This window comes from Arachis hypogaea, chromosome 18 (genome assembly GCF_003086295.3).
Source record: "Arachis hypogaea cultivar Tifrunner chromosome 18, arahy.Tifrunner.gnm2.J5K5, whole genome shotgun sequence".
NCBI lineage: Eukaryota > Viridiplantae > Streptophyta > Magnoliopsida > Fabales > Fabaceae > Arachis > Arachis hypogaea.
The window spans coordinates 77094384-77166472 of NC_092053.1; the positions used below are offsets into that span (position 1 = coordinate 77094384).

At 37.7% G+C, this 72089-nt stretch overlaps 1 protein-coding gene, 4 non-coding genes and 1 pseudogene across 9 annotated transcripts; 3 read left to right on the forward strand and 3 right to left on the reverse strand.

Annotated features, from left to right (window-relative positions):
- Positions 1-907: 907 nt before the first annotated feature.
- LOC114925787 (2-hydroxyisoflavanone synthase-like) lies at positions 908-1486 on the reverse strand (annotated as a pseudogene).
- A 2078-nt stretch (positions 1487-3564) lies between these two features.
- On the forward strand, positions 3565-10929 carry LOC112770658 (cyclin-T1-3). Of its 5 annotated transcripts, none has more exons than XM_072224543.1 (7): positions 3565-3925; positions 4918-5213; positions 5531-5612; positions 8269-8403; positions 8853-9028; positions 9111-9312; positions 9497-10929. In XM_072224543.1, the coding sequence occupies exons 2-6, from the start codon at positions 4987-4989 to the stop codon at positions 9295-9297; spliced, it is 807 nt and encodes a 268-aa protein (XP_072080644.1). In that variant the 5' UTR covers positions 3565-3925; positions 4918-4986; the 3' UTR covers positions 9298-9312; positions 9497-10929. The 5 variants fall into 5 exon arrangements, with proteins under 5 accessions (XP_072080644.1, XP_025670771.1, XP_025670772.1 ...); XM_025814986.3 differs by having other exon boundaries at positions 9111-9262; XM_025814987.3 differs by having other exon boundaries at positions 8269-8334; positions 9111-9262.
- Positions 10930-32578: 21649 nt separating this feature from the next.
- Positions 32579-32686, forward strand: LOC112773400 (small nucleolar RNA R71). Its single transcript, XR_003187951.1, has one exon. It is a non-coding gene; the product is annotated as a small nucleolar RNA R71 (small nucleolar RNA).
- Positions 32687-44900: 12214 nt separating this feature from the next.
- LOC112774358 (small nucleolar RNA R71) lies at positions 44901-45008 on the reverse strand. The gene has a single exon (XR_003188851.1). It is a non-coding gene; the product is annotated as a small nucleolar RNA R71 (small nucleolar RNA).
- Positions 45009-49442: 4434 nt separating this feature from the next.
- LOC112774718 (small nucleolar RNA R71) lies at positions 49443-49550 on the forward strand. The gene has a single exon (XR_003189184.1). It is a non-coding gene; the product is annotated as a small nucleolar RNA R71 (small nucleolar RNA).
- A 7573-nt stretch (positions 49551-57123) lies between these two features.
- LOC112773795 (small nucleolar RNA R71) lies at positions 57124-57230 on the reverse strand. The gene has a single exon (XR_003188324.1). It is a non-coding gene; the product is annotated as a small nucleolar RNA R71 (small nucleolar RNA).
- Between the last annotated feature and the right edge of the window lie 14859 nt (positions 57231-72089).

Here is a 72089-nt window from a genome sequence, read left to right on the forward strand (position 1 = left end):
CACCTCCTCATCGTTTACGTAATCCTTAGTGACGCTCTGAATCTCATGCATAGTCCAGACTGGCTTCGCGGTGAGATACTTTCAGAAGTCCTCATTCATAAGTCCATTGGTCAGGCAGAGGCTCGCGACTGAGTCCGTGAGTCTGTCGACCGTCAGGTATTTTCTCGTAGATTCGTCTTGTCTTTGGGTAATTTCGAGCAAGCTAATGGGGTGTTTAGCTTTGGTGATTTTGATAGTGAACTAGGCCATGAACTTTCTGGTGATATCGTGGAAGCTGGCTATGGACCCGTTTGGGAGGGTGTTGAACCATTTGATCGCAGGGCCAGCTAAGGTTATTGAGAAGGCCTTACACCGGATCATGTCGGCGGCTCCTTCCAGGTTCATCCTGGCCTCGCAGGCCGTTAGGTGTTCCCGGGAATCGTTGGTCCCGTCCTATTTCATGTCAGTGGGCTTGTTGAAGTCCTTCAGGAGTTTGGCTCTCAAGGATTTTTCTGTGAACGGGATGGCTTCCATTATCACGTGCATGTTCCCTGCTCGTTTGGCCTCCCGATGGTGCCGTCGGTCATCTTCTCCGCGTCGGTGTTTCGGGTCTAGGGAAACGCTGCGATCATGCTATTTGCAGTGTTGTTGCTCAGAGGGCCTGGTGTTCCTGGTATCGCGATGAGATTAGGTCTTGGAGGTCGCTTGGCTTGTATGCTTCGGGTGGTACCGTTCTTTGGGTGTAACTCGGCCTTTGAGGTTTTGCACCCTGAGGCACAACTCTTGGATTATCTGGACCGCCTTCTCTCCCAGGCCATCGGGTGGCTGGGCTTCAGTGGGAGGACGGTTGTCCTCTCTTGGTTGTTGCTGGGTTGGGGTTGGTTGGCGATGTGCCACGTTTATTATCCTCCCGTGGGTGGGAAGAGTGTTATCTTGGAGTTCGGGAGTTGGGCTTTGTAGGTTTTTGTTTGGGTGTCGGGTGGAGGATTGCTCCTCGAGGTTCTCCGTCATGCCGCCACGATTTGGCTGTCCCCCGTATCTGTGCAAGAACCTTGAGAACTTTCTTGATCTATTGGCTCCTGAGAGGTCTGAGCTTGGCCACGGTGGTAGCATTTAAGGAGGCCGTTCATGATGAGCTTCCTTATGAATTTTCAGTAAGGTCCGAAGGGGATCATGGCGACAGAGTTGTCACAGGTGAGGCGGCGGATGACAGAGGTTTGGAACCTAGTGTTGAAAGAGGTGACCTCGTGGGTTTGGAGGAAGAGCTTGAAGAGTTCAAAAGAAGAAGCAACCTCGGTGGGCATGGAGCCGAAGTAGAGGGAGAAGATGGGGCCATGGCGCTTGGAGAGACGGATGAGGGAGTGGTGAATGAGAGGATCCAAGAGGTGGAGGTGTCCCACTAAAGGGAGGCGAGACTTTGGGCTCAGAGGATTTGGAATTTCACCGTTGGAGTAGGGCGAGGGTGCATAAAGAGTGTTATCACTAAGAAGGTACTTGCAAGTAACATTGTTCCTTTGGGATTTCGCCATTGGAATAGGGCGAAGGTGTGTTATCGCTGCAAAGGTGATGTAAGTTAAGGAAACATTATTCCTTTGGGATTTCGCCGTTGGAGTAGGGCGAAAGGGTGCATAAACATGCAAATGTGATGCAAGTTAAGGAAACATTATTCCTTTGGGATTTCGCCGTTGGAGTAGGGCGAAGGCGTGTTATCCCTGCAAAGGTGATGCAAGTTAAGGAAACAATATTCCTTTGGGATTTCGCCGTTGGAGTAGGGCGAAAGGATGCATAAACATGCAAAGGTGATGCAAGTTAAGGAAACATTATTCCTTTTTGCTCTCAGTTGCAAGAAATCTGAGTTTGATGATTGCTCTTCTAGGTTATCCGCCATGCCGCCACAACGTTGCAAAGTCCCCACAGACGGCGCCAAGTTCTCGATCCATCTCTCAACCCGTACCAGAGACATCTTGTACATTGGCGCCGTCTGTGGGGAGGTACCTGCAAAGACACTTCGACGCTCAAGTCAGAATGGATCTAAGAGGTATAAGGTGTGAGGAATGAATGAATACCTGGAGGGACCTGGGTCCTCTATTTATAGGTGATGGTGAATATCTTATCTTATCTTATTTGGCTAAGATAAGGGAGACGTTTGAATTATCTTATCTTATCTTATCTTATTTGGCTAAGATAAGGGAGACGTTTGAATTCGAAAGTTGGTTATGAGCTCTAGTGGGCTGGTTCCGGGCTTTCTGGAAGGGCGAAGCGGGTCGGACCCTGGTAACCGGATTCGGAGACCATTCTGGGTGTAGGATCCGTGGGCCGGATCCGTAACAAAATACAAAGTATTTTTCATTCTAATTCTGTTTTAATTTATCAATATGATTTTTCAAAAGAACTATAATATTATAACAATTCCAATTTTGTGTTTTTTTAAAAATATTTTATTGAATTTAATTCTGATATATTGTTAGCATAAAATTATTTTACACGTAAATCTAATCATATAATGTTATATTAGTAAAAATAATTATTTTTTATATTTGATCGCATGAATAGTCATTCAAGAGAATAGTTGTATACAATAGTATAAAATAGTATAAAATATTTTACACTACCAGTGCATCAAAATTAAATTCACATTTCATTAAAAACATTTAACTAATCATATTTTCATACTTTATTTTTATTTTTATTAAAAATAGAAATAAAAATGATAAAACTAATCGGTGTTTTTCGTTTGCTTAGTCATATAAATATGTTTGGTTTGTATTTTTATTTTTTATATTTTTTTTAAAAAAGGTAAAAAACAAAAAGTAAAATTTATTATTTTTACTGTTCTATATTTTTCTTCATAAAATATCAAAAATGAAAACGCAGAACAAAATACTCTAAAGATTTGATTATTTGTGGAAAAATTTATTAATTTAAAAATAATATATTTATTGTATCACCAAAAAAAATATTTTTTATTAAATTTAATTTTAATGTACTAATAATATAAAATATTTTACATAATTATTCTTTATCTTTTTGTTTTTTAATGTTTATTATAAAGTGTATATATAATATAATCATTTAATTAGATTTATACATTTAATTTATAAATAGGTTTAATTATTGTGTTGATCTTTATAGTTTTGCGAAATTTTTAATTAGGTCCCTATACTTTTTTCTTTTTAATTGAATCCTTGCACTAATTTTTTTTTTAAATGGGTTTTTACATTTTTTTTTCTTTTATTTGAGTTTCTGTACTAAATTTTTTTTTAGTTGGGTGCTATCAAATTAAGCCAATTACTGCTAAGAGAGACTTAATTGAAAAAAAATTGGTGCAAAGACCCAATTTAAAAAAGAAAAAAGTATAGAAACTTAATTAAAAATTTTACAAAATTATAGGAATTAACAGAATAATTAAATCTTATAAATTAATATAATAATATACAACTAATTATCTGTATTTTTTATACTGCCAATAAATTTTATATGAAAAATAAATTCACAACCTGAAGAATAAATCATAAATAAATCATATAACAAAAAAGACACAAAAAAAAAAAAAATTATATATATTAAAAAAAATAGAGACAAAAAGAGAAAAGAGTGAGGGTTGGTGTGTAAGACACTAGGACGCTGTTCGGTTCTCTGTATAAGGTCACTGATACGGCGTAGTTCCATTCTTCTCTCTTCTTTTTATTTTCAGTATAAACCCTAATCTCTAAAATCGTCAAAAATCTTCTTCTTTTCTCTTCTTTCCGTTTCTTTGCTCTCTCTATTCTCTTACACAGTAACGTAAAGTCGTAAAACCCATTCTCCCTATAGACGCGTTTTGCCAGCGGACTCTTTGATTTCGGTTTCGCGTTCTCACTGCTTGAGGTGAAAGTTTTCTGTCGCCCTCCTCGAATTCTTCTCCGAAACCGGAATTGAACTTTGGTTTTCCTCTTTTTGACTTCAGGTAAACCTTAAATTTTGAGTATTTGATGTTGCCCACGAGCTTAATGGCGTTGGTTCCCGGAATTTTCAGCTTCAATATTTTGTTTTATTTTATTTTCTGGTTTATCTTTTTATTTTCGATTAATAGAGTAGTGTACGCTTTCGGGTATCATTAAGTTTTATTATTATGTTTGTAAACTTCGTTGTTCGAGTGTTTATGTGAATTCGTCTAGTGCTTTTTAGGCTATAAAATCATGGATATTATTGTGGAATGGAACTTAATTTTATGTTTTTTTTCTTGGTTAGATTTTTATGATGGTTAGATTAGTTATTAGAGGTTTATTAAAGTTGAGTTCTTGAGACATTTGGTTTGGGTTATCGAATGTCAAATTGGTGATGTAAAGTTTATTAATTTGTTTCCTACTTTTACCCTTTCATAGGGGGTTCGGGCCAATTTGTATTGGCATTCTTGAGAAGTTAAATGCTTTTCTTATTGAAAGATATTTTTAAAACTATAAATAAATAAGAAAGATAATCTGATAAATTTTTTTCGGGAGGGGGGGGGGGTGTTGAAACGTTAAAGGTCGAAAAGTGATAATTTAGCATTTTCTTCAAGTTGGAGAAAGTAACACACGAGGAAAAGGTGTAAAAGATTAAACAAATGCACCTTGGTGTTAGTGTTAGAAGATTGAATCTAAAGTTGAGACTTTAGCATTAAAGGCGATGATAACGGTCACTGGAGGATATACTTTGGGTGGTCACTCTCATTGATGGGATAGAGTTAAGCAGCTTTGAATTAGGCTGATAAGAAACAGATTGGAGAAATAGTAAGATGTGTATTTCATGTTTGACATAATTGAAGCTGGTTTGAAAAGGAAAAAATGAATTGAGAGATAGTTTAATATATTAGCATGTCATGACATAACATGGGATGGTTTTTCATTTTTGTCATTATTATTTACTCCCTTGTTACATTGCCTCTTTGTTTCTTATATTATTGCATTTAATGGATAGGGGACAATTTTAATTGGTGACGTAATCATTGCATTGTGATTGAGTAAAGTTCTACCAACTCTCAACCTCATGGCTGGATTGTTGCTTGGTGATGCTTCTCATCATGGAACACAGCAAGGTGGTTCTCAAAGATACTCTCAAGAGAAACCAGAGGATGGCTCTCGCTGGTACTTTTCTAGGAAGGAGATTGAGGAAAATTCACCATCCAAAAACGATGGCATAGATTTAAAGAAAGAAACTTACCTACGCAAATCATACTGCACATTTCTGCAAGATTTAGGCATGAGACTTAAAGTGTGAGTTTTTTACTGTTAGCCTCAGTGAACTATCTCCTTAAATGCAGATGGCAATTGTTTATTATTTGCCAGTTTAAGCTATTTAATAATTCTTTGTTCTTTGTTCCACTATCAACTGATATAAATGTGTGCCTGATTTTACAATGTATTAAATTGAAGCATACCATAGTTAAGGTTGTGTTAGCATGTAGCAGTGATAGGTTTCTTCGTAAGAACACATTAGGGGTATCAGCTGTGTTTATATTTAAGTGGTGATAAATTCATTTAACTTCATTTGGCATGTTCTTGCCACTGATTTAATTGTGATACTGATGCAGACCTCAGGTGACTATTGCAACAGCAATAATATTTTGTCATCGGTTCTTTCTTAGGCAGTCCCATGGAAAGAATGACAGAAGGGTTAGTTTATATATTTCTATGTGATAAATTGCTTACTGTTATTGTTGGATAATTGTTCTCTATTTGATCTTGAGGTATGAATAAAATCTATGTTATGGTTATCAATAGGCAGTGGTAGCAAATATATTTTTGGCTTGTTAGTATATAACTGTGGGTATCGTATTTAAATATTTTTGTTTCAAGAACTTGAGTGATTATATTTATAACTTATGAACTCCTAGTAGTTTGCTAAATCGATATTAATTCTGCTTGCTTAGTTGTATGCTCAGTTGTTCATTATTCGATGCTAATAAAAAATTTCTTGCAAAGAAGAAAAAAAATTATATAGAATGCTTTAATTTGATCCATGTAGCTCCCCGATTCCTGTGATAGAAAGGCTTTGTTATTGTTATTTTTGCACGCTTTGTATTTAAAGTAGTACTCATTGCTGAAGATTGATGGTATGGTTATATTGGATGTAAAAGATAATCTATAATCAATTATCACCAAAGTATATTATGATAAAATTGGCTTTTTGTTTGGAATATTCGATTTTCTTTGGATTTTATATTTCCTTCCAAAATAATATGGAATAATGGAAAACATTACTTCTTGGGTATGGAGAAATATTTTCATCTCCAAGGTGGGAAGTAATCTATCTCCTAACCGATCTACCATCCAAATCAGATGCTTTACTAGTCTTTCCCCCACAGCTTCAAACTCTTAATATGAGATTCTACCATTTTTTTTCTCACAATATGCTCCACAGTCTTATGTTCTCATTTTTCATTCTTTCCATTGGGATATGATTACTTTTTGTTCGCGCTTTATTGCCCAACACTCCATTTGATACAACATGGCCAGTCTAATAGTATTGCATAATTACAATAAAATTTACTCTTCATTATGTTGAATAATACATCCACGATACTTAATTCTCTTGATGTGATATGATGTTTTTCCAATCTTCACTTCTATTTTTTAGTTCTCCATTTCTGCTGAACTTACACTTAATATACCCCCATCTTATTGCAATTCATGTGCAAACCGTGTATTTCCATAGCTTGTCACCTCGAAGCTAATGTCATTTGAATCTTCCCTCGATTTGTCTATAAGAACAATATCATCATGATGGTATGGGTTCTTGTATATGCTTAGTAATCTCTAATACTAGGGTGGAAAGCTATAAGCTTAGAGATGAACATTGATGTTATTTACACCAATGTGAAGTTCCTGTTACACCACCTTGGTTCTCATATTAGCTGTAGCCATATTGTACTATGTCTTTTATTACATGAATATATGCCATCGTTACTCCCTTTCTCTACAAGATCTTTCATATGACCTCCTTTGTTACCCTCTCACGTCCTTTCCTAGTCAATGGAGAGCATATGTAAATCCTTCTTGTTACTTGTATAGAAAGTAGCTCTTCCACCTTTTGTTAATGCTTATGTTAGGGATCACAATCTTACCTTCTCATCCTTAATGCACTTGACTTCGTGTAAATCTCACGCCCTTCTTTCTCAACTTTTTGCTATCTTGTAAATTCTTCTTTTTCTTTTCTTTGTACCTAAAGATCGAGAAAGTCCCTCAAAAGCATCTCGTTCTTGCTTTCCTTACTGCCACTTTTGTCTTATTTTTAGCCATCTAACAATTTTCAAGTTTTCCACATTTGGCACAAAGAACACTGTTCAAAACATTCTGTTTTGACTTTCACCTTCTCTTGCATAGATGTCCCGTTACCAAGATTCCCTCCCTCTTGCCCCAATACCTCTTATTTCTCTATTGGTTTCTTTTACTACTTTTCTAATCACTTCTTTCATCTGACTCCAGATCTCTACACTTCCAACCTTATCCCATCTTGCTTTTTCTTAAATTTGTTTTTGGAATTTTTGTTTTTCTCCTTTCATCTACAACACTAGATCCCTGGGTCCCTCTCTTGATGACTTCTCCACCTTTTGTTCGACCTGAAAATCCATAATGAGCACCCTATATTGGGTTGTCAACTCTCTCGAGATAACTTTGCACTTAGTACAAAATTTCTGCTTGGATTTTCTAACATGGGAAAATCTATTTGAGTTTCTGTCACCAACCCCACTCTTATACAAGGTGTTAATCTTGCTTTTGAAAGCAACTGTTTGCTATAAGAATTAAGAAATCTGAAGGTTAAAGAGAAGTCCAAGATGGTTTCACCCTCTGTGTTCACCAATTTAAATTCCAAAACTATGGCTCCTGTGGATCCATATCTGCAACGTCTGATATACATGCAAGATTAATAATGTTAGCAGCTTCTAGGTTCAGGGTCATATATTACTCTGCTGTTAAATTGTTTTTCTTGTTAATATATGATTATTTTCAGTTTGATACAAATTGTATATGTAGTATTGTACAGTTGTACTGTGCTGACATCAACTAGCTGCTGATATGCTCTGGTTTAGTAAATCTTCCTTTGCTGTAGAAGTTTGGGTGTATTTTCATCTCTCTCTCTCACACATTTAAGCTTCTCTCTGCTCAGCATTTGTTTGTGTCCTTGCCTCTATCCTTTTCTGTGTTAGTATGCTATAATTTGGTTTTCTCAACTATGATTACTTACATCTTACTTGAATGGTGTATAGTTTATGTAAGATGAAATATTAAATGGACATTGTGGTAACTAGTGAAGTCTTGTGTTGTGCAGACAATTGCAACAGTGTGTATGTTTCTTGCTGGGAAAGTCGAAGAAACTCCTCGCCCACTAAAAGATGTAATTCTTGTTTCATATGAAATTATTCATAAGAAAGATCCAGCAGCTGTCCAGAGAATAAAACAAAAGGTATATCAAACGATATACCTCCTCACCCTTGCTCTTTTTACCAAGCAATCTCATCTGAATGTCAACTGGCTATTAATGAAGTTTTTGCCACGTTGATTTTGGTTGCTGTGTTCATTCTCAATGGTGTTGTTTGATTCATGTAGCTGATCCCACTTAGTGGGATAAGTCTTTCTTCTTGTTGTTCAGTGTCCATCTTTGTTCCTTTTCACTTTTAAAATTCCATTATATTGGGAAATATCTACATTTGAAAATGAGTTCTTGCTCCAGGTCTGTTATTGCATGCAAATGACTTAACAAGTTAAAGCTGGATTAAATGTTGTGATTGTTTTCTAGTATATCTTTTTGGTGTTTAACCTTGGGATCAATTCAGATCAAATTTCTTTTTTTTCCCCATCACTTCAAATATATCATTTTCTCATCCAAGTATTATTGTTGCATGTATGGCACAGGAAGTGTATGAACAGCAGAAAGAATTAATTTTACTTGGAGAGAGGGTTGTTCTTGCAACTCTTGGTTTTGATCTTAATGTGCACCATCCTTATAAACCTCTTGTTGAGGCAATTAAGAAATTCAAAGTTGCTCAAAATGCCCTTGCTCAAGTGGCATGGAATTTTGTAAACGATGGGTATGAAAGACTACAGCATTTTTGTTATGGCCAGTGGCCTTTGATTTCGTTTCCCCGCCTGAAATTAGGATGTGATGTGCAGACTTCGGACGTCTCTTTGCTTGCAATTTAAGCCCCATCACATTGCAGCTGGAGCAATATTCCTTGCGGCCAAGTTCCTCAAGGTGAAGTTGCCGTCAGATGGTGAGAAGGTCTGGTGGCAGGAGTTTGATGTCACCCCACGCCAATTGGAGGGTTGGTGTCCTTTTTTTCCAGTAATAATGATATAAAGAAAGGAAAACAAAGTACTATCTCATTGTCATTTCTTTTATCTTTCCCTTAGTCCTGTTGCTTATTTCTCTCATTCTGTTAATGTGTTGTCATAGTAAGAATTTTACTGTTAAATTATTGGAATGTGTGTGCATTCAAGCATACAGTGAATATTGCTGATGTTTATGCAAGACCTAACCCTGTGTCTACTTTGTGCAGAAGTGAGTAATCAAATGTTGGAGTTATATGAACAAAATCGAATGCCACCTTCAAATGAAGTTGAAGGAAGTACAGGAGGTGGGGTTGCCAGTCGGCCCACCACAAAAGCTCCAACTAGCAATGATGAACCTGCAACCACAAATAGTAATTCCCAGACATCTAGACCTGAATCATCAAAGCCTGTGTCTTCAAAGCCTGCACTTGATTCTTTCACTTCGAATCACAGTGGACGACCCATCTCAAATCATGGTAGAAATAGTGATTATGGGAATTCAGAAATGAAGCACAGGATGGAAGATGATGCCAAAGGTAATCAACATCCCGAGTGGGAATCTCTACCGTATAAGGAAAATTCACATGAAGGTCCAGACATTGGAAGATCTCGATCAGATAATGGTGAGAAAGATGATCACAGAGAAGGTACATTTGTCCGGCCACCCCAGGATGCTATAAAAAAAATTGATAGAGACAAGGTAAAGGCTGCGTTAGAGAAGCGAAGGAAAGCATCCAGTCATATAACTAAGAAGATGGATTTCATGGATGATGATGATCTCATTGAGAAGGAACTGGAAGAGGGAATTGAGCTGGCTCCTCAGAGTGAGAAGAATAAGCAGGAAAGGAGGCAAAGCTGGTCTAAGCCCTCAGACAGATCAGACTATGACAATATGCATGGAAGGCATCAAGATCATGCCGATGAGCATCCTCATGGGACAAAGGGTCTGTCATCTTCAAACGAACCAGATCCAAGTGCTGTGGAAGAAGGCGAGGTGTCAGCACTTGATGACATGAGTTTAGGGCTGTCTCCCAAGTCGGGGAACCGTAAGAGGAAAGCAGGGAACTCACCACGGCATAATTATGGCTCTGGATCTCACCACAACAATCGTCTCGATTACATGGAAGATCGAAACAAGGTCAGTCGACTAAGCCATACTGAGAGGGATAGCAAAAGGCACATACAGGAAAACCATGTTTGAGCATGTTTTTCCATGGCTGTATGTGTATTTGGTTATTTTTCCGAAATTTGTTCGGTGCACACTTGTGCTGCTTAGCAAACAGCGAAAGATACCTTAACCCAAGTTTGTTGGAAGGGCGTCATTTTGTCAACTTATGGGCATATTGAGGGCAAAATGTACAATAGAAGTTAAGTGTTTATATAGATTAAAATTGGACTTTAGTATGTCCATTTTCCTGCAAGATCATCCGTGTTGCTAGTAAAGATGGTGAATCGAGGAATCAGATAGAGGGAAATCGTTCCTCTCTCCTGTACCTAAGAGGTGGGATAGTCATGGGAAATGAATATTTGGTTTAATAACTTAGATGTAGGAAGTAAAAATGAAATTATTTAGTGCTATCTATAAATTGTTTGCACCACTATGGGACTGATCAGATTGTGCCTGGAACAAAATTTAACAGCGATTTTTTTCCCTCTCTAAGATGGGCTGTGTAAAGTTAAACACAGGTCTAATTAATGATAGAATATTGTTCTAGAGAAGAGAGATTAACACTAAATTATTGGGTGGGGAAAACTTTTTTTTTATTTTATTATTTTTTTTTGCATTCTGGGCCAAACAAAAACATTAATCATGCATTAACTTCGGCTAAAATAAGCCTTTGTTAGGCAATATCCTTCTGGATCATTCGTGGATTTTTTTTTTTGCTATATTTTTCTTAAATATTTTAGTAGTTCTGTTTCTGCTTTTCCATTTTGAGGTTATGATTGTCTTTTAAAATAATTATTTAAAACTTTTAAGTTTATGCTTGTTTTAAGTTGTTTCCAAAACGAGCAAAGAGGAAATTTTTAAGAGAGTGAAACAAGGAAAATTATGAGAACATAAAATAAGATAAAAAAAAAAAGAAAAGAAAAGAAAAGAAAAAGCAGAAGATAAGGAAGAGAAAGAAGAGTTATAAATTGTGTAAAATTTATCAAAAAAATAGCACTCTAATTTTTTAACAATAACATAAATTTCTTAGTTTTGATTCTGAAATTTTGCTACAAAAGTACAGAAATGTTTTTAACAGTTTTTTGCTTCTTGTTATTCTTCTTTCTTTCTTTGTTTTATTGCTTTTTTTTTAGGAGCATTGTTTCTCATATTATATTAGATTTGAATGAACATATTTTTACTATATTACAATTTTATTTAGATTTGAATGTATGTAGGTTCATTTTGGTTCATTTTTTGTCTCACCAAATATATATGTATAAATATCTTCCAGAATAATAATAATAATAATAATAATAATAATAATAATAATAATAATAATAATAATAATAATAATAATAATAATAATAAAATCACCTAATTGCAACTTTAATTGTATTATTAATCTCTTCTGGAAACAGGTTGCTGCAAACTATAATGGTAACTTTTTTGAATCCCTACAAATTTTGAAATGGCAGATATGGCAGGTTTTTCAAGTATCAAGCTAAAACCCAAAGATAAATCTATTAATACATAATGAGAGAGTACTGAATGTTCTATATTTGACAAATAGAACTTTTTTTGCTTAACCCAAAGAACCATTCTTGACAAGTGGTGCATAATAAAAGGTAAAAAACGAGCTCAATTTTTGTACAGAGTTCTAGAATTGTGGCAGTAACTTTCTCATTGTTTTTATTGACAAAAAAATTTAAAATTCTCTACGCGAGAAATTTTTTACAAAAAAGCTTTTGGGTAAGCTTCAATCTTTCTCTAGTCTAAATCTATCATTTGCATCTCTCTTCTTTTTATTCCATCATTTTGTTTTTCTCTCAATTCAAATCTATCATTCTGCCGCTCTAAAGAAGTAGCTTCTGAGTTTTTGGGATTCATTCAATGTTTTATAATCTGACATCATCTTCTACAATTTTCACCTCCTCCCACCGTCCCTCATATCGGTGCTAATGATATCGACACCGTTTACCTCAGTCACCTCCATGACTCCACTGCCATTATTGCCTCAGTTGACTTTCCCTCCGCCGAGTACGAGAATTGCAAAAGGAATGTCAACGATGAGCCCTCTAGGTTTTTTTACGCGATGAAGGCGGTGGACAAGGATCCGATGGCAATGAAGAACAAATTGCAAGATGGCAATGAAGAACAAATTGCAAGAATACAATGGAGAGAAAGATCTTGAAGATGTTGGACCACCCGTTCTTCTGCACTACCAAAAAAAAAAAAAACCAATGAATATCGTAAGATTTACCGGCAGAATAACAAAAATAATCTGCTGGTAAATCGTTTACCGTCGAATTTTATGTCGGATAAAATCTGATATTATAAACCTCGCCGGTAACTAATTTCCAGTAGATTTATTTTTTCGACGGTAATTTGCGACAGAATTAGCATCGGATTATGATATTAAGGTTACAAAAATGAGATGCCAATTACCGTCGGTAAATTTGGCACCGTGCGCAGTGAGTTCGCTCCACTTTATCATTGAAAATTATCCGACGGTAAATCCCACAGTTATCTTTTTTTTTTTTTAATTAAATTGGATGATCATTACCGTCGGGTAATTCCGACAGTAGTTTTAATTTTTTTCTTGTACCTTGGTAAACCACAATTTTATGATTTATCTTGTGTTGAATTGACATTACAAGAAAGAAGGCCCGTCGGCACACTTTTTTCTTGTCACGCTTTTAAAGTGTTGCCAAAAATGGTCAATGGCCACGCTTTTATGAGGGTGGCCACTGATTTGTGATTTAGCGTTGCCATAAAGGAAAACTGGCATGCTTTTATGAGGGTGGCCACTTATTTGTGATTTGGCCACGTTTTTTTTGCCACGCTTCAAAAGGGTGGCCATCTAGAAAAATGGGCAAGCTTTTAAAGCGTGGCTAATTTGTCTTCCAACGGTCACATTTTTAAAGCGTGTCCATATCATGTATTTATTTGGACACCTTACAAAAACGTAGCGATAGGGTTCCCACCCAAAATTTACATTTTTGTTTTGTCTAAGTTTTCACTTTTAACCCTAAAAGTGATAACATTTTTGTTTTGTCTAAGTTTTCACTTTTAACCCTAAAACCAGTTTTAAATAAAAAAAATTCAAACCAAATTATATTTATTTTATAGTTTAGTTTCTAATCAAAATCATTGAAATAGTTTTAAATCTGGAACCAATTCACCCTGTCTCAAGCACAAATCCAGTCCTCTTCTCCTTCAGCTCTTGTAGTCTCCACCGCAGCCAGAACCGGAGCAGGCGATTGGCACCGGCACCAGAGCAGGCAACTGGTACTGGCACCGGCACAGGAAACTCACATCATCACTCTCTCCGATCAACGCTTCTGCTGTCGTAGCTCACCAAGTAATTCGTTTTCTTCTTGCGCTCTCTGTTTTACCTATTCGATTTTCTTTTCTATTTAATTCACTTCTTCAATCGATTCCAACTAGTGTCTCTGTAGTGGTGCCCATTGGAAAAAAAACTAATATGGATTGGATCTTTATACTCACAAATTAGGAGAAGCTGTAATTCTCCAAGATGCTTATTTTAATTAATAGATAGAAAACTGCAGAAGCATGATTCCCATGGATTCAAAGGGTTTTATAGGCAAAAGTAGTGTTCAACAGGTACGGTAGAGGAAAATAGAAGACGGTGAAGATGAGACCATGATTATTATTGGTGTGATATGATAATCACTACTAATTTCAATTGATTATTGCTATCTTTGTATGTTCTTAATTAACAGCTACGGCACACAGGCTCAAGCCAGGCAAGTTTTTGATGATAGATATGATGATGCATCATCCAAGCCTATAAATTGAACTCTTGTTGATTCATTAACTTGAATTTATTAATTTCTCTTTCCCTTAAGTAATGGTTAATTCTCAGAAACATGTAATTTTCTAGTAGGTATAGATAAGCTAGAAGCTAAACTATTTATTAGTAGTGCTCTTTAATTTGTATTTCCTTTTCTTCCATCTTCTTGTTTCTTTTTAATTACATGTCACCAAAAAATGTCAGTTATTAATTATTAGAGTGAAATTTGGGTTCTAATTTAATTCTTTGTTGTGGACTACTGATGATAATTATTCTTGGAAAATATTCTTCTTTAATTTGTAGCTATGCAGGGTTTGTTTTGTTTGATCTTTATATAGAGACTATATTAATTAGAAGCTAATTAAGATGCATGCTAATTAAGCTACTGCTCCCTACAGAAATGGTAGAACATATGTATTCAGTTCATCATTTGTTTTGGTTTTGATCATGACATGGATTGGTATTTCACATTTGTGTTTGTGTTTGTATATGAAATAATGGAGGCAGCAATTAACCGTAGTTTTAGTGTGTTTTAGAACCATTTATAGCGTCTGATACGAAGCACTTTCTCTGCTTCTCTCTGTGTTATTTATAATTTGTGTTAATTTTAATATGTTTGACACCAAATTTTGAGTTATGTACCTTGCTTTATATGCAGAGCAAGATAACTGAAAATACTAATATTGAAGTAGTAGGGATGTTTGCTAGCACTTAACCATCTTTCCCACCGTCAGGTGTTTGTAAAAATCGGTCAGCTGTTTAGGATAATTTTGATGTAGCGAATGCTACCGAGAAGAAGGGCAAATGCAAATATTGTGGTAGTTTAATACAATATGGGAACGGAACCAGCTCAATAGGAGGTCATTTGAGAAGATGCAAGCAAAATCCTAATAATAATTCGAACAAAAGAAGAAAAACAACGACCACACCGACTATAGATGAGCATGGTGTTTTAAATTCACCAAGTGCATCCAAATTTAACCAAGAGGAGGCTCGAAGGGCACTTGTGAAAATTTTTATTGGGAAAGAGCTACCATTTCGCTTTGTTGAGAGCCCGAAATTCCGAAGATTTGTGCATGCCTTACAAGCAAGATTCAAAGTTCCTTCACAGACTACATTAGCACGTGACATTGGAGCTCTTTATGATGAAGAGAAGATGAAGTTGCATGATTTTCTCTTGGCAAATTGTGGTAGAGTATGTCTAACAATTGACACTTGGACTTCAATTCAAAATTTTACTTATATGAGTTTGACAGCACATTTTGTTGATTTGGACTAAAAATTACATAAAAAATACTTAATTTTTGCCAAGTGACAAGTCATTCAGGAGAGGTTATAGGAGCAACAATGAGTCTTGTTTAAATAATTGAAATTTGAATCAATATTTAATGTTATAGTTGGTAATGCATCATCTAATGATGCTGCAATTAAATATCTTAAGCAGCGATTGAGTTCTTAGAATAGCATTATTTTGAATGGTGAATTTATTCATATGAGGTATTGTGCACATATTCTAAACTTGATTGTAAAAGAAGGGTTGAAAGAGATTGATGAATCAGTCTTGAGGATTCGTAGTGCAGTAAAATATGTTAGGTCTTCCCCATCTAGAGCCACTAGGTTTCAAAAGTGTGTTGAACTAGAAAAAATCCAATATAAAGGCTTGCCTTGCATGGATGTTGAGACTAGGTGGACTTATCAAATGTTAGAGGTAGCTTTGAAGCATCACAAAGCATTTGAGTTGCTTGCTTTTGAAAGACAATACCTATATAGGAGAGATGAGTGGAGGAAAAGGGAGAGATGTGCCTTCTGATTCAGACTGGGAGTATGCTAAGTCCATTGTACCATTTTTGCAAGTGTTCAGTGATGCCACTGTATGTATTTCTGGTACCATATATGTTACCAGTGATATGTGTATGAAGGAAGTATTTGCAATTGGACGATTTATTCATCATTCTTGTGATTCTACTAATTTCAGGACTATGTCAATGGCGGAAAGGATGAGAGTTAAGTATGAGAAGTATTGGGGCAATCCTAATTCGGTGAATATGTTGTTATTGATTGCTATTGTACTTAACCAATGCAAAAGATTGAGTATGTCAATTATTTCTTGGATTACTTATTTGGAGAAGAAAAAGGAGGCAAATTGAAGCCAAAGTTGTCCAAGTGCATAAAGTTACTTTATTATCCATACCAAAGTTCTAAGGAAGCAAGTGAAGCTGATATGCAAGATGTTCAAGCCAACAATATTAATACCGATGTTCATGGCATGGGCTTTTTTCTGCAAGCAACCGGTCGTAGAACAAATACAAGATCTGAACTAGATAGATATTTACAAGAAGAATGCGAGCCATACTCCCATAAGTTCGATATACTAAACTGGTGGAAGGTCAACTCAACCTGATTTCCAATTCTTGAAAATATGGCTCGCGAGGTATTGGCTATACCTGTTTCTACAGTAGCCTCAGAATTTGCATTTAGTACTAGAGGAAGATTCCTCGATCCATACTGCAGTTCCTTAACACCTAGAATGGTAGATGCCTTAGTCTGCACAGGAGATTGGCTTAAGGAAGATCTTTTCTCTACTTTAGATGATGATGGTGAAGTTCTTCAACAAGTTGATCAAGGTCTAGAATTTTTTTCATATTTCTTCTCATTTTATTTTATTTTTGTTTTTGTCATCTTGCTATTTTAGAATTTAGGTACTAGTTACCAATTAAAAGTTGTTGAATATAGACTTGATAATTAATTTGATTCTCTTGGCAGATATATTTTTCTTTAATGATGGTGCTTGTTCTATAGCGGCATCAATTGATAATCTTGATGATGACTAGGTATGCTTAGTATTCACATTTGATTTAATACTTTTATTCAAAGATTTGTCACAAAATGATAAAGGTATATTTTGTTATTTAGAGATATATTTTTCTCAAAGGTTGTGGTTGTTTATGATTTTGTTGGCAACTTGGCATCTTTTGATATTTTGTGGTTGTTGTTTTAGAGATATTTTTTGGTGGTATCCTTTTAATGTTTTGAGAATGATTAAACGTTATATAGATTAGCTATTGTCATTAGATTTATAGAGAATCAAATCCTAGTTGTAATGAACCTATACACTTTAAAATGACTTTAGTATTAATTTTTTTTAAAAAAAATTATGGTTTGAAAATTGAATTTCTAAAAATTGGTTTTAAAAGTAGATTTTTTGTTAAAAAATATGGAAAAAACTAGTTTTAAAACTGGATTTTCAAAAACTGGTTTGAAAATTGGATTTTTGGTTAAAAAATATGGTTATAAAACTGGATTTTAAAAAAAAAAAAACTAAATTTTAGATTTGGATATTAAAAAATCGAATTTAAAATCAGTTTGTAGGTAAAACCGAATTTAAATTCTAAAACCGATTTGAAATCGTTATCTGTTTTTCAAACCGGTTTAGAACCAGTTTCTCTCTTCAATCCAGTTCCGGTTTGGTTTTATGAACCACAAAAATGGTTCTGGAGTGAATCCAGTTTAGATTTTTAAAAATCCAAACCATGACCACCCCTACTCAGCGCCACTCATCCCTTCTACCGTCGCAGTCCCTAGCTCACCCTTTCTTTCCCTCACAGTCACAGCGGCTATCATCCGTAGTCCTCTGCGGAACTCGTCCGTCACTCCAAGTCACACTCAGAAGTCGTCGCCCATTGTCCTCCTCGGAACTCGCCCGTCCCCTTTTGTCCTCCGCGGAACTCGCAGCCGCTATCGTCCTCCGCGGTACAACGCAATAAACAGTCGCATTCCTCTACATCCTTCACCCAGCTCTCTGAAACTCTGCATCTATTTTTCTTATTTATAGTTAGTTGTTGAATTTCTACCTTTTTTTACTTATAATTATTTGTTCTAATTATTTTTGGATCTAATTATTTGTTCTTGGTTATTATTTTTTGATTCTGATTTCTTTCTTAGGATTATTTGTTGCCGGTTCTAATTTTTGGTTTTGGATTTTGTTTTTTTCAATGTTGTTTTTGAACCGATTTCTTATTCTAAATTTTGGTTCTAATTTGGTCATGCAGGACAACATCATTAATGTTATAACACCCTCACTATCCGAATGTGATGCTTCCAGCTACGCCACTCTGATAGCTTGGGTATTACGATGACTCTAAACATATTTAATAATAAAATAGGAGTCTGTTTAAAACTTAAAATCGCATAACCTTTCAGAAACACTTTTACGTTGAAAACACACACACACACACACACACACACACACACACACACACACACACACACACACACACACACACACACACACAGATATATATATACCAGGTACAATACTTTATAATTATATATACATAACAATAACTTACAAATGTACATATCACAAAATCCTATCCCTCTTACAAAATTAATAAAGATAAAGGCGAGGAAAAAATAATAACTAGGATAATACAAAAATATCGAATAAACAAAAAATGAAATAAACTATTCTGAAACTTCATCGTCCATATCCTGAAAAGGAAAAACCTGTAGGGGAGTGAGAACGTCGTCCTCGCTAGTTCTCACTATAGGGTTACAGAAATTGCTATAACAAGATACGTAAAATATAACTATTTTTAAAGTACAGTGATCGTTGCTCTTCTTATGAGTCTTTCCAAAAACATGGGTTCACATTTGAAATCCAGAAATCCAGAAATCCTTTTTAAAGACTTAGTAAATTTCTTAAAATAAAAAACCCTTTTCCTTTCTTGTAAAATCTTAAAAGTTTTCCTAGACAGTATGAATAACCAACATGTCCCAAGCATAGGTTCAATTAAGTCTATGCTGTAAGAGTTTGATTTTTCATACTTTTCTAGACCATAACCATGAAATCAGTTATCTATGTGGTATAAATGATCATCCTGTTCCAAGCATAGGTTTATTAAGTCTATGATGAACCAGTCAGATACTTTATACAAAACTAGACCTCAAACATACGAACCACGGCCTCAGGCCCATCCAATGCAACACGGCCGCCGGCCCAAACAACTCAATCATCAACCAATTAATCACAAGCCAACCAATCAAACACAATCACAATTAATGTAGTTCAAGCACAATCAAGAGCAATTACAACAAGTATAACAGTTAGCAGTTAACATAAGTATTCACATAGGCAAACCTATTACAATATACACACCCAAACAATGTCACATAAATACAAATGATGAATGTCTGTCCTATTGGTTGTGATATCACATTGTCGGTTCAATTGCCACCCCGACACATTCCCATGGGAATGTTGCCTTTCGATCACATATATAGATACGGGAACCCCCCACGGATATAGTGTCGGGCATACTCCTGTGATCCAAAAGGATGTGAGCGGGATACTCTGCCTCCGATCTCACATCTACACGTAAGCGAGATTAACCACCGTCCTTACGCAGGCGCCGCAACCTCGACAAGCGGGATTAACCACCGTCCTTGCTAGGCGCAAGCGACTTATCAACAATCTCATCAATATCAAATCTCTCAGCATAAAGCGAGATGAACCCGGCCCTTATGCCTATAACTCAGTGCAAGCGGAACGAACCTGGCCCTTACGCCTATCCAACAATATCTCATCAATACCAATAATATCCACAATCAATCAGGCTCAAAGTCTTATGTCAAAAATCATTCATCCTAAATTAGGATTTGGTCAAAAGATTCCTCAGCAGGGTCTCAAGACTTTAGGGGAGAATAACCTAACTCCCTTTCTTAAATTCATTGAAAACCTCTAAAACCTCAGCTTCTTGATTTAAATAAATAAAATAGAATTTAAACTAAAACCAAATCATGTATCCAAACATTCCGAACCAATTTCAAAACCAAATTACTTAAATCAAAACCAAATCCTTTTAAACTGAAAACCAATTTTCAATTTCATTCTTAAACCTGTTTCCAAAGACTCGGAAATTGTTTCAGTTTTATTAAATCAAAGTTTTAGAGAATATTTTAAACTTTTCCTAAAACATCATCAAGTGAAATTAGTTACTCAAAATTCAAGTTTCTTTTAAATTCAGTAAAACTCCTCCAAATCTGTTCACTTAAATCAAATTCCAAAACATAAGAATTTTCATCTTTAAATCGACTTTAAAACATAATTCTTTTCTTAAATAAATTACATTCAAAAGATAATAATTTTTGTATTAAAATAAGTTCAAACATAAATCATTTATCAATAATTCAATTTAAAGCATAATTCATTATTTTTAAAATAATTTTTCAAACAAAGTCTCAGATTTTATAAAAATTTTGGCAGCATCTCCCCTAAAACATGCACTTTGCCACCTTTTCGGGTCCCAACTGATGCCAGGGCATCTTGGCTAGTTTTACTAGCCATTTTTTGTATGCTTTAGGTTGGTTTCATGCATTTTCTTAGGAAATAAGCAAGTATTTGGTTGAAAATGCATTCATACCATGATTCAAGCAAACATTGTGAATTTTGAATGATTTCATGAGAATTATGCATAAATTGAATGATAAAATGGATGATGCATGATCTCATGATTAGAGCAAGACTTTGATGTACTTTATTTGATTGATTTCAGGTAACAAGAAGCAGAGAAGAGCCACGTTAGTGGCTATGTTAGTACCACTAACGTGGCCATTAAAGTGGAAGAAAGGAAAGCTTGAAAAGTTAGTGAGAATGTTAACGCCACTAACGTTAGCTAAGGGCAAGAAGACCCACGTTAGCGGCCACATTAGCTCCACTAACGTGGGCACTAATGTGGAAGAAGAGGAGAAGCCTCAACGTTAGTGAGAAAGTTAATGGTATTAACGTGGAAGAAAGGAGGCAGCTGTGAAAGTTAGTGGAAAAAGTGAACGCCACTAACGTTTGCGAAGCCAAGAAGACCCACGTTAATAGCCACGTTAGTTACACTAATGTGGGCATTAACGTGGAAGAAAGGAGGCAGCTGCGAAAGTTAGTGGAAAAAGTGAATGCCACTAACGTTTGCGAAGCAAAGAAGGCCTACGTTAGTGGCCACGTTAGTTACACTAACATGGACACTAATGTGGGCAAAATCTCACCCGGCAGCCTGACCATGCCTTCTTCAAACAAGGATAACTTGAGCCACAAAGCTCCAAATGAGGTGATTCCAGTGGCATTGGAAAGTAGGATTCCAGAGCTTTCCAAGCATATATGGCACTACATAGTGGACATTAAATTTGAGGGAGAAAACCTGCCCCGAAAGTGAAAAGATAAACATGGTATCAACCTGTAGTAAGGCTAGCTGACCTCTTCACCTTCCAAGAAGTGTAACTCGAGTTATAGAGTTCCAAATGATGCATTTTCAAAGGCGTTGGAAAGTAGACATCCAAGGCTTTCCAAAAATATATAATAGTACGAGGTGAACATTAAGTTTGAGCTCCAGAACCTGGCAATATTAACCCCCTAGACGCGGACGTTATTGGCACTCACTTTGCCAATAACGCCAGCCACTATGCCAGCAACCATGTCTCCTTCAAAGGAGCATAACTTGAGTTACAGAAGTCCAATTGAGGTGATTTCAGTTGTGTTAGAAAGCTGACATTCAGAGCTTTCCAATGATATATAATACTCTATAATGGGTATGAAATTGGAGCACAAACCAGAGGCATCTTTTAAGCCCCAAAAATACCAACTGGGTAGCAAGTGTGACGTTAGCCACACTAACTTCAGCACTAACGCCACACTTGTAGCGTTAGTGTGGCTAATGTTAGCACTAACATTAGCACCTGGACCTCAACTTGATTCCCTTACAAGGACCACCCAACCTCAAGGAAGCAAGCCCACAAGTGTCAACCAATCAAGGTCACAAGAATCATCTAGAATAGGAATTTTCATTTAATTGTAATTTACTTTTAGTTTCATTTCATTTTGTAATTTAGGAGAGCCTATATAAAGGCCTTAGTTTTTACATTCAAGGAAGAATGGAATTGTAGGATTGAAGAGGGGTCTTCGGACTCCCTCCCCTTACACACTTTTCCTTCTCTTTCTTTTCTTTGTACTTTTCATATATAAATTTTGAAGTTTCAATTTTAGTTTTAATCTTCATTTTTACTTTTCTGCACTTTCTTTCTTTTCTATTTTGGTAGAGCAATGAACAACTAACTCTTTTCATTGGGTTAGAGAGCTCTATTGTGATTCAATGGATCAATTGTAGTTCTTATTCTTCTTCTTCTTTCTTTTCTCTTGATTTTACTAGAGAGCTTTCGATCTTCATCCAATTGGGTAATTGTCTCGGAAGAGAAATTGCTCATACTTGGATTTTCTCTAAACCTTGGAAAAGGAATGAGGAGATCAAGCTAGAAGTGCTCTCTCACATTGGATTAGGTTGGGGTTTGGATGGATATTGTGACATTTAATCCTACCAATACTTTGATCTATGAATGTGTGTGGTATAATCAGTGACCAAACTTCATCTCTTCTCATGAGAAATTAAATCAAGGAATTGGGAAATTGTTCAAGCTTAGAGAGATTGGATTGCCAAGGAATTGGGATCCAATCACTTAAGATTGCCAAGGAGATCAATAAATGCATTGATTGAGGAAGAGATGAGAATGAACTTGATCCGGAGGATTGCAATATCTCTTGATCCCAATGTTCATTTTATTTTTAGTTCTTACATTTACTTTTCTTGCCATTTTATTTTTCTGCACTTTATAGTTTTTCCTTTACATTCATGCAATTTACTTTTCCTATTGCTCATCACTCCTTAATGATTCGTCTAACTAGAATAATCAATTAACCATTGATTACTTAATCCGTTAATCTCTGTGGGATTCGACCTCACTCTATTGTGAGTTATTACTTGACGACAATTCGGTATACTTGCCGAGGGAAATCTATTGAGAGACAAGTTTCCGTGCATCAAGTTTATGGCACCGTTGCCAGGGATTAATTGTGATTAACAAACTACCGGTTGATTGATTTACTAGATTAGACACTTTCTTTTGTCTTTGTTTTCTTTTGTTTCTTATTTCCTTTTGCTAACTAACTGTTTGTGATATTGCCTCACTAAGAATCCCTCATTTATTACAATGGAGATTCTAATTTCTTTTGGTGATTATTGTTTTAGACAGAGCTTTTTGCAGGAAAGAAAGGAGCATCCATCATATTTTAGTCAATCAAATTTCATGAAAAACTCTCCACCACCACAGAATGATTCACTTTACTATGCTCGTGGTGGGTGGAAATATCAAGAACATGAAATGGGGTACTTTCCAGAGCCACAAAATGGTCCATATTTTGGTGAAATTGATCACTACTCAAGTTGTGGCTGGGAAGATCAAAATCAAAGATATTTCACTCATTCATACCCCATTCATCAAGAGCCATCACCTCTCAATTATCCAACCTCACTTCTAAGTTTTACATGCCTAAATTCTTCATCACTTGAGTATACCTCAGCACAAAATTCTGTCCCAAATCCATACAATTCATTTTACCATCCACAAAACTCAATCCACTACCCACAAGAGTCATACCACTTTCAGAACACACAACCACAAAACAACCAATTCCATTCACAAGCCAACCCCGACCAACCATTACAACCTACCCAACCTCCTTTAGATAGACTTGCTAGGATGGAACTCATCATTGAAGAACTCAAAAAAAGTAGAGAAGAAGAATGACTCGCTAGGATAGAACTCCTCCTTGAAGAAATGATAAAGACAAACGAAGAGGAGAAAATAGCAAAAAGAGACCATGGAGAAAAATTGAGACAGAATGCACAACTCTATTCTGAAGAACAATTCATTAAAGAGCTGAGATTACAAAGAGAGACCACTTCACTCTCTCCAGAAATAGAGGAGTTCATTCAAAGGTCAAGAACAAGGGAGGAATCAGAAGAACAAAAAAAAGAGGCAGCCATACCAAGTGAGATTCATATGAAGAAGGAGGAGGTTGTGAGAGTATATAAGCCCAAAGCTCCATACCCACAGAGGCTACTAAGGGTGACAAAAGAACATGCAAACTCACTCCCAAAAGGCTCAATGCAACATCATGTAGAAGAAAGGGAGGAAGTCAATCAAGGGAGTCCACACTACTCCAATAAAATAGAGAGTTGCATCAAGGATGAGTTCATTGAACCACCAATTCAAGAAGCTCTTGATGAAAAGTATGTTCCAACCATCATACAACACCCAAGTACTGAAATCAAGGTGGTGAAGGCAATCAACATGAGCACTAAAAAGAGGATGGTGACCAAGAAAAGAAGGACAATATCCATGAAGAAGAAAAGGTCAACCAAAAGCCATCCCACCCCTACCCCAACAAGCAAGTTTACTCAAGCTAACAATAGAAGAAGGCTTGCTGGGGAGAGGCACTCAAAACAAGGGGCATTAACTGGCTCCTCTTTCCTTTTGAGGTCATTCCTCTTAACAAACTGGAAGAAGAGGAAGAAATTCATGAACAACATGTCAAGCTAATGACATTAAAAAAAGCGCTTGTTGGGAGGCAACCCAATCGTAGGTAACATTTTATTTCCTTGCTTAGTTTACTTTCAATAATTTGGCATATGATTGCATTCTAAGTTTGGTGTTGCCATTCAACAATTTGATTTTCAATCTTCACTGGGTACTTGCAACATTCTAAATTGAGAGTGTCACACTAAGTTTGGTGTTGCCACTTATCTTTCATGCAAGGTACCAAACACACCACTTATTAATGCAATCATAATGTCTCTGTTTGTATCTCTTGTGCTTTTATTGTATCCTTAATCTTGCTTGCTGAAATACATGCATACTCACACTTCATTCTGAGACATTCATGATCCATCATAGACCCCATCACCACTATTTTAATTTTTGCTTGAGTAGAAGCAATTATTCTAAGTCTGGTGTGGGAAGGGAAAGAATAAGAGGAAAAGGGCAACAACAATGAAGATGAACTACAAGGTGGTAAAGTTCTTTTTTTCTCTTACTTATTTCCAGCACTTTAAATTGCATGATTGTCTTCTATTTTCTTGTGTATGCATGTGTGATTACTCCGTGTGAATAAGCATAATTTGATATTTGATTTGTAACATGTTGCTATGATATCATGATTATCATCTTGAATTTTACTTGCACCCAATATCTCTAAGAATGCAACAAGGAAATCATTCTTTTGAAAGAAAAATGTTGAAGAATTTTATAAATCTTAGGGTAAGCAAAAGATTAAGAGGAGTGGAGGTTTTGATTGTATGATGGTGTATTGAGGTTGCATGTTTGTGAAAACTTGCATGGAGCTCATAGACAGGAAATGAAATTTAGAGAAGTATTATGGAATTTCTCAAACATCTATTAATCCAAGAAGCAGCAACAAAAGAAAACAAAAGAAAAAGAAAAACAAAGAACAAGCCCAAGGCTCTGAGCATCAATTACTAGGAAGAAAAAGAAAGAAACAAGAACTCAAAGAGTTATTGTCCTAGTTAAATGCTTGTGGTGGATTTGTGTCAAAGAGAGAGGCTTGAGCAAGTATATCCTAAGGGGTGCTTCAACACCTAATACCTTAGACCAACTGGTTTGGGAGTATTGATTGAAAGCTTATCTCAAAAAGCCGCTTTGAGACATGATACCTAGAGTTGAGGCCAAGATACAAAAAGAAAAGAAAAATGCTAGAAAATAAGTGCTGCTTCAAAGGTGACAATCTATAAAGAGGATTCCATAATATCATTTGAATGAAAGTCCTAAGATCTAAGACTTCTAAAATGTAAGGACTAATGAGCACTGGAATCCTTGCATAAGTATACAAATTAGAGTTAACCCCACTGTCACTTATTCACTTCACCCACTAAGGCATCATAAGCAATTCTTCAATGCATTCCAATTAAGAGAATTCTTTGTGCATAGTTCTTTTCTTGCTTGGGGACAAGCAAGATTTAAGTTTGGTGTTGTGATGCCAGGGCATCTTGGCTAGTTTTACTAGCCATTTTTTGTATGCTTTAGGTTGGTTTCATGCATTTTCTTAGGAAATAAGCAAGTATTTGGTTGAAAATACATTCATACCATGATTCAAGCAAACATTGTGAATTTTGAATGATTTCATGAGAATTATGCATGAATTGAATGATAAAATGGATGATGCATGATCTCATGATTAAGAGCAAGACTTTGATGTACTTTGTTTGATTGATTTCAGGTAACAAGAAGCAGAGAAGAGCCACGTTAGTGGCTACGTTAGTGCCACTAACGTGGCCATTAAAGTGGAAGGAAGGAAAGCTTGGAAAGTTAGTGAGAACGTTAACGCCACTAAGGTTAGCAAAGGGCAAGAAGACCCACGTTAGCGGCCACGTTAGCTCCACTAACGTAGGCACTAACGTGGAAGAAGAGGAGAAGCCTCAACGTTAGTGAGAAAGTTAATGGTATTAACATGGAAGAAAGGAGGCAGCTGTGAAAGTTAGTGGAAAAAGTGAACGCCACTAACGTTTGCGAAGCCAGGAAGACCCACGTTAATGGCCACGTTAGTTACACTAACGTGGGCATTAACGTGGAAGAAAGGAGGCAGCTGTGAAAGTTAGTGGAAAAAGTGAACGCCACTAACGTTTGCGAAGCAAAGAAGGCCTACGTTAGTGGCCACGTTAGTTACACTAACGTGGGCAAAATCTCACCCGGCAGCCTGACCATGCCTTCTTCAAACAAGGATAACTTAAGCCACAAAGCTCCAAATGAGGTGATTCCAGTGGCATTGGAAAGTAGGATTCCAGAGCTTTCCAAGCATATATGGCACTACATGGTGGACATTAAATTTGAGGGAGAAAACCTGCCCCGAAAGTGCAAAGATGAACATGGTATCAACCTGTAGTAAGGCCAGCTGACCTCTTCACCTTCCAAGAAGTGTAACTCGAGTTATAGAGCTCCAAATGATGCGCTTTCAAAGGCGTTGGAAAGTAGACATTCAGGGCTTTCTAACAATATATAATAGTATGGGGTGGACATTAAGTTTGAGCTCCAGAACCTGGCAATATTAACCCCCTGGACGCGGACGTTATTGGCACTCACTTTTGCCAATAACGCCAGCCACTATGCCAGCAACCATGTCCCCTTCAAAGGAGCATAACTTGAGTTAAAGAGGTCCAATTGAGGTGATTCCAGTTACGTTAGAAAGCTGACATTCAGAGCTTTCCAACGATATCTAATACTTTATAGTGGGAATGAAATAGGAGCACAAACCAGAGGCATCTTTTAAGCCCCAAAAATACCAACTGGATTGCAAGTGTGACGTTAGCCACACTAACTTCAGCACTAACGCCACACTTGTAGCATTAGTGTGGCTAATGTTAGCACTGACATTAGCACCTGGACCTCAACTTGATTCACTTACAAGGACCACCCAACCTCAAGGAAGCAAGCCCACAAGTTTCAACCAATCAAGGTCACAAGAAGCATCTAGAATAGGAATTTTCATTTAATTGTAATTTACTTTTAGTTTCATTTCATTTTGTAATTTAGGAGATCCTATATAAAGGCCTTAGTTTTTACATTCAAGGAAAACTGGAATTGGGGGATTGAAGGGGGTCTTCGGATTCCCTCCCCTTACACACTTTTCCTTCTCTTTCTTTTCTTTGTACTTTTCATTTATGAATTTTGAAGTTTCAATTTTAGTTTTAATCTTCATCTTTACTTTTCTACACTTTCTTTATTTTCTATTTTGGTAGAGCAATGAACAACTAACTCTTTTCATTGGGTTAGAGAGCTCTATTGTGATTCAATGGATTAATTGTAGTTCTTATTCTTCTTCTTCTTTCTTTTCTCTTGATTTTACTGGAGAGCTTTTGGTGCACGAAATTGTGATCATCAATAATGGCGCCAAAGACTTGGAGCTCTCAAATGTGAATCACACTTTGTCACAATTCCGCACAACTAACCAGCAAGTGCACTGGGTCGTCCAAGTAATACCTTACGTGAGTAAGGGTCGATCCCACGGAGACTGTCGGCTTGAAGCAAGCTATGGTCATCTTGTAAATCTGAGTCAGGCAGATTCAAATGGTTATGGAGGATTGATAATTAAAGATAAATAAAACATAAAATAAAGATAGAGATAGAGATACTTATGTAATTCATTGGTAGGAATTTCAGATAAGCGTATGAAGATGCTTTGTTCCTCCTGAACCTCTACTTTCCTATTGCCTTCTTCCAATCATTCATACTCCTTTCCATGGCAAGCTTTATGTTGGGCATCACCGTTGTCAATGGCTACTTCCCGTCCTCGTAGTGAAAATGTTCTACGCACGCTGTCACCGCACGGCTAATCATCTGTCGGTTCTCGATCATGTTGGAATAGGATCCATTGATCTTTTTGCGTCTGTCACACGCCCAACACTCGTGAGTTTGAAGCTCGTCACAGTCATCCCTTCCCAGATCCTACTCAGAATACCACAGACAAGGTTTAGACGTTCCGGATCTCAGGAATGGCCGCCAATAATTCTAGCCTATACCATGAAGGTTCTAATCTTAGATTAGAAACCCAAGAGATACACATTCAAGCTTTTTTGCATGTAGAACGGAAGTGGTTGTCAGGCACGTGTTCATAGGTGAGAATGGTGATGAGTGTCACATAATCATCACATTCATCATGTTCTTGAGTGCGAATGAATATCTTAGAGAAGAAATAGGCGTGAATTGAATAGAAAAACAGTAGTACTTTGCATTAGTTCATGAAGAACAGCAGAGCTCCACACCTTAATCTATGGTGTGTAGAAAATCCACCGTTGAAAATATAAAAGTGATAATGGTGGTCATTGGCTTCGGCCCCAGAGAGGGAACCCGAAGAACCAAGATCAAAAAGTATATCCAAGATGAAAATACAATAGCAAAAGGTCCTATTTATAGAGAACTCGTGGCCTAGGGTTTACAGAAATAAGTAATTAATGCAGAAATCTTCTTCCGGGCCCACTTGGTGTGTGCTTGCGCTGAGCATTGAAGCTTTCACATGTAGAGACTTTTCTTGGAGTTAAACGCCAGCTTTTGTGCCAGTTCTGGCGTTTTGACGCCAGAATTCTTAAGCTGACTTGGAACGCCAGTTTGGGCCATCAAATCTTGGGCAAAGTATGGACTATTATATATTGCTGGAAAGCCCAGGATGTCTACTTTCTAAAGCAATTGAGAGCGCGCCAATTGGGCTTCTGTAGCTCCAGAAAATCCACTTCGAGTGTAGGGAGGTTAGAATCCAACAGCATCTGCAGTCCTTTTTCAGCCTCTGAATCAGATTTTTGCTCAGGTCCCTCAATTTCAGCCAGAAAATACCTGAAATCACAGAAAAATACACAAACTAATAGTAAAGTCCAGAAATGTGATTTTTAAATAAAAACTAATAAAAACATAATAAAAACTAACTAAAACATACTAAAAACATACTAAAAACAATGCCTAAAAGCGTATAAATTATCCGCTCATCACAACACCAAACTTAAATTGTTGCTTGTCCCCAAGCAACTGAAAATCATATAGGATAAAAAGAATAGAATGTACAATGAATTCCAAAAACATCTATGAAGATCAGTATTAATTAGATGAGCGGGGCTTTTAGCTTTTTGCTTCTGAACAGTTTTGGCATCTCACTTTATCCCTTGAAGTTCAGAATGATTGGCATCTATAGGAACTCAGAATCCAGATAGTGTTATTGATTCTCCTAATTAAGTATGTTGATTCTTGAACACAGCTACTTTATGAGTCTTGGCCGTGACCCTAAGCATTTTGTTTTCCAGTATTACCACCGGATACATAAATACCACAGACACATGACTGGGTGAACCTTTTCAGATTGTGACTCAGCTTTGCTAAAGTCCCCAGTGAGAGGTGTCCAGGGCTCTTAAGCACAGTCTTTTTGCTTTGGACCACGACTTTAACCGCTCAGTCTCAAGTTTTCACTTGACACCTTCACGCCACAAGCACATGGTTAGGGACAGCTTGGTTTAGCCGCTTAGGACAGGATTTTATTCCTGTGGGCCCTCCTATCCACTGATGCTCAAAGACTTGGATCTTTTTTATTTTACCCTTGCCTTTTGGTTTAAAGGGTTATTGGCTTTTTCTGCTTGCTTTTTCTTTTTCTCTCTTTTTTTTTTGTATTCACTACTTTTTCTTGCTTCAAGAATCAATTTTATGATTTTTCAGATTATTAAATAACATTTCTCCTTTTCCATCATTCTTTCAAGAGCCAACAATTTTAACATTCATGAACAATCAAATTCAAAAATATTCACTGTTCATGCATTCATTCAGAAAGACAAAAGTATTGCCACCACATCAAAATAATTAATCTGTTATAAAATTCGAAATTCATGCACTTCTTTTTCTTTTTAAATTAAAAACATTTTCCATTTAAGAAAGGTGATGGATTCATTTTCATATATTTGAGGCATAGACACTTAGACACTAGTGATCATGTAAAAAATGCCCCTTTCTGCCAATCCTGGCGTTAAACACCAATCTGGTGCCTATTTCTGGTGTTAAATGCCCAGAACGGTGACAGACTGGGCGTTTAACGCCCATTCTGCTACCCTTATTGGCGTTTAGTAAGTTTCTTCTCCAGGGTGTTCTATTTTTAATATTATTTTTCCTTCTGTTTTTGCTTTTTCAATTATTTTTGTGACTTCACATGATCATCAACCTATAGAAAACATAAAAGAACAATGGAGAATAAGTAAAATTGGGTTGCCTCCCAACAAGCGCTTCTTTAATGTTAGTAGCTTGACAGTGGGCTCTCATGGAGCCTCACAGATACTCAGAGCATGATGATAGCCCCTCAACACCAAACTTAGAGTTTGGTTGTGGCCTCCCAACACCAAACTTAGAGTTGAATGTGGGGATTTTGTTTGACTCTGTATTGAGAGAAGCTTTTCATGCTTCCTCTCCATGGTTACAGAGGGAGATCCTTGAGCCTTAAACACAAGGGAGTCCTCATTCACTTGAAGGACTAATTCTCCTCTGTCTACATCAATCACAGCTTTTGCTGTGGCTAGGAAGGGTCTACCAAGGATGATGGATTCATTTATACACTTTCCAGTGTCTAGGTTTATGAAATCAGCAGGGAGGTAATGGTCTTCAACCTTTACCAAGACATCCTCTATAAGTCCATAAGCCTGTTTCTTTGACTTGTCTGCCATCTCCAGTGAGATTCTTGCAGCTTGTACCTCAATGATCCCTAGCTTCTCTATTACAGAGAGAGGCATGAGGTTTATGCTTGACCCTAGGTCACACAAAGCCTTCTCAAAGGTCATGGTCCCTATGGTACAAGGTATTGAAAACTTTCCTTGATCTTGTCTCTTCAGAGGTAATTTCTGCCTAGTCAAGTCATCCAGTTCTTTAGTGAGCAATGGAGGTTCATTCTCCCAAGTCTCATTACCAAATAACTTGGCGTTTAGCTTCATGATTGTTCCAAGGTACTTAGCAACTAGCTCTTTAGTAACATCTTCATCATCTTCAGAGGAAGAATACTCATCAGAGCTCATGAATGGCAGAAGTAAATTCAATGAAATCTCTATGGTCTCAGTGTGAGCCTCAGATTCCCATGGTTCTTCATGAGGGAACTCCTTGGAGGCCAGTGGATGTCCAGTGAGGTCTTCCTTAGTGGAGATCACTGCCTCTTCCTCCTCTCCAAGTTCGGCCGTGTGGGTCATGTTGATGGCCTTGCACTCTCCTTTTGGATTCTCTTTTGTATTGCTTGGAAGAGTTCTAGGAGGGAGTTCAGTAACTTTTTTACTCAGCTGACCTATTTGTGCCTCCAAATTTCTGATGGAGGACCTTGTTTCAGTCATGAAACTTTGAGTGGTTTTAATTAGATCAGAGACTACAGTTGCTAAGTCAGAGTGGCTCTTCTTAGAATTCTGTCTGTTGCTGAGAAGATGATGGAAAAGGCATGCTATTGCTAAACCTATTTCTTCCACCATTATTGTTATTGAATCCTTGTTGAGGCCTCTGTTGGTCCTTCCATGAGGGATTTGGATGATTTCTCCATGAAGGATTGTAAGTATTTCCATAGGAATCTCCCATGTAATTCACCTCTTTCATTGCTGGGTTCTCAGGATCATAAGCTTCTTCTTCAAATGAAGCTTCTTTGGTACTGCCTATTGCTGCTTGCATTCCAGACAGACTCTAAGAAATCATATTGACTTGTTGAGTCAATATTTTGTTCTGAGCCAGTATGGCATTCAGAGTATCAATCTCAAGAACTCCTTTCTTCTGATTTGTCCCATTATTCACAGGATTCCTTTCAGAGGTGTACATGAATTGGTTATTTGCAACTATTTCAATGAGTTCCTGAGCTTCTGCAGGCGTCTTCTTCAGATGAAGAGATCCCCCAGCGGAGCTGTCCAATGACATTTTGGATAGTTCAGACAGACCATCATAGAAGATACCTATGATGCTCCATTCTGAAAGCATATCAGAAGGACACCTTCTGATCAATTGCTTGTATCTTTCCCATGCTTCATAGAGGGATCCACCTTCCTTCTGTCTGAAGGTTTGGACTTCCACTCTAAGCTTGCTCAATTTTTGAGGTGGAAAGAACTTTGCCAAGAAGGCATTAACTAGCTTTTCCCAAAAGTTCAGGCTTTCTTTAGGTTGTGAATCCAACCATGTTCTAGCTCTGTCTCTTACAACAAACGGAAAAAGCATAAGCTTGTAGACCTCGGGATCAACCCCATTAGTCTTGACAGTGTCACAGATTTGCAAGAATTCAGCTAAGAACTGATGAGGATCTTCCAATGGAAGTCCATGAAACTTACAATTCTGTTGCATTAGAGAAACTAATTGAGGCTTAAGCTCAAAATTGTTTACTCCAATAGCAGGGATAGTGATGCTTCTCCCATAGAAGTCAGGAGTAGGGGTAGTAAAGTCACCAAGCACCTTCCTTGCATTGTTGGTGTTTTCGGCTGCCATGGCTTCTTCTTATTTGAAAAGCTCTGTTAGGTCCTCTACAGAGAGTTGTACTTTAGCTTCTCTCAACTTTCTCTTCAAGGTCCTTTCGGGTTTAGGATCAGCCTCAACCAGAATGTCTTTGTCCTTACTCCTGCTCATATGAAAGAGAGAAGAAGAAAGTATAGAATCCTCTATGTCACAGTATAGAGATTCCTTGAGGTGTCAGAAGAAAAGAAAAATAGAAGGAGGAGGTAGAAAGAGAAGAATTCGAACTTATCAAGAGGGATAGTGTTCGAATTGTTGATAGTGGAGGAGTGTTAGTCCTTAAATAAAAGGATGTGAGAAGAGGGGAAGAATTTTCGAAATTAAAGTAAAAGATTTTGAAATAATTAAAAGAATTTTTGAAAATTTGGTAAAGGATTTTCGAAAATTAAGATTGGGAAAGAAATTAAGTGATTTTGAAAAAGACTTTGAAATTAGAAATCAAAAAGATATGGTTGAAACTTAATTTTGAAAAAGATGTGATTGAAAAGATATGATTTGAGAAGATACGATTGAAAATCAAATTAAAAAGAGAAAGTTTTAAAATTAAAGTTGATTACTTGACAAACAAGAAATTAGAAGATATGATTCTAGAATTAAAACTTTTGATCCTTTCTTAATAGGCAAGTAACAACTAGAAAATTTTGAATTAAATTATTAATTGTAGCAAGGATTTTCGAAAATAGTAATAAATAAAAAAATTAAAAAGAAATTGATTTTGAAAAGATATGATTGAAAAGATATGATTTGAAAAAGATTTGAATTAAAAACAAAATCTTTCCTCTTATGTCATCCTGGCGTTAAACGCCCAGCCAGGTACCCTGGCTGGCGTTTAAACGCCAGTTTTCCTTCTTCACTGGGCATTTTGAATGCGCAACTTTTTCTGTTTAATTCCTCTGCTGAATGTTCTGAATCTTTAATTCTCTGTATTATTGACTTGAAAAGACACAATTTTGAAAATATTTTTGAATTTTTAATGATGAGAAACAATAAAAATGCAACTAAGATCAAATAAACAATGCATGCAAGACACCAAACTTAGAAGTTTGTATACTAAGGACTATAACAATTTGAAAATGCATGTAAGAAACAACAAAACACACAAAACAAGAGAATTTAAAGATCAGAGTTAGGAAATCATCAAGAACAACTTGAAGATCAATGAAGAACATAATGCATATATTTGAAAAATGCAAGAAGAATAGAAACATGCAATTGACATTAAACTTAAAAATTAGACACTAGACTCAAACAAGAGACAAACAAATATTTTTGATTTTATGATTTTATAAATTTTTTTGTGATTTTTCGAAAATTATATGGAAAAGAGAATAAATAGATTCAAAACTTTTAATAAGAATTCCAGGAATTATGCAATGTTAGTCTAAAGCTTCAGTCTAAAAAGATTAGACATGGCTAGCCAAGCTTCAGCAGGACATTACATTCAGCTGCTAAATTGATGAGAATCAATCAGCTTTTGTGATGATAAGAACATCACCTTAAAACTCTAGAATTCATTCTTAAAAGTTTTTAAAAATAAAAAAGAAAAGTACCTAATCTAAGCAACAAGAAGAACCATCAGTTGTCCAAACTCGAACAATCCCCGGCAACGGCGCCAAAAACTTGGTGCACGAAATTGTGATCATCAACAATGGCACCAAAGACTTGGAGCTCTCAAACGTGAATCACACTTTGTCACAATTCCGCACAACTAACCAGCAAGTGCACTGGGTCGTCCAAGTAATACCTTACGTGAGTAAGGGTCGATCCCACGGAGACTGTCGGCTTGAAGCAAGCTATGGTCATCTTGTAAATCTGAGTCAGGCAGATTCAAATGGTTATGGAGGATTGATAATTAAAGATAAATAAAAAATAAAATAAAGATAGAGATAGAGATACTTATGTAATTCATTGGTAGTAATTTCAGATAAGCGTATGAAGATGCTTTGTTCCTCCTGAACCTCTGCTTTCCTATTGCCTTCTTCCAATCATTCATACTCCTTTCCATGGCAAGCTTTATGTTGGGCATCACCGTTGTCAATGGCTACTTCCCGTCCTCTCAGTGAAAATGTTCTACGCATGCTGTCACCGCACGGCTAATCATCTGTTGGCTCCCGATCATGTTGGAAAAGGATCCATTTATTTTTTTTTCGTCTGTCACACGCCCAACACTCGCGAGTTTGAAGCTCGTCACAGTCATCTCTTCCCAGATCCTACTCAGAATACCACAGACAAGGTTTAGACGTTTCGGATCTCAGGAATGGCCGCCAATAATTCTATCCTATACCATGAAGGTTCTAATCTTAGATTAGAAACCCAAGAGATACACATTCAACCTTTTTTGCATGTAGAACAGAAGTGGTTGTCAGGCACGTGTTCATAGGTGAGAATGGTGATGAGTGTCACATAATCATCACATTCATCATGTTCTTGAGTGCGAATGAATATCTTAGAGAAGAAGTAGGCGTGAATTGAATAGAAAAACAGTAGTACTTTGCATTAGTTCATGAAGAACAGCAGAGCTCCACACCTTAATCTATGGTGTGTAGAAAATCCACCGTTGAAAATACAAAAGTGATAATGGTGGTCATTGGCTTCGGCCCCAGAGAGGGAACCCGAAGAACCAAGATCAAAAAGTATATCCAAGATGAAAATACAATAGCAAAAGGTCCTATTTATAGAGAACTCGTAGCCTAGGGTTTACAGAAATAAGTAATTAATGCAGAAATCTTCTTCCGGGCCCACTTGGTGTGTGCTTGCGCTGAGCATTGAAGCTTTCACATGTAAAGACTTTTCTTGGAGTTAAACGCTAGCTTTTGTGCCAGTTCTGGCGTTTTGACGCCAGAATTCTTAAGCTGACTTGGAACGCCAGTTTGGGCCATCAAATCTTGGGCAAAGTATGGACTATTATATATTGCTGGAAAGCCCAGGATGTCTACTTTCTAAAGCAATTGAGAGCGCGCCAATTGGGCTTCTGTAGCCCCAGAAAATCCACTTCGAGTGTAGGGAGGTTAGAATCCAACAGCATCTGCAGTCCTTTTTCAGCCTCTGAATCAGATTTTTGCTCAGGTCCCTCAATTTCAGCCAGAAAATACCTGAAATCACAGAAAAATACACAAACTCATAGTAAAGTCCAGAAATGTGATTTTTAAATAAAAACTAATAAAAACATAATAAAAACTAACTAAAACATACTAAAAACAATGCCTAAAAGCGTATAAATTATCCGCTCATCACAACACCAAACTTAAATTGTTGCTTGTCCCCAAGCAACTGAAAATCATATAGGATAAAAAGAATAGAATGTACAATGAATTCCAAAAACATCTATGAAGATCAGTATTAATTAGATGAGCGGGGCTTTTAGCTTTTTGCTTCTGAACAGTTTTGGCATCTCACTTTATCCCTTGAAGTTCAGAATGATTGGCATCTATAGGAACTCAGAATCCAGATAGTGTTATTGATTCTCCTAGTTAAGTATGTTGATTCTTGAACATAGCTACTTTATGAGTCTTGGCCGTGACCCTAAGCATTTTGTTTTCCAGTATTACCACCGGATACATAAATACCACAGACACATGACTGGGTGAACCTTTTCAGATTGTGACTCAGCTTTGCTAAAGTCCCCAGTGAGAGATGTCCAGGGCTCTTAAGCACAGTCTTTTTGCTTTGGACCACGACTTTAACCGCTCAGTCTCAAGTTTTCACTTGACACCTTCACGCCACAAGCACATGGTTAGGGACAGCTTGGTTTAGCCGCTTAGGACAGGATTTTATTCCTGTGGGCCCTCCTATCCACTGATGCTCAAAGACTTGGATCTTTTTTATTTTACCCTTTCCTTTTGGTTTAAAGGGTTATTGGCTTTTTCTGCTTGCTTTTTCTTTTTCTCTCCTTTTTTTTTATTCACTACTTTTTCTTGCTTCAAGAATCAATTTTATGATTTTTCAGATTATCAAATAACGTTTCTCCTTTTCCATCATTCTTTCAAGAGCCAACAATTTTAACATTCATGAACAATCAAATTCAAAAATATGTACTGTTCAAGCATTCATTCAGAAAAACAAAAGTGTTGCCACCACATCAAAATAATTAATCTGTTATAAAATTCGAAATTCATGCACTTCTTTTTCTTTTTCAATTAAAAACATTTTCCATTTAAGAAAGGTGATGGATTCATTTTCATATCTTTGAGGCATAGACACTTAGACACTAGTGATCATGTAATAAAAAACAAACATAAATAAACATAAATCATAAAAATTTGAAAAACAAAAAATAAAGAACAAGGAGAATAAAGAATGGGTCCACCTTAGTGATGGCGGTTTGTTCTTCCTCTTGAAGATCTAATGGAGTGCTTGAGCTCCTCAATGTCTCTTCCTTGCCTTTGTTGCTCCTCTCTCATGGTTCTTTGGTCTTCCCTAATTTCATGGAGGAGGATAAAATACTCTTGGTGCTCCACCCTTAGTTGTCCCATGTTGGAACTTAATTCTCCTAGGGAGGTGTTGATTTGCTCCCAATAGTTTTGTGGAGGAAAATGCATCCCTTGAGGCATCTCAGGGATTTCATGATGAGGAATTTCCTCATGCTCATGGTGAGGTTCTCTTATTTGCTCCATCCTTTTCTTAGTGATGGGTTCATCCTCATCAATGAGGATGTCTTCCTCTATGTCAATTCCAGCTGAATTGCAGAGGTGACAAATGAGGTGAGGGAAGGCTAACCTTGCCAAGGTAGAGGGCTTGTCCACCACCTTGTAGAGTTCTTGGGAGATAACCTCATGAACTTCTACTTCCTCTCTAGTCATGATGCTATGAATCATGATGGCTCGGTCTATAGTAACTTCAGACTGGTTGCTAGTGGAAATGATTGAGCGTTGGATAAACTCCAACCATCCCCTAGCCACGGGCTTGAGGTCATGCCTTCTTAGTTGAATCGGCTTCCCTCTTGAATCTCTCTTCCATTGAGCGCCCTCTTCACAGATGTTTATGAGGACTTGGTCCAACCTTTGATCAAAGTTGACCCTTCTAGTGTAGGGGTGTGCATCTTCTTGCATCATGGGCAAGTTGAATGCCAACCTTACATTCTCGGACTAAAATCTAAGCATTTCGCCCGAACCATTGTAAGCCAATTCTTTGGGTCGGGGTTCACACTTTGATCATGGTTCTTGGTGATCCATGCATTGGCATAGAACTTTTGAACCATTAAGATTCCGACTTGTTGAATGGGGTTGGTGAGAACTTCCCAACCTCTTCTTCGAATCTCATGTCGGATCTCCGGATATTCACCCTTTTCGAGTTTGAAAGGGACCTCGGGGATCACCTTCTTCTTGGCCACAACTTCATAGAAGTGGTCTTGGTGCACCCTTGAGATGAATCTCTCCATCTTCCATGACTCGAAGGTGGAAGCTTTTGCCTTCCCTTTCCTCTTTCTAGAGGTTTCTCCGGCCTTAAGTGCCAAAAATGGTTATGGAAAAACAAAAAGTAACACTTTTATCACACCAAACTTAGAAGGTTTGCTCATCCTCGAGCAAAAGAAGAAAAAAGAGAGTATAAGAAGAAGAAATAGAGGAGATGGAGGGGGCGTAGTGTTTCGGCCAAGGGGGAGAAGTAGTGTGTATGTTGTGTGAAAATGAAGGAGTGAAGATGGGTTTATATAGGAGTGGAAAAGGGGGTATGGTTCGGCCATTATGGGTGGGTTTGGATGGGAAAATGGTTTGAATTTGAATGGTGACGTAGGTGGGGTTTTATGAAGGATGGATGTGAGTGGCAAAGAGAATGGTGGGATTTGATAGGTGAGGGGTTTTTGGGGAAGAGGTATTGAGGTGATTGGTGAATGGGTAAGAAGAGAGAGAGAGGTGGGGTAGGTGGGGATCCTGTGGGGTCCACAGATCCTGAGGTGTCAAGGATATCTCATCCCTGCACCAAGTGGTGTGCAAAAATGCCCCATTCTGCCAGTCCTGGCGTTAAACACCAATTTGGTGCCTATTTCTGGCGTTAAACGCCCAAAATGGTGCCAGACTGGGCGTTTAACGCCCATTCTGCTACCCTTACCGGCGTTTAAACGCCAGTAAGTTTCTTCTCCAAGGTGTTCTATTTTTAATACTGTTTTTCCTTCTGTTTTTGCTTTTTTAATTATTTTTGTGACTTCACATGATCATCAACCTACAGAAAACATAAAATAACAATGGAGAATAAATAAAATTGGGTTGCCTCCCAACAAGCGCTTCTTTAATGTCAGTAGCTTGACAGTGGGCTCTCATGAGGCCTCACAGATACTCAGAGCATGATGATGGCCCCTCAACACCAAACTTAGAGTTTGGTTGTGGCCTCCCAACACCAAACTTAGAGTTTGAATGTGGGGATTTTGTTTGACTCTCTATTGAGAGAAGCTTTTCATGCTTCCTCTCCATGGTTACAGAGGGAGATCCTTGATCCTTAAACACAAGGGAGTCCTCATTCACTTGAAGGACTAATTCTTCTCTGTCTACATCAATCACAGCTTTTGCTGTGGCTAGGAAGGGTCTACCAAGGATGATGGATTTATTTATACACTTTCCAGTCTCTAGGATTATGAAATCAGCAGGGAGGTAGTGGTCTTCAACCTTTACCAAGACATCCTCTACAAGTCCATAAGCCTGTTTCTTTGAATTATCTGCCATTTCCAGTGAGATTCTTGCAGCTTGTACCTCAATGATCCCTAGCTTCTCCATTACAGAGAGAGGCATGAGGTTTATGCTTGACCCTAGGTCACACAGAGCCTTCTCAAAGGTCATGCTGCCTATGGTACAAGGTATTGAGAACTTTCCAGGATCTTGTCTCTTCAGAGGTAATTTCTGCCTAGTCAAGTCATCCAGTTCTTTAGTGAGCAATGGAGGTTCATTCTCCCAAGTCTCATTACCAAATAACTTGGCGTTTAGCTTCATGATTGCTCCAAGGTACTTAGCAACTTGCTCTTTAGTAACATCTTCATCCTCTTCAGAGAAAGAATACTCATCAGAGCTCATGAATGGCAGAAGTAAATTCAATGAAATCTCTATGGTCTCAGTGTGAGCCTCAGATTCCCATGGTTCCTCATGAGGGAATTCCTTGGAGGCCAGTGGACATCCAGTGAGGTCTTCCTTAGTGGAGATCACTGCCTCTTCCTCCTCTCCAAGTTCGGCCGTGTGGGTCATGTTGATGGCCTTGCACTCTCCTTTTGGATTCTCTTCTGTATTGCTTGGAAGAGTACTAAGAGGGAGTTCAGTAACTTTCTTACTCAACTGACCTACTTGTGCCTCCAAATTTCTGATGGAGGACCTTGTTTCAGTCATGAAACTTTGAGTGGTTTTAATTAGATCAGAGACTACAGTTGCTAAGTCAGAGTGGCTCTGCTTAGAATTCTCTGTCTGTTGCTGAGAAGATGATGGAAAAGGCTTGCTATTGCTAAACCTGTTTCTTCCACCATTATTGTTATTGAAGCCTTGTTGAGCCCTCTGTTGGTCCTTCCATTAGAGATTTGGATGATTTCTCCATGAAGGATTGTAAGTGTTTCCATAGGAATCTCCCATGTAATTCACCTCTTTAATTGCTGGGTTCTCAGGATCATAAGCTTCTTCTTCAAATGAAGCTTCTTTGGTACTGCCTGTTGCTGCTTGCATTCCAGACAGACTCTGAGAAATCATATTGACTTGTTGAATCAATATTTTGTTCTGAGCCAGTATGGCATTCAGAGTATCAATCTCAAGAACTCCTTTCTTCTGATTTGTCCCGTTATTCACAGGATTCCTTTCAGAGGTGTACATGAATTGGTTATTTGCAACCATTTCAATGAGTTTCTGAGCTTCTGCAGGCGTCTTCTTCAGATGAAGAGATCCTCCAGCAGAGCTGTCCAATGACATTTTGGACAGTTCAGATAGACCATTGATGATCGGATAATTTATACGCTTTTTGGCATTGTTTTTACATAGTTTTTAGTATGATTTAGTTAGTTTTTAGTATATTTTTATTAGTTTTTAATTAAAATTCACATTTCTGGACTTTACTATGAGTTTGTGTGTTTTTCTGTGATTTTAGGTAATTTCTGGCTGAAATTGAGGGACTTGAGCAAAAATCAGATTCAGAGGTTGAAGAAGGACTGCAGATGCTGTTGGATTCTGACCTCCCTGCACTCAAAGTGGATTTTCTGTAGCTACAGAACTCCAAATGGCACGCTTTCAATTGCGTTGGAAAGTAGACATCCAGGGCTTTTCAAAAATATGTAATAGTCCATACTTTGATTAAGGATAGACGACGTAAACTGGCATTGAACGCCAGTTCCATGCTGCATTTTGGAGTCAAACGCCAGAAACAGGTTGCAAAGTGGAGTTAAACGCCAGAAACAGGTGGCGTTCAACTCCAAGAAAGACCTCTACACGTGTAAAGCTTAATGCTCAGCCCAAGCACACACCAAGTGGGCCCCAGAAGTGGATTTCTGCATCATTTACTCATTTCTGTAAACCCTAGTAACTAGTTTAGTATAAATAGGACTTTTTACTATTATATTTAGAGGGATCTTTGGAACATCTTTAGTTTCATCTTTAGATCATGTTTGGGGGCTGGCCTCTCGGCCATGCCTGGACCTTCATCACTTATGTATTCTCAACGGTAGAGTTTCTACACTCCATAGATTAAGGTGTGGAGCTCTGCTGTTCCTCATGAATTAATACAAAGTACTGCTGTTTTTCTATTCAATTCAAGCTTATTCCTTCTCTAAGATATCCATTCGCACCCAAGAACATGATGAATGTGATGATTATGTGACGCTCATCATCATTCTCACCTATGAACGCGTGCCTGACAAACACTTCCTTTCTACATGCAAACAAGCTAGAATGAGTATCTCTTAGATATCTAATACAGAGGACTGAGTCCGAGATATTAGAATCTTCGTGGTATAAGTTAGAACCCATGGATGGCCATTCTTGAGATCCGAAAAGTCTAAGCCTTGTCTGTGGTATTCCGAGTAGGATCTGGGAAGGGATGGCTGTGACGAGCTTCAAACTCGCGAGTGCTGGGCGTAGTGACAGACGCAAAAGGATAGTAAATCCTATTTCAGTATGATCGAGAACCGACAGATGGTTAGCCAGGCAGTGACAGCGCACTGGACCATTTTCACAGAGAGGATGGGATGTAGCCATTGACAACGGTGATGCCCTACATAAAGCTTGCCATGGAAAGGAGTAGGAATGGTTGGACGAAGACAGCAGGAAAGCAGAGGTTCAGAGGAACGAAAGCATCTCTGCACTCTTATCTGAAACTCTCACCAATGGATTACATAAGTATCTCAATCTTATTTTAATTATATTTTAGTACACTATAATCTCTTAATACATTTGAATCCGCCTGACTGAGATTTACAAGGTGACCATAGCTTGCTTCAAGCCGACAATCTCCGTGGGATCGACCCTTACTCACGTAAGGTTTATTACTTGGACGACCCAGTGCACTTGCTGGTCAGCTGTGCGAAGTTGTGACAAAGAATTAAGATTATGAACGTGCGTATAAAGTTTTCAGCACCGTTACCAAGGAATGGAACCGTCACGATTTCTGCGCACCAAGTTTTTGGCGCCGTTGCCGGGGATTGTTCGAGTTTGGACAACTGACGGTTCATGTTGTTGCTCAGATTAGGTAATTTTATTTTAATTTTAAGCTTTTTATTTCTTATTTTTGAAAAATTCAAAAAAATTTTTTTTTTCTTCTTTTTCGTTTTTCCCAAAATAATTTTCGAAAAAAAAAAAACCAAAAAAAAAAAAAATTATTAACAAAATCATAAAATCAAAAATATTTTTGTGTTTCTTGTTTGAGTCTAGAGTCAAGTTTTAAGTTTGGTATCAATTGCATCTTTTTAATTTTCGAAAAATTATTTTCAAAAATTTCATGCATTGCATTCTTCATGATCTTCAAGTTGTTCTTGGCCAATCTTCTTGTTTGATCTTCATATTTTCTTGTTTTGTGTCTTTTCTTGTTTTTCATATGCATTTTCAATTTGTTAATGTCTAAAGAATAAAAATTTTTAAGTTTGGTGTCTTGCATGTTTTCTTTTCTTGAAAATTTTTCAAAAGTAAGTTCTTGGTGTTCATCTTGACATTCAAGGTGTTCTTGGTGTTCATCTTGACATTCATAGTGTTCTTGCATGCATCACATGTTTTGATCCAAAATTTTCGTACATTGAGTCTTTTTATTGTTTTTCTCTTTCATCATTAAAAATTCAAAAATAAAAAAATATCTTTCCCTTATTTCACTCATAAATTTCGAAAATTTGGATTGACTTTTTCAAAACTTTTTAAAATCCAATTGTTTCTTATGAGTCAAGTCAAATTTTCAATTTAAAAATCTTATCTTTTTCAAAATCTTTTTCAAAATCAAATCTTTTTCAATTTTCTTTTCATATTTTCGAATTCCTTTTTAAAATTTTTCAAAATCTTTTTCATTTTTTTCGAAAATATTCAAATTAATTTTCAAAAATCTTTTTCTTATTGTATTTCTTAATTTTCGAAAATCTTATTAGCATTTAATGTTTTGATTCAAAATTTTTCAAAGTTGTTACTTGCCTATTAAGAAAGGTTCAATCTTTAAACTCTGGAATCATATCTTTTTAGTTTCTTGTTAGTCAAATAATCAAGTTTAATTTTCAAAATCAAATCTTTTTAAATTTTTTTTTCAAATCTTTTTCAAAATAAGTTTCAATCACATCTTTTTCAAAATAAATTTCAAAATCTTTTCTAACTTCTTATCTTTTTAAAATTGATTTTCAAATCTTTTTCCATCAATCTTATCTTTTTATTTCAATCATATCTTTTTCAATTTCAATCATATCTTTTTCAAAAACAAATTTCAAATCTCTTTTAATCAATCATATCTTTTTGTTTCAATCATATCTTTTTCAAAACTACCTAACTAACTCTCTCTCTCTAATTTTTGAAAATCCCTTCCCTCTTTTTTAAAATTCCTTTTTAATTAACTAATTGTTTTTAATTTTAATTTTAATTTAATTTCAATTTTAATTTTCAAATTTTAAATCTAAATTTAAAATATTTTTATTTTATTTTGTTAAATTTTCGAATTCTTCTTTCATCTCTAATCTCTTTCTATTTATTTATTCATCCATTAACACTTCTATCCTCACCCTTGTGTTTAGATTCTCATCTCTTCCTCCTTCTATTCTTACTTTCTTCTACTAACATAAAGGAATCTCTATACTGTGACATAGAGGATTCCATATTTTCTTTTCTGCTTTCTTCTTCTTTTTCATATGAGCAGGAACAAGGATAAGAACATTCTTGTTGAAGTTGATCCTGAACCTGAAAGGACTCTGAAGAGGAAGCTAAGGGAAGCTAAAGCACAACTCTCTGGAGAAAATCTGACAGAAATTTTCGAAAAAGAAGAAGATATGGCCGAAAATAATAAAAATGCAAGGAGGATGCTTGGTGACTTCACTGCACCTAATTCCAATTTACATGGAAGAAGCATCTCAATCCCTGCCATTGGAGCAAACAATTTTGAGCTTAAACCTCAATTAGTTTCTCTGATGCAACAGAACTGCAAGTTTCATGGACTTCTATCTGAAGATCCGTTTCAATTCTTAATTGAGTTCTTGCAGATCTGTGATACTGTTAAGACCAATGGGGTTGATCCCGAGGTCTACAGGCTTATGCTTTTCCCGTTTGCTGTAAGAGACAGAGCTAGAGTATGGTTGGACTCTCAACCTAAAGATAGCCTGAACTCTTGGGATAAGCTGGTCACGGATTTCTTAGCCAAGTTCTTTCCTCCTCAAAAGCTTAGTAAGCTTAGAGTGGACGTTCAAATCTTCAGACAAAAAGAAGGTGAATCCCTCTATGAAGCTTGGGAGAGATATAAGCAACTGACCAAAAAGTGCCCCTCTGACATGCTTTCAGAATGGACCATTCTGGATATATTCTATGATGGTCTGTCTGAACTATCAAAGATGTCATTGGACGATTCTGCAGGTGGATCCATTCACCTAATGAAAACTCCTACAGAAGCTCAAGAACTCATTGACATGGTTGCTAATAACCAGTTCATGTATACTTTTGAAAGGAATCCTGTGAGTAATGGGACGCCTATGAAGAAGGGAGTTCTTGAAATTGATACTCTGAATGCCATATTGGCTCAGAATAAAATATTGACTCAGCAAGTCAATATGATTTCTTAGAGTCTGAATGGAATGCAAGCTGCATCCAACAGTACTCAAGAGGCATCTTCTGAAGAAGAAGCTTATGATCCTGAGAACCCTGCAATAGCAGAGGTGAATTACATGGGTGAACCCTATGGAAACACCTATAATCCCTCATGGAGAAATCACCCAAATTTCTCATGGAAGGATCAACAAAAGCCTCAACTTGGCTTTAATAATGGTGGAAGAAACAGGTTTAGCAATAGCAAGCCTTTTTCATCATCCACTCAGCAAAAGACAGAGAGTTATGAGCAGACCCCATCAAGCTTAGCAAACATAGTCTCTGATCTATCTAAGGCCACTTTAAGTTTCATGAATGAAACAAGATCCTCCATTAGAAATTTGGAGGCACAAGTGGGCCACCTGAGTAAAAGGGTCACTGAAACCCCTCCTAGTACTCACCCAAGCAATACAGAAGAAAATCCAAAAGGAGAGTGCAAGGCCATTGAATTGATCATCCTGGCCGAACCTACAAGGGAGGGAGAGGACGTGAATCCCAGTGAGGAAGACCTCCTGGGACGTCCAGTGATCAACAAGGAGTTTCCCTCTGAGGAACCAAAGGAATCTGAGACTCATCTAGAGACCATAGAGATTCCATTGAACCTCCTTATGCCATTCATGAGCTCTGATGAGTATTCTTCTTCTGAAGAGAATGAAGATGTTACTGAAGAGCAAGTTTCCAAGTACCTTGGTGCCATCATGAAGATGAATGCCAAATTATTTGGTAATAAGACTTGGGAAGATGAACCTCCCTTGCTCACCAATGAACTGAGTGATCTGGATCAACTGAGATTGCCTCAGAAGAAACAGGATCCTGGAAAGTTCTTAATACCTTGTACCATAGACACCATGACCTTTGAGAAGGCTCTATGTTACATTGGGTCAGGGATAAACCTCATGCCCCTCTCTGTAATGGAGAAACTGGGAATCTTTGAGATGCAAGCTGCCAGAATCTCATTAGAGATGGCAGACAACTCAAGAAAATAGGCTTATAGACAAGTAGAGGACGTGTTAGTAAAGGTTGAAGGCCTTTACATCCTTGCTGATTTCATAATCCTAGACACTGGGAAGGATGAGGATGAATCCATCATTCTTGGGAGACCCTTCATAGCCACAGCAAGAGCTGTGATTGATGTGGATATAGGAGAGTTAGTCTTTCAACTGAATGAGGACAACCTTGTGTTTCAAACTCAAGGATCTCCTTCTGTAACCATGGAGAGGAAGCATGAAAAGCTTCTCTCACTGCAGAGTCAATCAAAGCCCCACAGTCAAACTCTAAGTTTGGTGTTAGGAGGCCACAACCAAACTCTAAGTTTGGCGTTGAACCCCCACAACCAAACTCTAAGTTTGGTGTTGGGAGGTCCCAACGTTGCTCTGATTTTCTGTGAGGCTCCATGAGAGCTCACTATCAAGCTATTGACATTAAAGAAGTGCTTGTTGGGAGGCAACCCAATGTTATTTAATCATTTTTATTTTATTTTCTCTTTGTTATTTCATGTTTCATTAGGTTGATGATCATGTGGAGTCACAAAAACTACTGAAAAATCGAAAACAAAATTGAAAACAGCACTGAAAGCAGAACACCCTGGGGGAAGGGCTTACTGGCGTTTAAGGAGCATCTGGCTGGCGTTTAATGCCAGAACAGAGCATGAAACTGGCGTTAAACGCCAGAAATAAGTAGCAGTCTGGCGTTTAAATGCCAGGATTGCACCCAGAGGGAAGCTGGAGTTAAACGCCAGAAACAAGCATCAGACTGGCGTTTAACGCTAGAAACATGCACCATACTGGCGTTCAATGCCAGAAATATGCTAGAGACTGGCGTTGAACGCCCAAAACAAGCATGGAAGTGGTGTTTAACGCTAGAAACATGCTGCAGTCTGGCGTTAAATGCCAGGATTGCATATATGCGGCATTTGACATGTCTAAAAGGTGCAGGGATGAGAAATCCTCAAACATCTCAGGATATGTGGACCCCACAGAATTCCTTCAGGATCTGTGGACCCCACAGGATCCCCAGCTACTTCTTCTCTCCTCTTCACACCTTTTCATAACTCTCTTTTGCTCGGGGACGAGCAAACATTTTAAGTTTGGTGTGGTAAAAGCATAGCTTTTTGTTTTTCCATAACCATTTATGGCACCTAAGGCCAGAGAAACCTCTAGAAAGAGGAAAGGGAAGGCAATTGCTTCCACCTCTGAGTCATGGGAGATGGAAAGATTCATCTCAAAGGTCCATCAAGACCACTTCTATGAAGTTGTGGCCAAGAAGAAAGTGATCCCTGAGGTTCCTTTCAAGCTCAAAAAGAATGAGTATCCGGAGATCCGACTTGAAATCCAAAGAAGAGGTTGGGAAGTTCTCACCAACCCCATTCAACAAGTCGGGATCCTAATGGTTCAAGAGTTCTATGCAAACGCATGGATCACAAGGAACCATGATCAAAGTGTGAACTCGAATCCAAAGCATTGGCTCACCATGGTTCGGGGGAAATACTTAGATTTCAGTTCGGAAAATGTAAGGGTGGCGTTCAACTAAAAAGGCATGACCTCAAACCAGTGGCTAGGGGATGGCTAGAGTTCATTTAACGCTCAATCATTCCTACTAGTAACCCGTCTGAAGTTACTATAGACCAGGCCATCATGATCCATAGTATCATGATTGGAGAAGAGGTGGAAGTTCATGAGATTATACCTCAAGAACTCTACAAGGTGGCTGACAAGTCCTCCACTTGGGCAAGGTTAGCCTTTCCTCACCACATTTGCCACCTCTGCAATTCGGCTGGAATTGACATAGAGGGAGACATCCTCATTGAAGAGGATAAGCCCATCACTAGGAAAAGGATAGAGCAAACAAGAGATCATGGGCCTCAACATGAGCATGAGGAAATTCCTCACCATGAAATCCCTGAGATGCCTCAAGGGATGCACTTTCCTCCACAGAATTATTGGGAACAAATCAACACTTTCCTAGGAGAATTAAGTTCCAACATGGGACAACTAAGGGTGGAGCATCAAGAGCACTCCATCATCCTCCATGAAATTAGAGAAGATCAAAGAGCTATGAGGGAGCTCTTTGATCACTTCATCACTTCATCAAGAGCACTCCTCTCGGCCATGCCTGGACCTTCATCACTTATGTATTCTCAACGGTAGAGTTTCTACACTCCATAGATTAATGTGTGGAGCTCTGCTGTTCCTCATGAATTAATACAAAGTACTACTGTTTTTCTATTCAATTCAAGCTTATTCCTTCTCTAAGATATCCATTCGCACCCAAGAACATGATGAATGTGATGATTATGTGACGCTCATCATCATTCTCACTTATGAACGCGTGCCTGACAAACACTTCCGTTCTACATGCAAACAAGCTAGAATGAGTATCTCTTAGATATATAATACAGAGGACCGAGTCCGAGATATTAGAATCTTCGTGGTATAAGTTAGAACCCATGGATGGCCATTCTTGAGATTCGGAAAGTCTAAACCTTGTCTGTGGTATTCCGAGTAGGATCTGGGAAGGGATGGCTGTGACGAGCTTCAAACTCGCAAGTGCTGGGCGTAGTGACAGACGCAAAAGGATAGTAAATCCTATTCCAGTATGATCGAGAACCGACAGATGATTAGCCAGGCAGTGACAGTGCACTGGACCATTTTCATAGAGAGGATGGGATGTAGCCATTGACAACGGTGATGCCCTACATAAAGCTTGCCATGGAAAGGAGTAGGAATGGTTGGACGAAGACAGCAGGAAAGCAGAGGTTCAGAGGAACGAAAGCATCTCTGCACGCTTATCTGAAACTCTCACCAATGGATTACATAAGTATCTCTATCCTATTTTAATTATCTTTTAGTACACTATAATCTCTTAATACATTTGAATCCGCCTGACTGAGATTTACAAGGTGACCATAGCTTGCTTCAAGCCGACAATCTCCGTGGGATCGACCCTTACTCACGTAAGGTTTATTACTTGGACGACCCAGTGCACTTGCTGGTCAGCTGTGCAAAGTTGTGACAAAGAATTAAGATTATGAACGTGCGTATAAAGTTTTCAGCGCCGTTACCAAGGAATGGAACCGTCACGATTTCTGCGCACCAACCATCATAGAAGATACCTATGATGCTCCATTCTGAAAGCATGTCAGAAGGACACCTTTTGATCAATTGCTTGTATCTTTCCCATGCTTCATAAAGGGATTCACCTTCCTTTTGTCTGAAGGTTTAGACTTCCACTCTAAGCTTGCTCAATTTTTGAGGTGGAAAGAACTTTGCCAAGAAGGTATTAACTAGCTTTTCCCAAGAGTTCAAGCTTTCTTTAGGTTGTGAATCCAACCATGTTCTAGCTCTGTCTCTTACAGCAAAGGGAAAAAGCATACGCTTGTAGACCTCGGGATCAGCCCGATTAGTCTTGACAATGTGACAGATTTGCAAGAATTCAGCTAAGAACTGATGAGGATTTTCCAATGAAAGTCCATGAATCTTGCAATTCTGTTGCATTAGAGAAACTAATTGAGGCTTAAGCTCAAAATTGTTTGCTCCAATGGCAGGGATAGAGATGCTTCTCCCATAGAAGTCAGGAGTAGGTGCAGTAAAGTCACCAAGCACCTTCCTTTCATTGTTGGTGTTTTCGGCTGCCATGGCTTCTTCTTGTTTGAAAAGCTCTGTTAGTTCCTCTATAGAGAGTTGTACTTTAGCTTCTCTCAGCTTTCTCTTTAAGGTCCTTTCGGGTTTAGGATCAGCCTCAACCAGAATGTCTTTGTCCTTACTCCTGCTCATATGAAAGAGAGAAGAAGAAAGTATGGAATCCTCTATGTCACAGTATAGAGATTCCTTGAGGTGTCAGAGGAAAAGAAAAATAGAAGGAGGAGGTAGAAAGAGAAGAATTCGAACTTATCAAGAGGGATAGAGTTCAAATTGTTGATAGTGGAGGAGTGTTAGTCCTTAAATAGAAGGATGTGAGAAGAGGGGAAGAATTTTCGAAATTAAAGTAAAAGATTTTGAAATAATTAAAAGAAAATTTGAAAATTTGGTAAAGGTTTTTCGAAAATTAAGATTGGGAAAGAAATTAAGTGATTTTTAAAAAAGATTTTGAAATTAGAAATAAAAAAGATATGATTGAAACTTAATTTTGAAAAAGATGTGATTGAAAAGATATGATTTGAGAAGATATGATTGAAAATCAAATTAAAAAGAGAAAGTTTTAAAATTAAAGTTGATTACTTGACTAACAAGAAATTAGAAGATATGATTCTAGAATTAAAACTTTTGATCCTTTCTTAATAGGCAAGTAACAACTAGAAAATTTTGAATTAAATTATTAATTGTAGCAAGGATTTTCGAAAAGATATGATTGAAAAGATATGATTTGAAAAAGATTTGAATTAAAAATAAAATCTTCCCTCTTATGTCATCCTGGCGTTAAACGCCCAAAATGGTATCCATTATGGCATTTAATGCCCAAAATGCTACCTTTTTGGACGTTAAACGCCCAGCCAGGTACCCTGGCTGGCGTTTAAACGCCAGTTTTCCTTCTTCACTGGGCGTTTTGAACGCCCAGCTTTTTCTGTTTAATTCTTCTGCTGAATGTTCTGAATCTTCAATTCTCTGTATTATTGACTTGAAAAGACACAATTTTGAAAATATTTTTGAATTTTTAATGATGAGAAACAATAAAAAATGCAACTAAGATCAAATAAACAATGCTTGCAAGACACCAAACTTAGAAGTTTGTATACTAAGGACTATAACAATTTGAAAATGCATGTAAGAAACAACAAAACACACAAAACAAGAGAATTTAAAGATCAGAGCTAGGAAATCATCAAGAACAACTTGAAGATCAATGAAGAACATAATGCATATATTTGAAAAATGCAAGAAGAATAGAAACATGCAATTGACACTAAACTTAAAAATTAGACACTAGACTCAAACAAGAGGCAAAAAAATATTTTTGATTTTATGATTTTATAAATTTTTTTGTGATTTTTCGAAAATTATATGGAAAAGAGAATAAAGAGATTCAAAACTTTTAATAAGAATTCCAGGAATCATGCAATGTTAGTCTAAAGCTTCAGTCTAAAAAGATTAGACATGGCTAGCCAAGCTTCAGCAGGACATTACATTCAGCAGCTAAATTGATGAGAATCAATCAGCTTTTGTGATGATAAGAACATCACCTTGAAACTCTAGAATTCATTCTTAAAAATTTTAAAAAATAAAAAAGAAAAGTACCTAATCTAAGCAACAAGATGAACCTTCAGTTGTCCAAACTCAAACAATCCCCGGCAACGGCGCCAAAAACTTGGTGCACGAAATTGTGATCATCAACAATGGCGCCAAAGACTTGGAGCTCTCAAACGTGAATCACACTTTGTCACAATTCCGCACAACTAACCAGCAAGTGCACTGGGTCGTCCAAGTAATACCTTACGTGAGTAAGGGTCGATCCCACGGAGACTGTCGGCTTGAAGCAAGCTATGGTCATCTTGTAAATCTCAATCAGGCAGATTCAAATGGTTATGGAGGATTGATAATTAAAGATAAATAAAACATAAAATAAAGATAGAGATAGAGATAGAGATACTTATATAATTCATTGGTAGGAATTTCAGATAAGCGTATGAAGATGCTTTGTTCCTCCTGAACCTCTGCTTTCCTATTGCCTTCTTCCAATCATTCATACTCCTTTCCATGGAAAGCTTTATGTTGGGCATCACCGTTGTCAATGGCTACTTCCCGTCCTTTCAGTGAAAATGTTCTACGCACGCTGTCACCGCACGGCTAATCATCTGTCGGTTCTTGATCATGTTGGAATAGGATACATTGATCCTTTTGCGTCTGTCACACGCCCAACACTCGCGAGTTTGAAGCTCGTCACAGTCATCCCTTCCCAGATCCTACTCAGAATACCATAGACAAGGTTTAGACGTTCCGGATCTCAGGAATGGCCGCCAATAATTCTAGCCTATACCACGAAGGTTCTAATCTTAGATTAGAAACCCAAGAGATACACATTCAAGCTTGTTTGCATGTAGGACAGAAGTGGTTGTCAGGAACGCGTTCATAGGTGAGAATGGTGATGAGTGTCACATAATCATCACATTCATCATGTTCTTGAGTGCGAATGAATATCTTAGAGAAGAAGTAGGCGTAAATTGAATAGAGAAACAGTAGTACTTTGCATTAATTCATGAAGAACAGAAGAGCTCCACACCTTAATCTATGGTGTGTAGAAACTCTACCGTTGAAAATACAAAAGTGATAATGGTGGTCATTGGCTTCGGCCCCAGAGAGGGAACCCGAAGAACCAAGATCAAAAAGTATATCCAGGATGAAAATACAATAGCAAAAGGTCCTATTTATAGAGAACTAGTAGCCTAGGGTTTACAGAAATAAGTAATTATTGCAAAAATCTTCTTTCGGGCCCACTTGGTGTGTGCTTGCACTGAGCATTGAAGCTTTCACATGTAGAGACTTTTCTTGGAGTTAAACGCCAGCTTTTGTGCCAGTTCTGGCGTTTTGACGCCAGAATTCTTAAGCTGACTTGGAACTTCAGTTTGGGCCATCAAATCTTGAGCAAAGTATAGACTATTATATATTGCTGGAAATCCCAGGATGTCTACTTTCCAAGACAATTAAGAGCGCGCCAATTGAGCTTCTGTAGCTCCAGAAAATCCACTTCGAGTGCAGAGAGGTCAGAATCCAATAGCATCTGCAGTCCTTTTTCAGCCTCTGAATCAGATTTTTGCTCAGGTCCCTCAATTTCAGCCAGAAAATACCTGAAATCACAGAAAAACACACAAACTCATAGTAAAGTCCAGAAATGTGATTTTTAAATAAAAACTAATAAAAACATAATAAAAACTAACTAAAACATACTAAAAACATACTAAAAACAATGCCAAAAAATGTATAAATTATCCGCTCATCAGCTTTCGATCTTCATCCAATTGGGTAATTGTCTCGGAAGAGAAATTGCTCATACTTGGATTTTCTCTGAACCTTGGAAAAGGAATGAGGAGATCATTCTAGAAATGCTCTCTCACATTGGATTAGGTTGGGGTTTGGATGGATATTGTGACATTTAATCCTACCAATACTTTGATCTATGAATGTGTGTGGTATAATCAGTGACCAAACTTCATCTCTTCCCATGAGCAATTAAATCAAGGAATTGGGAAATTGTTCAAGCTTAGAGAGATTGGATTGCCAAGGAATTGGGATCCAATCACTTAAGATTGCCAAGGATATCAATGAATGCATTGATTGAGGAAGAGATGAGAATGAACTTGATCCGGAGGATTGCAATATCTCTTGATCCCAATGTTCATTTTATTTTTAGTTCTTACATTTACTTTTCTTGTCATTTTATTTTTCTGCACTTTATAGTTTTTCCTTTACATTCATGCAATTTACTTTTCCTGTTGCTCATCACTCCTTAATGATTCGTCTAACTAGAATAATCAATTAACCATTGATTGCTTAATCCGTTAATCTCGGTGGGATTCGACCTCACTCTATTGTGAGTTATTACTTGATGACAATTCGGTATACTTGCCGAGGAAAATCTGTTGAGAGACATGTTTCCGTGCATCACCAACCAAACTAATCCTCAACTCTGTTCAAGAGGTTCAAGACCAAATCAATTTCCAATAAAACCAAATCCAGACTTGTAAATATACAGATAATTTCAAATCAAACCAATTAGAAATCTCAATTTTAACAAAATTAGACATTATTTTAATCAAACAGACAACCATATTCATCCAAGACAAATTAGACAATTCATAAGACTTACATAATCACCAGAAATACAGCTCGCACATCATATCTATTTATAACAATTTCAATTTAAATAAATTAATTTTTGATAAAAGCCCCTAACTTGAAAAGCCAAAACCATAACCCAAAATGCATTAATGAAACCTTTTCTCTCAGCCCGAAACCAACAGCAACCACAAACTGATGCCAGAACATCTTAGGCTAGTTTCACTAGCCTTTTTCTTTATTTTTAGTAGGTTTTATGCACTTTCATGCATACCTAGATTTATCCAATTATGATTAATTTAATGCAATTTCATGAGAATTATGCTATAATTACTTGTATGCTAAGAATGATTAGAATTCTCATGACTTTAGCAAGGCTTTGATGCATGTATTGGTTGATGATAGGTGAAAGAAAGCATGGAGGAAGGTTGAAGAATGAGCATGGAAAAGACGGAGAAGAAGCAACATTGGTGGCCAGGTTGGACCACCAACGTCGCCGTAAAGGTTGGAAGAGAAACAGAGCACTTCACTGTAAACACTGCCGATTCTCACGTGGTGATAAAAACTTCAATTCTGGAGCTAAATATTTTTTGGGTGACGTGTAAAAAGCAAAAATTATATATCACGCGCAAGCGTGCGTCACGCGCACGTGTGGAATGGCAAAAATTGACCATCCACGCTTACGCGTCAAAATCAAATGTTGGAGGTCCAACGTTGCCTCAAACGCTGCCTCTAACATCCGCGATGCCAAGCCCAAAAATTGGAGTTGAGAATTTTGAATCGACGCGTACAAGTCAGTGACGCATACGCGTGGATGGAAAAAAAGAAAATGCACGCGTAAGCGTCGAGTACGCGCACGCGTGAAAATGGCAACGTTGGAGGGACGTTGGAGGTCCAACGCTGAGGCCAACGTCCCCTGCTTCGTTTTAAAACTGCAAAATAAAAATCTTGCATCCACGCGCACGCGTGAAGTACGCGTACGCGTGGATAAGCATTTCTGACCCTTTTGCGCAGAAGCGCAAAGCACGCGTACGCATGGGTTAGCTGAACGTTGGCCCTCCAACCTTGAGTCAAACACCAATGACAGCAAGCTTCCTGGTTTTTCTGGTTTTGTTCTAAATGGCGTTTGAGTCAACGTTAGCCATCAAAAGTTTACTCAAATGTGAAGCATCAGGATTCAAAATTCACATAGATCTCTTCTCAACACCAAGGGAAACCAATTGGAGCCATTTTCAACCCAATTCCATCAAGGACAAAAGCCCAATTCAGAACTTGAAGATCAATGGAAGAAAGTATATAAATAGCTTAGAATTTAAGTTAGAAAGGAATTTTTTCTTTTTCATTTTTGGGGAATTCTATTTTTGTTTTCTGTAATTCTTTAGCTTTCAGTAATGTCTCTTTCAATTATAACTTCCATTTTGAGAGCTATGAACAACTAAACCCTCTCATTGGGTTAGAGAGCTCTATTGTAATTCAATGGATCAATAGTAGTTTACATCTTCTTCTTCTCTCTTTTCTCTTGATTTTGTTAGAAAGCTTTTGGTCTTAATTCAATTGGATAGTTGTCTTGAGAGAGAAGCTATCCATAATTGGAATTCTTCAGAGCCTCGAGAGAGGAATGAAGAGTTCATGCTAGAATTGCTTTCTCACATTGGATTAGATTGGGGGTTGGATGGATATAGTGACATGTAATCCTACCAATACTTTGATCTATGAATTTGTGTGGTATAGTCAGTGACCGGACTTCAACTCTTCCCATGAGCAATTAAATCAAGACATTGGGCAATTGTTCATGCTTAGAGAGATTGGTGAGCCAAGACATTGGGATCCAATCATCTAAGATTACCAAGCAATGTCAATGAATGCATTGATTGAGGAAGAGATGAAAATGACTTGATCTGGAAAATTCAATATCTCTTGAAACCCAGTGAATCCTCATCTCTGATCTACCCATTCTATTTACTTTCTGTCTTTAATTTCATGCTAATTCCCCATTCCCATTTACTTTCTAGCAATTTAAGATTCTGTCATTTAATTTCCTGCAATGTAATTTTTGCCATTTACTTTCTTGCAATTTAAGTTTCCCGCCAATTTACCTTTCTGCAATCTCAATTTCAATTCTGATTTAGCTCAACTAGCATAATTCTCTAATTAACGTTGCCCAAGTTTCCGCGCATCAAGTTTATGGCGCCGTTGTCAGGGATTGGTTTTGTATTGACAATTACTAAATTGGAGGATACCTAGATTGAGCACTTTTCTTTTCTTTTGTTACTTGAATTCCAAATTCTTCTGTTACATTTAATTTCTGCAAATTTAAGTTGTTTTTCGTTAATTTTACCTTACTTCTTTACTTTCCAGCAAGCTAACCCACTAACCGTTTGATAAATTGCTCTAACGAAGCTAACTATACTCTATTTTAGTAGACTCAAACTTGCTATTTCTTGTACTTGTTCATTGTATGACAGGTAGGAGAAATAAAACTTCAACTTCCTTTGATAGTAAACCGGAAAGAACCTTCCTGAGATTAAGGAGGGAAGCAAGAGGAAAGAGGGTTGTTGGTGCAGAAGAAGAGGAGGAATACTTTGATATAGCCATGGAGGATGATATGAAAAATCATCATGAAGGAGAGGTGAACAATCATGCCAGAAGAGGTGGGGCTAACCCTGCTGGACAATAGAGGAGAGTCCTAGGATCATACATCAACCTAAATCCAGGAAATTGTGGTAGCAGCATTCAAAGGCCAACTATCCATGCTAATAATTTCGAATAGAAGCCTCAGCTCATAACTCTTGTCCATGACAACTGTTCTTTTGGAGAAAGTGCACAAGAGGATCCTAATGAGCATCTCACTAAATTCCAAAGGATATGTGACACGGTTAAATCTAATGGTGTTCATCCTGACACTTATAGATTGCTATTGTTTCCATTTTCTTTGAGGGACAAAGCATCAAAATGGCTGGAATCATTCCCCAAGGAAAGCTTGAAAACCTGGGAAGATGTAATGAATAGATTCTTGACAAGGTTCTACCCTCCACAAAGAGTAAACAGGCTAAAAACTGAACTGCAGACATTTAGACAACAGGATGGTGAAACTCTTTATGAATCCTGGGAGAGATTCAAGGATTTGACAAGGAAATACCCTCTGACATGTTTAATGAGTGGGAGCAAATCCATATCTTCTATGAAAGGCTGAGTCATGAATTAAGGAAGGCTGTAGACCACTCATCTGGAGGTTCCCTCAACAAGAAGAAGACCATTGAAGAAGTCATTGATGTTATAGAGATAGTGGCTAACAATGAGTACTTTTATGCCTCAGATAGGAGCAAAAATAGAGGAGTCTTGGAATTGAACCATTTTGATGCAATCCTGGCCCAGAATAAGTTGATCACCAAGCAACTGGCTGAATTGACCAAGCAAATGGAGAAGACTCAGGCTGCAGCTATCCACACTTAATCATCACCCCAAGAAGAATTGGAGACAGAAGAAGGAGCCAACTGGGAGGAAGCTAATTACCTTGGAAACTCATCTAGGCAAGCTAATGATCTATACTCTAAAACCTATAATTCTGGTTGGAGGAACCACCCAAACTTTGGGTGGGGAAACCAACAAAATCAAGGCCAAGATCACATACCCCATAACCCAAACCAGTACAATAACTCCACTCACCAAAACTCTAACCAAAGACCATACCAAAGCCACAATAACCACTCTCAACACCCCAATTCCAACTAACTATCACCACATGATGATGACAGAATGGCCAAGATGGAAGCTATACTTGCAAACCTTTGCAAAGAGTTTGACGACATAAAAAAATTCAAAGAGGAGGTTATATCCAATTGGCAAAATCAAGATGCTGCCACTCAAAAGCTTGAAGCATAAATTGGATACTTGTCCAAGCAAGCTCCTGGCCAAGGTTCAAGTAATGCCACCAGGACAACTTCAAGAGAGGAATGCAAAGCTATTACCCTCAGAAGCAGAAAGGAATTGAAAGAGACTCCAAGGGAGACTCAAAAAGGGAAAGAAGAGGGCAGTTCAAACGCCAAGGAAGAAGCACAAACACCTGTTCCCAAACCATCAGAAGAGAAAGAAGCTCTAAGGCCATATGTCCCAAAGGCTCCTTACCCTCAACGCCTAATGAAGAATGCAAAGGACAACCAATTCTCCAAATTTTTGGATATTTTCAAGAAACTTCAGATCAACATTCCCTTTGCAGAAGCACTAGAACAAATGCCACTTTATGATAATTTTCTGAAAGAATTGATGACCAAGAAGATAAGCTGGAGGAATGATAAAATTGTGGTTTTAACTGAGGAATGTAGTGCTATCATCCAACACAAGCTGCCTCAAAAATTGAAGGACCCAAGAAGCTTCCAAATTCCCTGTATTATAGGGGAAATAACTGTTAAAAAAGCTTTATGTGACTTGGGAGCTAGTATAAATCTGATATCCTTAACAATGATGAAAAGAATGAAGATTGAGGAAGTAAAACCAATAAGAATGGCTCTCTAATTGGCAGATCGGTCATTCAAATTTCCTCATGGAATAGTGGAAGACTTGCTAGTGAAAGTAGGAGACTTCATCTTCCCTGCTAACTTTGTGATATTGGACATGGAGGAAGAAGCTAAGGCTTCAATAATTCTGGGAAGGCCATTTTTAGCCACTGTTCGAGCCATCATTGATGTCCAAAAAGGTGAACTTACCCTTAGGCTACATGAGGAGAGGATGGTATTTAATGTATTCAAGGCCATGAGCTATCCATCAGAATCACTAGGAGAATGTATGAGGATAGATGCAGTGGAAACTGTGGTGCAAGAAGCCTTTGAAGAATCACTTGAAAGATTGATAGAGGGTGATTCCATGTTAAATGTTGAGGCTGCTGACGTCAACTTAGCTGAAGTATCTATTCCAAGCACATGGGAGGAAAGGAAAAAGGAGAAGGAAGCACCCGAACTGGAGCTGAAAGCACTGCCACCTACTCTCAAGTATGCATACTTGGGAAGTGATGGAAGTTACCCAGTAATCATCAACTCTGCCGTTAGCCAAGAACAGGAAGAGGAATTAATCAAGGTGTTGCAAAAGCACCAAGATGCCATTGGATGGAACCTTGCTGACTTAAAAGGGATAAGCTCATCTATATGCATGAATAAGATCTTGCTGGAAGAGGATTCCAAACCCTCCATTCAAGCCCAAAGAAGATTGAATCCTGTCATGAAAGAGGTGGTCCAAAAAGAAGTGATGAAGCTATGGCAGGCAGGAGTCATTTATCCCATTTCTGACAGCCCATGGGTGAGTCTTGTCCATGTGGTTCCAAAGAAAAGAGGGATCACAATTGTACCCAATGAGAAGAACGAACTCATACCCACAAGAACAGTGACAGGCTGGAGGATGTACATTGACTATAGGAAAATCAATGAAGCAACTAGAAAAGATCATTTTCCACTTCCTTTTATGGACTAGATGCTGGAGAGATTGGCAGGACATTCATATTACTATTTTCTTGATGGATATTCGGGTTATAATCAAATAGTGGTTGATCCAAGAGATCAAGAAAAGACATCATTCACATGCCCATATGGAGTTTTTGGTTACAGGCGCATGCCTTTTGGATTGTGCAATGCCCCTGCAACTTTCTAAAGATGCATGTTGTCTATTTTCTCGGACATGATTGAAAAATTCATTGAAGTCTTCATGGACGATTTCTCAGTTTTTGGAGATTCCTTCACCAATTGCCTTAATCATCTTGCCTTAGTGTTAAAAAGGTGCCAAGAGACAAACCTAGTTCTAAACTAGGAGAAATGCCATTTTATGGTAACAGAGGGTATTGTCCTTGGCCATAAAATTTCAGAAAAAGGCATAGAAGTAGACAAAGCTAAGGTGGAATTAATTGAGAAATTACCTCCACCTAGTAATGTCAAGAAAATTAAGAGTTTTTTAGGCCATGCTGGCTTCTACAGAAGGTTTATCAGAGATTTTTCCAAAATTGGAATGCCTTTGAGCAACTTATTAGTCTCTGATACACCTTTTGTATTTGTCCAAAAATGCACACTAGCATTTGAAATACTGAAAAGAGAACTTTCCTCTGCACCTATCATTGCCCCACCTGATTGGAATTTACTTTTTGAACTGATGTGTGATGCATCAGACTTTGCTGTTGGGGCAGTACTTAAACAGAGGAAAGGGAATTTAGTGCATGTTATATATTATGCCAGCAAGGTTTTAAATGAAACTCAAAGAAATTATACAACTAATGAGAAAGAATTACTGGCAATAGTGTTTGCATTTAATAAGTTTAGATCATATCTCATTGGATCCAAAGTTATTGTTTTCACTGATCATGCAGCATTAAAATATTTACTTGGAAAACAAGAGTCAAAACCAAGACTGATAAGGTGGATTTTGCTACTGCAAGAGTTCAACATTGAGATCAAAGACAAGAAGGGAGTTAAGAACAAAGTAGCAGATCATTTGTCCAGAATTCCTTGTGAAAAAGGTAGCACCCACAAATCAAGTGTCAATAAATTCTTCCCTGATGAGCAATTAAATACTGGTTCGCAAGGCACCCTGGTTTGCAGACATTGCTAATTTTAAGGCCACTGGGGAAGTTCCTCCAATGATCAACAAGCATCAAAAGAGGAAACTCATCAATGATGTAAAGTATTTCATTTGGGATGAACCATACTTATTCAAAAAATGCTCTGATGGATTGCTCAAAAGGTGTATTTCAGAGGAGGAAGGAAAGGAAGTTTTATGGAATTGTCATGGTTCTGGCTATGGAGGGCATTTTGGAGGAGAAAGAACCGCAGCAAAAGTCTTGCAATGCGGGTTCTTTTGGCCCACCATCTTCAAAGATGCACGAGAGTTAGTGAAGAACTGCAATGAATGTCAGCTATCTAGAAATCTACCCAAGAGAAATGAGATGCCACAACAATTCATCTTGGAACTTGAGCTATTTGATGTATAGGGGCTTGATTTCATGGGACCTTTCCCAACCTCATACTCAAATAATTATATTTTGCTGGCAGTAGATAATGTGTCTAAATGGGTGGAGGCCATTGCAACCCCTACAAATGATAGCAAGGTGATCCTGAACTTCCTCAGAAAGAATATCTTTAGCAGGTTTGGAGTTCCTAGAGCACTCATCAGTGATGGAGGAAGCCATTTTTGCAATAAGTCACTAGAGACCCTTCTCCTGAGATATGGGGTAAAGCACAAGGTTGCTACACCCTATCATCCCCAAACAAGTGGCCAGACAGAAGTATCTAACCGTGAGCTAAAAAGAATCCTAGAAAAGATAGTGGGAGCCTCAAGAAAAGACTAGTCAAAGAAGCTGGATGATGCTCTTTGGACATACAGGACAACCTTTAAAACACCAATTGGTATGTCTCATATCAACTGATGTATGGTAAAGCCTATCACCTGCCATTAGAGCTTGAACATAAAGCTTTCTGGGCTCTCAAGTTTTTTTGAATTTTGATAGCCAAGCCTCTGGTGAAAGGAGACTCTTGCAACTGCAAGAATTAGAAGAATTCAGATTCCAAGCCTATAAAAATATCAAAATATACAAGGAAAAGGCAAAGAAAAGACACGACCTGAAGATGGCACCAGGAAGCTTTGAGGAAGGACAAAGAGTGCTACTTTACAACTCCAGAATGAAACTGTTCCCTGGGAAATTAAGATCAAGTTGGTCAGGCCCTTATCTTATCACCAAGGTTTCCCCTTATAGACATATAGAAATTATGGAAGAAAAATCACAGGAGGCCTTCACTGTAAACGGACAAAGGCTCAAGCACTATTTGGGTGATATAAAGGAAGGCCCTAAGACAAAATATAGACTCGACTGAGAGAGTCAACCGTCAAGCTAGTGACGTTAAAAGAGCGCTTGTTGGGAGACAACCCAACCAAAGGTAATTTTCTTTTCATAGCTTCTCAATAAGAGTTAAGTAAAATTCTCTATTGCAAGGAGCTAAGTTTGGTGTTGCACACCAAAGAAATTTAAGGGTAAATGTGTAATCCTAAGTTTGGTGTTCCACCATGGATTGCATGAAGAACACATTGCACCCTTAGAATAACTAGTTGTCAGCTCCAAACAATCAGAGAAATTACTCAAAAAGTTGTTTATTTTCTAGTACTAGTTTGTTACTTAGTTCATGGTTGTTTTCTAGTTCATAGTTTACTTTCTTAATAAAAGTACTTGATGTTTTCTGCATAAGACCCAATTTGCTGCATAAGGCAAGAAACTAAGTTTGGTGTTCACACACCAATCTAAGCTCAGAAGCCTACAAATATACATGCATGCTAACAATCTCTCAAGTGCTTGGAGAACAAGCAACGTCCAATAATTTGCAGGAATTCAATTAATCTCTTGGAGGGAACACACACCATTAGCTGATAGCAAAAAGAAGGAGCCACCAAGATGTTGTATTGTTACTTAATTCCATCTGCTTCGAAATGCTCTAAATTGGAAGTCTGAATGTGCCCATGTTAATAGTTAATATTAGCTTAAGCTGTTTTGCATTCTGTGTGTTTAAGTTTGCAATAAGTGTGCTAGTCTAAGTGTGTGTGCTTTCACTTTCACTTGATTAAATGCTTGTCTTGTCCCCTAAGTCTTTTCAATTTCAATAAAAGAAAGGTTTGAACAAGAAGTGGAATAGTTCTTTTCCAACAAGAAGTAAAATAACAGTAAGTGGTGGTATGTATGTTTGATTGTGTAGTAGCTCACTCATAATGAATAAAAGGATAGATTGTTCCCCTTTTAGGTGTAAACTAGCATGTTGTCTATGAATCTTAGTAAATAAAAATCCTTGGTTGAAAGAAAAACAAACAAAAAAAGAAAGAAAAGAAAAGCCAAAAGTGGCAACAAAAACAAAAGAAAGCAAAGAATAAGGCTAGGCACCAATAGCTTGGACCTTAGGATATATGCCTGTGGTGTCTTTGTACTAGGATCTGTTTGGATGATTAGGTTCTTTGGAGTGCTTTAACACTTGGTAACTTGGGTTAACTAACCCGGGATTATCAACCGAAAGTTCATTATCAAGAGAAACCTAGTTACAAGGCATTTAGTGGACCAAAGATGTGCTGGGCATCAATGTCTTAAGAAGAATTGTGAGCCAAGTATCTGTAGTGAATATGTGTCGAGTACAAATGAGATAAAGAAGCTAGTTCTACACATGACACTGAGCTAAAGTCTACAGAAAAAGAAAATGAAGAAAAGCAACTACCAAGGATGAATGAATAATAAGAGGTCATAGCAGTATGATAATTGATGCTTGAAGGAGGCATTCTATGCCTAAAGATCAATAAGAAGTGAGCTGTTGCATTTTCTGCATAAAACCCCATCAACTAATAATAAGGCTTTGCTGATATGAACATCTCCTTCGGTTTCATTCTTTCTTCTTAATAATTCAGTACTTGCTTAGGGACAAGCAAGATTTAAGTTTGGTGTTGTGATGCCAGGGTATCTTAGGCTAGTTTCACTAGCCTTTTTCTTTGTTTTTAGTAGGTTTTATGCACTTTCTTGAGTTATAAGTAAGCCATTTAGGTAGAAATTCATGCATTCCTAGATTCATCCAATTATGATTAATTTAATGCAATTTCATGAGAATTATGCTATAATTGCTTGTAAGCTAAGAATGATTAGAATTCTCATGACTTTAGCAAGGCTTTGATGCATGTATTGGTTGATGATAGGTGAAGGAAAGCATGGAGGAAGGTTGAAGAATGAGCATGGAAAAGATGGAGAAGAAGCAACGTTGGTGGCCAAGTTGGACCACCAACGTCACCTCAAACGTTGGAAGAGAAATAGAGCACTTCTATGAAAACACTGCCGATGCTCACGTTTGAGGTAGCGTTGGACATCCAACGTTACCCCCAACGTGGTGATAAAAACTTCAATTCTGGAGCTAAATATTTTTTGGGTGACGCGTACGCGTCTATGACGCGTACGCGTGAAAAAGCAAAAATTCTATATCACGCACAAGCGTGCGTCACGCCCACGCGTGGAATGGCAAAAATTAACCATCCACGCGTATGCATGGGTCACGCGTACGCATCAAAATCGAACGTTGGAGGTCCAACGTTGCCTCAAACGCTGCCTCCAACGTCCGCGATGCTAAGCCCAGAAATTGGAGTTGAGAATTTTGAATCGACGCGTATGCGTTAGTGAGGCGTACGCGTGGATGGAAAAAAAGGCAATGCACGCGTAAGCGTGGAGTATGCGCACGCGTGAAAATGCCAACGTTGGAGGTCCAACGCTGAGGCCAACGTCCCCTGCTTCATTTTAAAAATGCAAAATGAAAATCTTGCATCCACGCGCACGCGTGAAGCACGCGTACGCGTGGATAAGCATTTCTGACCCTTTTGCGCGAAAGCGCAAGGCATGCGTACGCGTGGGTTAGCTGAATGTTGGCCCTCTAACGTTGAGTCAAACGCCAATGACAGCAAGCTTCCTGGTTTTTCTGGTTTTGTTCTAAATCGCGTTTGAGTCAACGTTAGCCATCAAACGTTAATTCAAACGTGAAGCATTAGGATTCAAAATTCACACAGATCTCTTCTCAAACCAAGGAAAACCAATTGGATCCATTTTCAACCCACTTCCATCAAGGCCAAAAGCCCAATTCAGAACTTGAAGATCAATGGAAGAAAGTGTATAAATAGCTTAGAATTTAAGTTAGAAAGGAATTTTTACTTTTTCATTTTTGGCGAATTCTGTTTTTGTTTTCTGTAATTCTTTAGCATTCAGTAATGTCTCTTTCAATTGTAATTTCCATTTTGAGAGCTATGAACAACTAAACCCTCTCATTAGGTTAGGGAGCTCTATTGTAATTCAATGGATCAATAGTAGTTTACATCTTCTTCTTCACTCTTTTCTCTTGATTTTGTTAGAAAGCTTTCGGTCTTAATTCAATTGGATAGTTGTCTTGAGAGAGAAGCTATCCATAATTGGAATTCTTCGGAGCCTCGAGAGAGGAATGAAGAGTTCATGCTAGAATTTCTTTCTCACATTGGATTAGATTGGAGGTTGGATGGATATAGTGACATGTAATCCTACCAATACTTTGATCTATGAATTTGTGTGGTATAGTCAGTGACCGAACTTCAACTCTTTCCATGAGCAATTAAATCAAGACATTGGGCAACTATTCATGCTTAGAGAGATTGGTGAGCCAAGACATTGGGATCCAATCATCTAAGATTGCCAAGCAATGTCAATGAATGCATTGATTGAGGAAGAGATGAAAATGACTTGATTTGGAGAATTCAATATCTCTTGAAACCCAATGAATCCCCATCTCTGATCTACCCATTCTATTTACTTTTTGTCTTTAATTTCATGCTAATTCCCCATTCCCATTTACTTTCTAGCAATTTAAGATTCTGTCATTTAATTTCCTGCAATTTAATTTTTGCCATTTACTTTCTTGCAATTTAAGTTTCCCGCCAATTTACTTTTCTGCAATCTCAATTTCAATTCCGATTTAGCTCGACTAGCATAATTCTCCAGTTAACATTGCTCAATCTACCAATCCCTGTGGGATTCGACCTCACTATACAGTGAGTTTTTACTTGACGACGAACCGGTACACTTGCCGGTAGGAAATTTGTTGAGAGGCAAGTTTCCGCGCATCACAAACTCAGTCCCTGATCACTTTTGTAATACTCACAGCAACTTAAAAGTGGCATGCAATGTTCAGAATGCGACAACACATTACCAGAACCTCAGAGTTCATAGCCAAACATAACAGTATACTAACGCAGGGGTTTTCGAATCATAAACACTTTCTAAAATAAGAAAAATGAAACAGCAATGGTCTCTAAACTGATCTGGCGGCAGCCCCAGAAGCCACCCTAAGCGGCAGTGGTGGCATGAAAAACATGCAGCGACGATGAAGTTCTCGGAAACTCAATGGAAAGGAAAACTAACTTAAAACCCTTACCGGCAGTGGATCTCAGTGGCGGCAGCGGCGTTTCTTGGCGGCAGATGCTCGGTCACGACAGCCATGGTAGCAGCAATAACGGCGACGGCGAAGCACTGACGATGGCAATAGAAATGCGAGGAACAGTGGATCTGATGGCAACGCGAGCTCCCTCTCTTATTCGCGAACGGCGATGGCGTTTGGCAGTGGAGAGGACGAACGGCGGCAGCGAGCATGGACGGCAAAAATTTTCGTCCTCGAAAATTAAAATAATACATAAGATAATACATAGCCTTAGTGATCTACTTTTTAAATACTTTTTAGAAAAGAAAGAAATCTTAGCACACATATATATAAGTTCAAATACCAGATAACCATAAGGTTTAAATATAAGGGTAAAATATGGTATAAGGCAAAAGATACAAGATAAGCTTGATGCAAAAAGGTTATATGATTTCAAAACTTTACAAAAGCTTGGAGGAACAACATAGGGTGCAAGTTAAGATATGCATTTAGAAAGCAAAACTAAAGTTAATGTGGCAAAAGGTTACGAAACAGGATGGTATTAAAACAATGGGTATAACGTTCACTCACAGATCTCGTTCCCACTTCAGAACTTCAACTTCCTAACTCCATCAATCACTCCACAACCCCGTAACCGGTCACAAGCCGAACATCTGCAAACTTGTCCGCGAGAAACGAAACTCCCACAACTTCTCATAACGTTGGACACTTACCGCTTCACCTTCCATATCCATATTCCACGTCTTAAAGAACTAGCACATCGCATTATTATGTCTAAAGGTCGCACGTGATATAAAAACAATTCTCGAGTTTACTCAGAAGGTATTAAACCTTAGAAAAGGACAAGCGACAAGAACAATATCCGCAAGGACTTGAAAAGATTTGTTGGGATCACAAGCAATCAAGGATATACAAGGAACGAAGAGTGCTGGACAAAAAATCATTATGGCAATCTCAAAAATGACACCTGAAACAAAGAAGTCCGATAGAAACGATAAAAGGAAAAGCAGTATAGTAGTTTGACCAAAATCAAGTTGAGTCAAAGAAGTGTGAGTTTTACAGAAGCAGAATGTCTAAAACCAAAGACAAGGCTTACAAGACCCAAGAGTAGGATTAAGAATACTTTCAAATGCATTGCTCATGAAGAGTGAAAAACTTTTCAAAATCTATTTCATGTTTTCAAAGAAAAAGAGCACAACAAACACTTTGTAAAAGAAATAAAAAAAGTATGATTGTGGCATTATGTTAATACAATTTCATGTTGATATTGATTATGTAGAGTTCTAAAACAAAATGAACACCAGCTTGGCTAAGAGCAAAATTATTTCCTCAAATATTTTAGAAAGATAATTAGGTGCACAACTTAACCAAAAGCAAGCATAAAACTCAGAAGAAAATCAAATGGTTGTTCAAAAAGTCTCATAGTTCATATTCAAACAAGCATCTATAAAAGTTATAGCAAAGATGGAAGAAGAAGTTAAACTCTATTTAGAAAAGAATATCTGAGGTAAAAATTTTTGCAAACACACTTTCAGCAAAAACAGGATTCCGCGTACGCATCAGCGTTAAAATGCCCATCTCGCGTACGCGTGCCAACTGCCGCGTACGCGAGTATTTAAAAGTGTTTGTCTTCGCATGCTTACGCCAGTGCCATATACGCACGATAAGTGCATGCTGAATTCAAAACAACTTTATCAAAAATTGAAGAATGGTTTCAATTACAATCAAGCAATAGAAAAATTTAATTTGGAATTTATTCAAAGCGAATTCAAAACTTCTTTTAAATGTTCAAAAAAAAAAACTTCGAGAGTATAGTTGAAATTGCCATCACATAGGAACATTCAAGAATATTAAGGTGTATTGAAAAAGAAATCAGGCCATACAAGAAAGGATCTTAAATCAAGGGAGTTCAAACAAGATCCACGAGGCATGAGACATCAAACAAGCTTTCAATTGATCGAAAAGAATACAAAACTCATAAGGAAAGACAACTCAATCAATAGTGAATTCTCAAGAAAGAACCTTTGACTAAAGAAATACAAATAAGAGGACAAACGATGCACTAGATTGAAACAAATTCAATAAGTTGACTCGGATGAGTATGAGATTCACAAGAGAAGGAAAACTAAGACTAATGGTGGTGTTCATGAAAGTCAGAATAATTAAAAACAGAACCAAGTATGACATCCATAGAAACAAAAGCTTAAGGAATTAGTCCATTCTTAAAAGGAGAGATATGAGTCCAAATTTTCAAAAGAGCAACAATTGCATAAATAATGTGTTATGCTAAACCAAGTTTAAATTAAAATAATTCAGGTGAAGTTTGTCAAATGAAGATCAATTGGTATGAAGACAAAAATCCTCTCTTTCAAGAATTTTGAAAAATACCTAAGCACCTGATCGAGTAAAGATATGCATAAAAACTGTAGTAAAGTTGTTAGAAAGAATAAAGTTGTATTTAAAGTAAGTATATTTTCGTAAACCAGTAAAAGAATAGGGGAGGTATTAGAAATAAATAGTTTTTTTAAATTGTATAAGGAATTTTCAGAGTTTTATATAGATACGTGTATATTGAATCAAAAGCGATTTTATAAAAATTTGAAAATTGGTTGTAATTACCATCAAATAAGAGAAAAACTGAATCAGAATTTCTTTAAAAATAGACTCGAAATAAGGACTTAAAAGGCATAGTGCATCAAGATGATGGATCATGATGCAATGGATCATGATGGCTCTGTCAACAGTCACTTCTGACCGATTCCTAGTAGGGATGATGGATCTTTGGATGAATTCTAACCATTCTCTAGCTATGGACTTATGGTCAACCCTTCTTAGTTGAATGGGCTTGCCTTGGGAATCTCTTTTTCACTGTGCTCCTTGACGTTAGGATTTTTGCCAGTAAAGAATGTCATAAAAACAGTCGTGTTGTAGATATAGTCTCTAAACCGACAAAAATCCCTTCGTACAAATATTTTGGGTGTCACAAGTAACAAACCCCTTTTAAAATTGATCACCGAGTATTTAAACCTCCGGTCGTCTTCTCAAGGAATTGCAGGGAGGTATGTTCTTATTATTGGTTATGAGTCTTGTAAATTAGGGGTTTTAGAAAGTAAGGAAGCAGTATATTGCATAAGAATAAGATAAATAAATAACTATAAAATAAACTCTTGGCAAAGTATAAGAACTGGAAGTCCTATCCTTATCAATTGTGATGAGAAATGGATTTTAATCCCACTTGGTTAGCCTTTACTAAACAAAGGAAAGTTAAGTGGGCTGATTGGCTTGATTCTCAAGTCCTAGTCAACTCCTGTGGAGAGACTAGCTTTAGAGCAATCCTAGTTCAATCAGAATCTGCCAATTTCAACCACTGTTTTATTTGACAGCTCAAGCGTCACCAATTACCTTAACCAAAGCCAAGAATGTAGAAAGCTAAATTAAAATCATAAATATCTGGAATACCTCAAATAAAATATATTCAAAGTAGTAAAATCTAACACGGAAAAGTTCATAAGCCAATTGGAAAAATAAATAAAAATAAAGAACCTGGGATTGAGAGTCACTCCTAAAACTAAGAGAAGTCCTAAATCCTAATCCTAAGAGATTGGAGAGAACCTCTCTCTCTAAAAACTACATCTACTCCTAAAATTGTGAATTATGAGAGCCTCCCCATGAATGGATGCATTCCCCCACTTTATAGCCTCTAATCTGTATTTTCTGGGCCGCAAACTGGGTCAGAAATAGCCCAGAATTCGCTGGTTGCGAATTCAAATGCGCTGGTTTCCGTCACTGCGACGTGGCCGCATGGATCACGTGGTCGCGTCGCCTAGCATCAGGGAAACTATATCATATTATATATCAAATCGAAGCTCCGGACGTTAGCTTTCTAGCGCAACTAGAACCGCGTCGTTTGGACCTCTGTAGCTAAAGTTATAGCCGTTTGAGTGCAGAGAGGTCAGGCTGGACAGCTTAGCAATTTCTTCAACTTCTTGCATTCCTTCCACTTTTGCATGCTTTCTTCCCATCCTCCAAGCCATTCCTGCCTTATAATATCTGAAAACACTTAACACACATATCAAGGCATCTAATGATAATAAGAGAGGATTAATAATAAGCAAATATAAGATCAAAGAAGCATGTTTTCAATCAAAGCACATAATTAGGAAGGCAAATGTAAAACCATGCAAATAGTATGAATAAGTGGGTAAAGAGTTAATAAAAACCACTCAATTGAGTACAAGATAAACCATAAAATAGTGGTTTATCACTCCTTCCACACAGACATCTGAGAACACTTGATCTAATCTCTGATAAAAGTTAACTCTCCTAGTGTAAGAATGAGGATCTCCTTGCACTAGAGGCAAGTTAAACGCCAACCTCACACTTTTCGGGCTGAAATCTAAGATTCTTCCTCAGACCATGGTGATCCAATTCCTTGGATTTGGGTTCACACTAGTGTCATGGTTTTTAGTAACCCATGAATTAGCATAGAACTCTTGCACCATGAAAATCCCAACATCCTGAATGGGATTAGTTAGGACTTCCTAACCTCTTCTCCGGATCTCTCTTCGGATTTCCAGATACTCATTCTTCTTGAGCATGAAAGGGACCTCAGGAATCACTTTCTTCTCAACCACTACTTCATAGAAGTGGTCTTGGTGGGCTTTGGTGATGAATCTCTCCATCTTCCAAGATTCAGAGGGAGTGGCTACTGCCTTTCCTTTCCTCTTTCTAGAGGAGTCTCCAACCTTGGGTGCCATGAATGGTAATGGAAAGAAAAAAGCCATGCTTTTCCCACACCAAACTTAAAACTTTGCTCATTCTCGAGCAAAAATAAGTAGAGGAGAAGAATAGAGTAGTAGAAGAAGAAAATAGAAGGACACAGAGGGAGATAGGGCTTTCGGCCTTGTGGGTGTAGTAGGGTATGAGAGGTGTGTGTATGAAGGGTTATGAAGAGGGTTATTTATAGGAGTGAGAAAGGGTATAGGTTCGGCAATATGGTGGGTTTTGGGTGGGAAATTTGATTTTGAAGTGGGTGGGGGTAGGTGGGAGTTATGATGGTTTTAGGGAAGTGGTACGGATGTGATTGGGATAGAGTTTATAAGGAAGTGTGTATAGGGAAGTGTGAAAGTAAGTGGGCTAGGTAGGGTAGGTAAAAGATGCTGTGCGACCCACAGGTCCTGAGAAGCTAGGGAATCCAGATTTCCTGCTTCTCTGCATTGGCGTATGAACGCCTAGGGGTTGCTCCCTGGCTGGCGTTCAACGCCAGCAATGCTGCCCATGATGTGCGTTGAACGCCCAACAGGGATACCCTAGCAGGCGTTCAACTTTAACACTGCATCCCGAGTGTTCTGTTTTCACTGCTGTGAAATTCTGTCTCTATTTTGAATGCTGCATATGATCATGACCCTAAAAGAAACACAAAATAAATAATTAATTAAGGTTGGGTTGCCTCCCAACAAGCGCTCTTTCAACGTCATTAACTTAACAGTTAGCTCCTTATAGAGGTGAGTATGGGCTCAAATTTTTTCCCCTTACAGTGAACTTTCTTCCTGTCCTCTCATGAATGAGCTCCACATGCTCTAGAGACAGGACACGACTCACTGTGTGGTAAGGCTGGCTTCTTAGTGAAGATAACTCTCATGCCAGGTGAGAGGCCTTCTGTTGGAACTTTCTTGTCCCTCCAACCTTTAGGTACTTTCTTCTTAGTTCCTTTGTGCTTAAAGCTTGTTGGTGGCTACCCAACACCGAACTTAGAATTGGTGTCTGGGGGCTCTGTAAATCTCTACACAGAAAGAGAAGATTGGAACACTAGGTATTGCACTATTATCTCTCTTTAAGAGGGAGTATTGGGATGAGGCATCTTGAATAAGATATCATCCTCTCCTAATTGTAGGGTCAGTTCTCCCTTAGCCACATCAATGATAACATTGGCTGTGGCTAGGAAAGGTCTTCCAAGGAAGACACAGTCATCCTCATCCTCTCCTATGTCCAAGACAATAAAGTTTGCAGGGATGTAGTGGTTTTCAACTTTCACCAAGACATCCTCTATTAAGCCATATGACTTCTTCATTGT

Coding starts and splice junctions, on each gene's coding strand:
- LOC112770658 (XM_025814986.3), top strand. CDS start 4,987: ATGGCTGGATTGTTGCTTGGTGATGCTTCTCATCATGGAACACAGCAA. Junction 5,214..5,530: donor TTAGGCATGAGACTTAAAGT/GTGAGTTTTTTA, acceptor ATACTGATGCAG/ACCTCAGGTGACTATTGCAA. Junction 5,613..8,268: donor ATGGAAAGAATGACAGAAGG/GTTAGTTTATAT, acceptor TGTGTTGTGCAG/ACAATTGCAACAGTGTGTAT.